Source organism: Molothrus ater, chromosome 7 (assembly GCF_012460135.2).
Source record: "Molothrus ater isolate BHLD 08-10-18 breed brown headed cowbird chromosome 7, BPBGC_Mater_1.1, whole genome shotgun sequence".
NCBI classification, from domain to species: Eukaryota; Metazoa; Chordata; class Aves; order Passeriformes; family Icteridae; genus Molothrus; species Molothrus ater.
In genome coordinates, this window is record NC_050484.2 from 30,752,600 (window position 1) to 30,807,222 (window position 54,623).

Sequence of the window (54,623 nt, forward strand, 5' to 3'; positions counted from 1 at the left end):
AGATATATGGTGTATTTAACCACTGCAGTCAGCTCTCTTAATTTCACCCTCTAGAACATAACCTTTTCTTTTTCCTTCCAGCAGAAGGCAAAGCATTGCCATGCAATCACCTCTTAAAGATGAATAACTTTATAACTCTTCCACCCCTGCAAAGGCAAAATTTTAATTTGCTTTCCTCAAGCAGGACTTTTCCTACTCCATTTTATTGGCACTTTACCCACTGCATGATGTGAGAGAAAGTCACAGAGAATAAAATAATTTGTGCTGCAATGTAGCTCAGTCCATTTGGTAATTAATCTGAATTATTTTTGTGTTTGGGCTGGAGGAGGTGGAAGGGTGAGTTCCACCTCAATGAGAGCTGAGTGTTTCTGTGCCCCAGATATTTTGTCCATGCCTGCAGGTATTTCCCCACTAAGGGCCACACCTGGCTCCTACACAGGTGACAACGAACACAAGCTGATGTCTCTCACCTCCCCCACCAGCTCTGCCAGGTTTGGTGACTCTGTTGAGATCTTGGTCTTTACCCAGTGCCTTAAAGCCATGGCCCCCAAAGTGAAGGTGCCTGGTGGGTCCTACCATATGCAAAATTACCTGAGCCCACATTAACATTTTCCTGAATTACTGTTGGGTCATCCCAAAAAAAGCAGCATCACAAATGATGCTGAAAGTTTGAAACTCATTGGCTTGGACTTTTTGATTATTATTCTGCTTCCTCTGTGAGAGATGAACTGCACTCCCAACCTCGTGTTCTCTATTTGCAGGTGATTTTGACTTAACTGCACTATTGATCCCAAGATGGATAGGAAGCCCAGCAGCTTAAGCCCTGTCCCTGAAGGTGTGAAAGCTTCATTAGATTTATGAAATTCTCCAGGGTACACTCGGGCTCTGCAGTCTACCTAGCAAAAAAGCTTTACATTTTACTCACATTCACTTGATTTGTATTCCTGGTTGAATTATTATTTTTTATTATTATTATTTAGCCTCAAGATTTCTGAGGCTAAATCAACTGCACAAGAAATGTAGTCAGTTAGTAGGTGGGGAGGTGAGCAGTCCATCCCCCATGGGTCTCAGATATCCCATCTCTCAGCCTCATCCTATCTTTTCCCCTTCACATCCTTTTTGTCAGGCAAGACAGATTTTCCTCTGAGGGAACCAATGAGGCTTCATGACTTCCTCTTGTTTTCACCTGGGATAAACCAAAAATATCTTTAGAAGGGGTCAGATAAAAGCAAGAAGCAATGGCCTCACAGGTATGTCCCAGTTTTGGCTTGGATAGAGTCAATTTTTTTCACAGTAAGGCTTGTGGGTTTTTTTGTGGAAGCAGTGCTGATAACTCAGGGATGCTTTCCTCATCCCTGGGCAGTGCAGTCACAGGGCCAAGGCCTTTTCTGCTCCTCATCCTGCCCCACCAGTGAGGCAGCTGGGGGTACCCAGGGAGTTGGGAGGGATAGGACAGCTGAGCCCAGGGATATCCCAGACCCAGGTGTCTTGCTTTGAAAAGACAGGTCCTGCTAAGGAAGGCAGGAGCCTCCCTTGAAATGGACAATGTAAACCTCCTCCCTCCAAACTGTTATAATTTTAAATTAAGGGGCTCTCAGGCAAAGATATGGGAATAGGAATAACAGTTCTTTACAAGGAAAATTAAAATTAAAATGCAGTAATACACAAAAAAAAGCCAAAACCAAAAACCAACACTGCCAGAGTCAGAAGATAACCTGTTGGTGAGGGTGTTTGTGTTAGTCTGATTAAATGGTGGCTGCAGTCCTGCAGTGACAGGTGTGGTTCTGTTGAAGAAATCCTGCAGAAGGGTGCAGTTCTCCTCTGAAGGTTCAGTGCTGGTGCAGATGGGTCCAGTGTTCCTCTGGGAATGCAGTGGGAAAAGGCTGCTGTGGTGTTCCAAAACTCAGATTATATCCAGGTAGGAATGCTTGGCTCCTCCCACTGGGTGGAGCACCTCACAATGGGATGATGGAATTTTATCAGCCATGCCGTGACGCTCACTGGCCCATGAACAGAAGATATCTTCTGGAGGGAGGATGGAAGAGATAAAGAAAACTGCCCTCCTGGTTTTAGCAGCTGGGCCATGAACAGAAGGTAACTGCCCCACCTGGTTTTAACAGGTGGCAATAGAATACACACTTTTGGTTACATTTTGCATTGCAACCTAAGACCACAGGGCATCAAGCTCAGCACACAGAGCTGGGAGGAGAGGAGGGAGGATGAAGCAGTGGTGTTTGCCTTCTCAAGTTTCCTTTGTGTGTGACAGAGCCTGGCTTTCCTGGAGATGGCTGAACACCCTCCTGCCCACGGGAAGTGGGGAATGAATTCCCTGGTTTGATTTTCTTGAGAGAACAGCTTTTATTTCACCTATTGAGCTGTCTTTATCTCAGCCCACCACTTTTCTCACTTCCACTCTTTCAATTCCATCCCTCATCCCATTGTGTGGGAGTGAGTGAGCAGCTGAGTGGGGCTGAGCTGTCACCTGGGGTTAAACCACAACAAGATGCAAATAAAACCTGGCATCCCCTTGTGACTCAGAGCAGGAACATCTCCCAGCCTGGGGACAGAGCCCTGAGGCAGCACACTGCACACCAGCTCCATGGCTAAAGTGGCGCTGGGGCACCAAGGGGACCACTTAGGGACACAATTTTTAATAACTTCCCTCACCACGTGTCATGAGGAGTTAGTGGCAGATCCCTGACATTTGTAGAACAGACTAATTCAGAGGCTGAGAAGTCCAGAGAGGATAATGAAGGTAGACAGGTATTGTCTAAATGAGAGAAGAAAAAGGCCACCTTGTATATATAGGAAATACAATCCAAAATGTGGAATTTTTATTCAGGAAGAGAATGAAGCCTTGAAAGCAACAAAACAGAAGTAGCCTGAGAACAGACTACTAATCAGGTGAGTGTAAGGTGAGCACAAACTGGTAAATATCATCAAAATGTGACCATGGCTCAAGGCTGTTCCCTGAAATAGCCACAGGTTCTGCTGCTCCAGAGAGAGTGGAGGCAGGCAGTGCCCTGCATACACTGGCAGGATTGGTGAGGAGGACAGCAAAGGACTGCTGAGGATCAGGAAGAAGGAGACATGTCAGCTACACACACTTGAGGATTTTGCAAAATTGCAGCATCCAGAGAAATGCAAGCAGGTTTCAATAGAGCTGTGTGTGGAGGGAATGTGAATCAGCCTGCTGGAAGGGCAGGAAACCCTCCCTGACAGCCAGATCAAGCTGCCTGTGAAGTGCCACAGCTTCCAGAGGCAGGATGGGAGCATCCTGCACCCAGCCTGGACCAGCATGAGACAACTTCCCCCAGACACAGCCACAGTCCTGGCCCAGACAGCTCCTCTGGCTGCCCCAGAGGAAAGCTCCCACCCCAGCAAGGCAGTGCTGCTCCAGCAGTTTCCCACTTAGCTAAAGATAAAATAGAAACATTCCTGATTGCTCTTTTTCTGCAGTTTTGGCGAAGCTTCAGCGTTACAAACAAGAGTGACATCTTTTTAGGCACTTCTAGTTTTTGTGCATAGCAAGAAAACACACTTTTCTTCCCATGAAATAGTGACTGTTCTCACCACTAAATAGCTGTTTGGATTTTCATTACATTTTCTACTTGCAAAAACCCTTGGACATGGGCATTATTTTAAGCTAGCTCTAGCAATGATACTTGAAGTCATAACAAAAATGGAGCTTTAAAAGACCCTTTACAGCTCTGATTTTCCTCACTTCTGCCTGGAGAGCATCAACATTTTTGCTTGCTTGTTCAAGGCAGCATTACTGAGGATCTAATACACTTATGGTATATTTTTAAAAAGACATTTCTCAAGCAACCTCCCCAGATTACAAGCAGTACCCCTTTTTTATAGGTGAATTTTTGGCTGTACCTGGTGGTATCCTGGAGCAGCCTGGGATCACAGGGATGCCACACAGCCAGGGCATTTGGATGTGACAAGCAAAACTCCTGTGCCATTATGAGATTGGCTGCAGCCTCATGAACCAAATCCTTTTTGCTCCCTTAAAGTGTCTTTGCTAAAAGGTGGCAATGCACCAATCTGGAGCAGGCAGCTGGTTTGGTTTGTTTTGTTGGGTGGGGAGTTCCTCCACTTCTCTGACAGAAGAGCCAAGGGATGCACAAGGTGTTATTGTAATTAAACCCCCTCTGTGCTGAAAAACAACTGCACCAGGCAGCCCTGTGCCAAACAAGTGCTGTGAGCTCCCAGGCTCCGCACACAGTCCTGGCTGACCTTTACAGAGCATTTCTGCTGTGCCATTAATTTTCACAGGTCCCTCAGGTGGGCACTTCAGAGAGTCTTCCCTCGCTTTGCACGCTGCAGTTCCAGGGTTATGGCATTTTCAGACACAGCAGCCAAAGACCCATGCAGGCTTATTTTATTTAATGGGTATTTTTATATGCCCTTTAATCAAATATTTGGCTGCTGCAATCATCTTGGCTAATGAATGTGAGCAGGACCCCTCTGTGTTCAATGCCTGGGTTCTTCTCTTCATTTCACACCCACATCACACCATTCCTCCCCTAATACAGGGACATGGGTACAGGGCATCTTGTCAGAATCTAATTTATAAGTTCCAAGCATTACTGGAATCTATTTCTTCCTTTTGAACTAGAATCTGAAATAGTGAATTAGTTTCCTATAAGATAGCCCACCTAAATGATTAAATCTGTGACCATGTTGCTAATTTAAATAATCTGTTTTTAAAAGCTATTGAAAAAGCTCCACTAGTCAAAACTATTTTCCAAGGTCTTGCTTTATTTAAAAGCACAGTCCTCATAAAAAACACCTCTGAATGCAACCACTTAAACATATTTTAAGCTGTCCAAGAGTTACTTGGGCAGATTTACCAATGTCTGTGCATTGCAGATAATGCAGGCAAACACTGCAGTGACAAAGGGAGGCCAGACAGTGTAAGGTCCTGCTTTCAAAAATCACATCCCAAGTAGCAGTCGCTGCCCCAGAAGAGCTCCCAGTAATTACAGCCCCACAAGAAGCATAATGGGATGTAACACCAAGCAGATTCTGAAGTTCAGAGTACACCTGTGGTGCATCCCAATTCTACAAACAACCACGGCAAACATTATATAGCTTTCCTTTGGGGACGAGTGAAAATTACACACAGAGGGGCTGGAAATCTATTAAGCCATTCAGCAGGTAATAATTCCTGCCAAATCAGGCAGTAACGTTAGCTGCTTATTAGCTGCATTAGATACCCGCAGACAGAAGGCATCCGGCACCGTTCTGTGGCACAGCATTAGCCCTTGATTTGTTTCAGGCCACTTGTATTTGTCACCCTCCCCCTCAGGAAGCCAGAGCCACCACCTGGCGTCAGTTAGCTGGAGGCTTCCCTCTGTAAATTGATCTTTGTGAATTAAGGCAGCAGAAGCTGTGGGCTGAATTACACCCAGCTGCGTGCAGGGCTGTTTCAGGAGGAGATTGTATTTTCAGCGCAGGTGAGCCAAGGAAGGGATGAGCAAGTTTTGCTGCTCCAGTAAATCATACACTGAAGGCTTTGTGGTTTTCCCCAAAACACAGCTGCACCCAGACCAAGGGCTCCAGCAGCAGTATTAGCACTTGTAGCCAACATCAGACTTAACAATAACATGATCAATGCTCCTGCAAGAAAAGAGGAGAGAGAAAATGCATCAACAGATATTTTATAGGCATGAAGTACAACAATTTGATTAGTTATGCGACTCCTTCACCAATTGTTGGGTAATAATCTTGGAGAGCAATCTAATTTAAATTTCTATTTACTGTTATTATATTACAGCTGCTAAGAGCAAGAGCCTGTGAGTCTTTCCCCTCCTTTTTTCCTGACTGCATTCACTCTTTTACTGTGGAGCTGCTTATCCAAACCCCCATGTGGAGCACACAGGCAGTAACCCCTCGGGCAAAGGGCCCCAAACTGCAGAGGTACCATCCCCACTGGTGTTTAGAGAGCTCAGGGACCTCAGTGCCATAAGTGACCATCCCTCTGTCTTGTAACTTACTCAAAAAACACACCAGATTTCAATTATCACATTATTTCCATGTAATACCTAAACATCACGGCAGAGGGACACCATATAAAAAATATTATCCAGTTAAGTCACTCAAGACTTGCACTTATCACATAAAGACCTGGTTGTTAAATGGTCTTTCCCATCACATCTTAATTGTTCACTTTTAGAGGGCAGATTTGGAGTTTCCTGAGCCACTTCTGTCTAAAATCTAATACACATGACAGCTTCACAGTGTGTGATCCAGCTGTGAATCAGTAAAATGCCTTTTCAATATTGCCTGTGCACATCAATATAAAGACAATATTGAAAAGTCAGTTGTGTTTACCAAGCTAACGTTCACATTTTACGTGCTCACTTAGGCCAGTGCACTGTGTCAGTGGCAAGCCAAGGCTGTTAAGGCAAATACAAACGCTATAAAAACTGAATTAAGTTTTTCTCTATCTTTGCAGTTGCCTCTTATTTTATACTCTCCTGCTCCTTTTTTATTCCCCATGTGAAGCTGAGCACCATCCCCCTGCTGAAATGCTGACACCTCCAGTTATAACTTCATTGCAGCAGAAAAGCCTCAGGAAGATGAGTCTGGATCCTGCTGCCAGAGCCTGGGTAAGGGGTGGAAGGTGATGGAGGTCACCAGGCTGGGCCTGGTGTTGTATTTGCAGGGAATGCCCCAAAGAAGGCAGGAATGATGCATCTGACTCCGTGTTCTCAGAAGGCTAATTTATTACTTTATAATACTATATTATATTAAATACTACACTATACTATACTAAAGAGTACAGAAAGGACACTTACTGAATGCTAAAAAAATAATAATGAAAACTCATTACTCTTAAAAGAGTCTTGACACAGCTTGGCCCCAGTTGGCCAAAGAGTCAAAACAACTCACAGCAGAATCCAATGAAACAATCACCTGTGGGTAAACAATCTCCAAACACATTCCACATGAGCAGAACATAGGAGAAGCAAATGAGATAAGAATTGTTTTCCTTTTCTCTGAGGCTTCTCAGCTTCCCAGGAGAAAATTCCTGGGCAAAGGGATTTTTTTCAGAGAATGTGAATGCCACACCACAGCAGTGTCAAAAGTTCCAGGTTTGCAGCAAGGAGTCTCTCAGCCCTGCAGCTCCTTCCTTCTGCTTCTTCACCAGGTATTGATTGCTTATCATGTATTGGAGAAGTGCCTTTCCTGATCCACCACCCCAGACAGTGAGAGGAGCCCCTGTACCATCGTTACCTTCCTCATTATATCCGGACATTTGTCCTTCCTTAGGAACTTCCAGTCCCCCTCTCTTCTCCTCTGCTGCTCAAACACACCCAAAACTAAGTATGTGAAGTTATCCTTATGCTGAACAATGGGGAAAAAAAGAACCAAACCCAAATGGTATTTGAGTTGAATCAGGGCTTAAATGCAGAGACAATTTAAATCCTGCATTGTCATCAATACCCATGAGGAGGAAAGTATTTTTTCCTTTGGGAAAGATAGCAAACAAAGCAGTAAAGGGACTTCCATCACTTTCTGGCTTTGGCTGCAGCAGCAGGTGGCAGGGGTCACACATCTGAGGGGACTCAGGGGATGCACCAGGGGATTCACAGCAGCCCTAGACCCCAGAGTCCTGCAGCAGCAGCACCTCCTCCTCTGCCAGGATCAGGGCTGAGGCAGCTGCCAGCACTGCCCACCAGGGAAAGGAAAAACCTGCAGATAGGATCAGACAGGTGCAAATGTTTACTGCCAAGAAAATTTCACATTTCCAGTGCGTTTCGAATGAAACTTTTAAAAGCATTCTTTTTATGCCAGTGAATTTCCCCTCAGATTTTTTATTTAAACTACTCTGACCTGCTTGAATTTCTGCAGAGCAAGAACTCAGTGAAAATGAATAAATTGCTACACAGCTATGTATTTAACAAGAATTCTATTTCTCTGACCAACAGCCCGTGTACCCAGCAGAAGGCATGCATCTGGTCACAAAAGCTGGCAGGGGAGATGCTTGGGTGGGCTAAGGAGCACATAAAGAAAGCTGCCCCTTCTTCCCAGCCCATGATCCACAATGATCTGCAGGATTCAGCCCTGTGCAATCCTTCTGCCCAGGTCCTTAACCTTGCTCTGACTGCTGGAGCCAAACACATTTCTCATTTAAAGGATAATTAACCTTCCAACTGAAAGGCAGGGCTCCAGGCTGCACGGAGGTGCTGCTGGAAGGAAAACCAGGGAGACCCCAGCTGCAGGTCTGTCAGCTCAAACCCCACCTCTTGCTCTACACAAGCTCCAGGTGTGCTTTATCTGTCCCTCCAACACCCATTTATAGCATGGTTAAACTCTTAGGGGGTTGGAAAATAGTGTGCCATTTGGTTTCCCTGTCCCTTGGAGGCTGGAAAAGCTGCAATTCTCAGCAGGGTTAGAGTGGGTCACAGCACCTGGAAAGCAGAAAGCAGCTAACCACTGCTGTCCTGTAGGTTTTTCAGCTGGGAGGAGGTGGGAGCAGGCATGAAGGGGAAGGCTGTGCTCAGGCAGCACACCTGAACCATGACCATGGTCTGGACATCACCACCAATGGCACAGAGTCCCCCAGTGCCCATGCCATCTCTGGTTTCTCAGCCTGGTGCTCAGCTCTGCTGCCATTGCCACAGCAAACTCATCCCATTCGTTAGGGGAATTATGGACATAATGGAATAAGAAGATTAAAAAATAGGACAGCAGTTGCAGAGTGCTACAAAATGAGACATTGACCCCACAGATCATAGAGCATTGTCTCCTGTCATCCCTTTGATCATTAGTTTTGATCTCTTTAGCTCTTTGGAGCACAGACAATAAATGAGAAACCCTTTCCCTGAGTATAACAGGAGGAGGAGGGGGAGAAAGGGACCAGAGCCATTCAGTGGGCAGTATTTGTGCCAGCAAAGATCTGCCATCACCACACAGATTCCCAGCACAGAGGCTCAGAGGCTTTTGCCACATCCAGCTGGAGAGGAGTTGAAGTATAAACTGACCAAGTCCACCACCAGAACAACCCCAGGAGCTCCAAGATCACCCGGGAAAACACATGGGCTGTGCTGTGGGATTGCCCTGCTCCATAACCTGTGCTCAGCCCCTGGTGCATCAGGCACTGTCTCACCTTTACCTTGCAGACAGCTCCATGTTTGCCTGACTTGGACAGGTTTTAGCAGCTGCCAGGGTGCTGCAGGGCAGGCAGGCTAAGACAGTGAAAGGACCAGGAGTTAGAGGTGACTGGCCAAGCAGAACAAAATCATCCCCTCCCTCAGGGTGCTTCACAGCTGAGGAAAGGTGTATCTGCCCTTTTTGAGCTCGCTGTCAGCTTGCACATTGGGCAGATAAACCATATTAGACATTTTGTAGGTCAGATGGGTTAATGGAGGTGAGAGAAGAGCAGAAGGTTGGCAGGTCATGACTTCATGAAATCAAAGTGCATTAGCAATAATTAGAGGAGTTCTTCTATAAAAACTCATAGCTCTGTGAAATACAAGAGGCACACACAGCTGCTACCCAGCTCCAGCCCAGGACCACTTTCTGCTTGGGCTGAACACTGTGATTACACCAGAGCAGCCTGATTATGGCTCAGCTCCCCAAAACAATGTAAAAACTTTCCACTTCCCCCAAATCAACTCTCAGGTAACAGCACAATTTGCTCAGGAATGCCTGGTGAGCCTTACTGAGGGCAGTGCTGAGACATCTGTGCAGGATCACCACAGCCGGGTAAGATTACCATTACCCACACCTTGGGGGGACAAGCTCAGCACCCTAAAAAACCACAACAAGCAGAGCTCTCCCTGCCTTTATCTCTGCCTGTGGGATGGGTGCATGCCCGTGCCATCTCCTGTGCACTCCCCACGACCAGGGGCAAAGAAAGGTTGAGGTTGAGAACTGGATTGAATGAGAGTGCAGAAACCTCCTCGCAGTTACCCCCTGAAGGGGTGTCACATCCTGCATGTGACATCGCAGCCATCTATCCCCTGAAGGGGTGTCACATCCTGCATGTGACATGGATTCCCTTTCAGTGCCCCTGCAGAATTCCCTGTGCCGAGGGACGCAGTCCTGCTCAGCACCCACAGGTGAGCTCACTCCACTTCTGGCTGGAGCAGCTGCAGGAGACACGGATTCCTTGGCTCCAGACAGAAGGACAAGGCTCTAATCCTGCAACTTGCCGTGACTCACCAGCCTTCCGGGAAGGTTTGCCATCAGATGCTTGTTCAGTCAGCTGCTTCTTCCCAGGCCGGTTGTGCTGAGGGGTTTTCCAGGCTGCAGCCGCGCAGGATTTCTTGTAGGAAAATGCCATCGTGTGGCAGAGTGTGAAACCCCAGCCTGAACGCTCCTGCCGGGCAAAGCCTCACGCAACTAAACACGTGCTGCAGTAAGGCCAACTGCAATAATATTATTGCAAATGGGAAATTGCAATAATAGTATTGCAAATGTGCCACAATAAGGCCAATTCCCCTCCCCTCTCCACAGTGCTTCGGCTGCAACTCTGCATCACAACAGATTCGTGCATGCCCCTGATTTTCTGGGTTCATTGGGAGATAAACCAGTTGCTTCGTATTTGTTATTATTGTTTGGGGCACAAATTTTAGTATTTTTCACCACTAACACAGTCTGGCTAAATCAGAACCTGGAGAAGAGAATAAAACCAACCCACAAGTAAAGGCCACCTTTGGGGGTTGCATCTTGGAGCAGTCCCTGCTGGCAGAGCCCTTGCCATGCTGAGGGCAGCACGCTCTACAAGTCAGGGATGGGCACACCCAAAAAAGACCAGGGGTAAATTTTCCATACAGTTGAGTAGCCAGGGAATTTAGCCAGAAAGGAGAGATGTATTTAAACCCCTGCTCCAGTTAAAGTTCATTTATTAAAAATATTGGAACTCCAAGATGCTAAAAGAGATGAGTCCTGGGTGCTCATATTGGTCAACTTCTAGGCTTTCATGAATGGCTTTTTCTGTGCCAGTCTGCCTTTCAAACAAAACATCTTTCTTGATATTTGAATTCATGAAAAGAAGAAAAAAACCCAAGCTTTCTTCTCAGCCATAGCAGTGTTACATCCTTCATATCAAGCACTACATCTTCAGCTCCTATAAACTAATTGCTGCTGTGCTCTCTGGGCCTCCCTTCAGCAGTAAATGCATTCATACTAAAATATATATTTATATTTATACTGCAGCTTTAGGGGAAAAAACTTACAGCCACTGTGCTTGCTACTGCCCAAACAAGGATGGAGGCATTGCTTCTCATGGAGGTGAGGGACACCTGCAGCCAACACGGGCCAGGCTCTGCCCTCCCTTTGGGAAACCAGCTTCTGATAAAAACCTGGAGAGGAAAGAGACATCTGCAGCATCCACATGGGAGCTGGGGTCTCTGTCCTACTTAAAACAGGAAACTCACAGGCATGTACTGGAACAGAGGACTGGCACCTAGAGCTGATTATTCCAGCACTTTGCTTCTGTGGGGGAAATTTAAAAAAATAAAAACAAAAACTAAGTGACACTAAAAAAGTATTTATCTTCATTTTACTGCCGCAGGAGTTTTGGCCTGCACAGTTATCAGGCAGAGAGGCTGCACAGCACCAGCCCACAGCTGGCAGGAGCTCAGCCAGCCCAGCATTCACCTCCAGGCAGTTTTTGCAGTGATAACTCATCCACCCCAACAATACCTAACACTTGGTACAAACATTTGCACAAAATGAAGAGATGAGCCTACACCAACTTGGCCGTGACCTTTGACTTATTCCAAGCTCAGCTGCATGAAACTACCAGCTTTTAAGCCAATTAAACCTAGAGTCCTACTCATCTACTGGAATAAAATCAAATTCCTGGAGAAGGGTGAAGTAAGCCAAGTTTGGGCAGGCCAGACTGCAGCTGTTTAGTGCTCTTTGCTGTATTCTGTGCACAACCAGCACCGCTCCTGCTCATCCTGCTGGCAGCAGGACAGCAGAAGTGCAAATCTCCTTTATAGAGATTATATCCTATAGAATCAGTAGGTTGGAAATGACCATCTCAACTTTCAGCAGATAGGGAGAGCCTGCTCCTGTGTCTCTGAGATTTCCTTCTTGAAGAAGGTCCAGCCTGCCTGGACTCCTCTGCCCTTCAGGATGGTCTCCTAAGGGATTCTGTCAGCCACTCTCATCCACAGGACACAAAGCTATGCTGTGACATCAGTCCCATTAAATCCTCCTACATGGGTTTAAAATTGCTTTCTTCATGTAACCACCCCAGTAACAAGCATTTGGAGAAAAAAAAAATGTAATTTCATTCTATCCAGGTTTTTTTAAACACTTGCCAGCAATGAACCTTTTGGATGCTTTAAGCCCAGCCCCATACAGAACAACAATGGGAAATCCACGTTTCAAGATTGCAGAGGGTTTTCCTGGAGCTGCCTGTGTTCCATTGTGTGCTTTACACAATCCCTGGGATGACTGACCCAGTGGCTGCTCAGCCCTTCACCACTCACCAGCAGATCTGATTTGGAGCTGGTGTTACAGGTACAGAACAGTGATGTGAACAGTGAGTGGTGTGTTTAAGTATTGATGACTCTCCATCTCTCCACGCAGTCCAAGTCATTAACAGGAGCTGCTCATACTTTTTTTTAGTTCTTTTAATACACTCAAAATCAGCTGTGGCTGTGTAACTTCTCCAAAAGTACATCTACAGTTTAACAAAAAAAAAAAAGAAAAAAACCTCCCACTTAAGTTTCGATCCCAGCTACCAAAACAAAATCAAATGGTCGTGTAAGGGTATGGTTGCCTTCCATTCTCTTCTACACAAACAACAAATAGAAGCTTAGAGCCTCAGAGCAGCTTCCCTGGGGTCTCAGGAAGATGAACTCACACTCAAGGTCTCTCTACAGCTGTGTGTGGCAGGAAGAGGAATTCACTCCTCTTTGCACTTGCTCACTGTTATGTATATGTGTGTCAGGAATTTAAGCTTTTCAAGCGAATTTTTAAGACTTTTTTCCCAGAGAGGAAAAAGATCCTTGCCTTATCTTCACACCACTGCAGTGTATCAAAATATCCTGTCACTAGACTATGATACAGTGGCAGAACCAGGACTGCTGGAAAAGCACAACTCTATTTTTTATATATTTGCCCTATTGGTCTTCCTTACTACATGAATCAATCTACAGTTATGACCAAACTGAGTTAAAAAGTGATTTATAAAAAACTGAAACACTGTATCACTGTTAAGGAGATATCACTAATAGTTTTGCAATAAATTTGTCCAAAATTTTCTTGTTTGCATCATGTTCTGTTTGATTCCAGCATGTAAATTTCTTACAATGCTTACTGTAAAAACACTTTCCCACATTTTATCGTTGTTTTGGAGTCACCTTTACCAAGTTTTGAAGCTCTAGCAATAGGTAAGCTTCTCTGATGAAAAATGTGAGGCTTCTTTGCAACTCAGAAGAAACCAGGATATCTCCCTCTTGTGGTTTTCTATGCAAACAGCCTCAACTCCCTCTGTGGGCTCAGAAGTGCCTAAAGAAGAGTTTTCTCTCATCAAATATCAACAAATTGTAAGCAATTCCAGTCACTACATAAAGTGTTCTTCCTAGAAAGAATGAGAAAGAGATTGTTTTCACTTTATTTTTATCTACATGGTATTTTCTTGCAGAAAAACCACAGAGATTGAAAACGCAGTGCTGACTCCTGAATAGCACCACCTGCAAGAAAGTGGGGGGAAAAAAGTTACAGAACAAAGTAGATGAACAAACCCAACAGTGGAGGAGCTGTCAGGCTTCTCTAGGTAAGTGCTAGCTAGCTGAACACACAAACTGCAGCTCTAAAATGCTCACACTTGAGTTACACAAAGCACATTACATCTCTACCTCACAGACCAACCTCACTCCTCAAAAGCCACAGCGGATTTGTAGGGACCCATGCTCAGAACTTCCCATGTCATGAGATTAACAAGTCTGACACCAACATAAAAAGAAATTTTGTGCCTTTATTGGAATGGTGTTAGGCTTTAAATACACCAAATTTTGATAACCTGATTATTTGGTTTAATTAGAAATGACACTACAGAACTGCAATACTGGTCCAACAGTCTTGTCTTTACTTTTTCTTTTTTTTTTTTTTTTTAAAGCAAGAGATAGTATGAAAATGCACCAAGTAATCAGAAAGCACTAGCAGGCATTGGTTAATCCAAGATAGTAGCTTTTAGTTCCAAAAGCACTCGCATTGTATGGAACCCAGGATTTAGACTGGTCATGATTTGCAAGAGCTAGTTGCATGAGTCATGACTTTTTTTCTTTTTTTTTTAATTTACTTTCAAGTTGGTCACTGGTAAATTTTTTTCCTCAAATATTACAGTTTCTTTTATTCATATTTTTCCTCAAAGTATAAAAAAGTATGAAATATAAACAAGCTCCTGTATTGCACCCATGAAGGGGTACAATGGAAGCATTAGAGAGCTGACTATCTACACACCATCAAATCCCATCAAATCTTGGATAATTCATTAATATACAAAATATCAGGGCACAGAAAGAACTAAAATCCACTTTTTTTGTTTTGTTACGCACAGGTTCAAATAATCAATCTAAAGAAAAAAACGTGATCATTTTGGCTTTCCACTACATCCGCATGTTGAGACACTTATTAAAATGATCCTGCTTAATTGTGTTTGGTCTTTTTCTTATTGTCAAGTCATGTTTGTTATCTTAATACCAGCCATCAGACAAACAAGTAATCAGAAAGACTCTTCCTCCTCCCCACTTCCCCATCGCTGACCCCTGCAGGGCCAGCTTTAAGACATGACTCCAAACACAGGGTTGTGACGACAGATGCTAGGGCCAATCTCTTCATAATCTTTTTTGGTATGGCATACTTGGTAGAATTCAGGCTGTAAAGGGAAGGGAAAAAAACATTAGTGTATGGTATAGACACCTTAATTAACAATATTAACTTTTATGTAGCCAGTGGAAAAAACAAAGATAGTACATAAATCCTAAAATTAACTTACATCATGTGTGGTTAAACACCAATGCAAACAATATATTCTGCCACAAAACTAAAATGTGCCATTTAACAACTCACACAAAACTTTAACTCAGCTTTCTTTTGCTCTTCCAAGTCTTTGAAGTCTAATGCAAAAACAGGGAAGGTATATTTACCACCTGAAGCCTATCAGAAATTCCCCAATCACATTTCATATACAATGAAGGTGACGTGAGAGCTCCAAAAGCCCAGACAGAATGGCCCAAACATTCTCAGCTTTACAGCTAAACTCACTGTGGAAGCCAGCATTGATCCTCCAAACCAGACTGCATATCTCTGCATATGGTGTGTAATGACTTGGACATCAATGGGCTTGGGCTGTAGAAAAAGGAGAGAAAAGCAACACATTAAAAGTCACTTCTGCTGGTAAAAACCAGATCTTGTTTTAAAGGAGTGTATATGCCAAGCTTACTTTTCATAAATTAGTATTTTCATAAATGCTGTACACGTAAATTTACATTTATGGCATCAGACTTTCCCTTGTACAATGAAGAGTAAGAAACAGCTCCTGCTAATAGATAAGTTACCTGCTTTATCAGACAGAGATACTTCCATTCACAACCACTTTTTTCACACAATGTTCTGATTAATTTCTTGATGGACTATTTATTTATGCATTTATAAGGACTGACCCATACTACCTAATCTTTTTAAAAAAACACACTCTAGGAAGGTAATTTTCAAGTTTCATGTGATTATTCTAACAAAGCATCAGTTGCAGATTGGAAGTTTATCCAGGATCAATACAGTCAATCACGCTTTTCTGAACTATAGCACTCATTCCAGTCAGCCATTCCCTTTCCCTCCATAGGCACACAACCTATTCCTTACTTGTGCCAATCAAAACTGCCAGTGTATGTAACAGTTTCAAAATTTATTTTTCCAGCCCAACCAGCTGAAACAGTATCTAAAAATGTTCTGTAACATGTGTGCAAAACTCCAGCCAGTGATTCTTTGCCGTGCCTGGTACTTAGAATAGAAGAAGAATCACATCCAATTTCCTTACTCAGATTCTGCTTCTTTACTAAGTGGTACAAACCTAGTGAAGAAAACAGAGACTAAATGATGCTTCTTGGGCCAGAGAACTGTGTATGATTGAAATCTCAGAGTTGCCTACATGACATATTATAAAGCTCTGCTGGGGTTTTAAAGGATTGTTCGAGCTTGTCAAGCTAGATTGCTTCTAAAAAATAAATGAGGAAAATCAATTTCCTTTAAAAGGGAAAAAAACACTTTTTTTTTTTTCCTCTGCTGGTCTTTTCTTCACAACAGAAAGATGTAACAGGTCAGAGGTGTGCAGTGGAAAGAGCACAAATTAAGGATCACACAGTTTAGTAAAAACATGAAGTCCCTTATAGGGTTGTAAGATAATTGAGGTGGGAAGGGACCACATCATATCTCTGGTTTGGCCTCCTGCTCAAGGCAGGGTAAGCTATGAAGCCAGAGGAAGGTATTTAGGGTTTTATCCAGCTGAACCCCAAAATCAGTAATCTCCCCACATGTACTGAGGTGCTATCAGGAGTCCCAAAGCCTTCCCTTCTCTAATCAAGGCTCCCTCATTCCTCACAGGACACGTGCTCCTGACTCTCCTGGTGGCTCAACAACGAGCTCAATTCATTTCTCTTATCTTCAAGCTCAAGAGCCTGAGCACAATGAGCTGTAACTGATCAATAAACACCAAGCACAAAGACAGCTGCAGTGGCCAACTGCTGGTATGCCATCAGTGTAATGGATGAACCTCTGAAAAGCCTCTGTAAGAATATCAAATAAGATAAAGACATTTCAACAAAGACCACGATCACTGCAAGATGTTATTTGCACATTTCCAGGTAACAGATGCTTGTTAGGTGCATGAGCTGCAGGAACCAACCTTCAGTCTGCCACCACTAAGTTCTTCACTAAGTTTCAGCCTGGCATCAACAGTCCTTTTCAAGTCTCGCTGTAAACGGCGACCGAAGTCCCTGAACATGGTTGAGCCTCCAGAGAGGACAATATTCTGTTTTGAATAACAACATTTGTTAACCACATCTGAAAATGCAAGTCTCCACATTACCCACTTCCTAAATTCTAAATGTCTAAGTACAGTTTTAAAAGCTACAGTTAGCAGGTATGCTTTTACTGTAAATGATCTAGCATACGAGCATGACACAACATGAACTCACCAAGAGTTTGCCACATTAAAATTGTCTGTGCTTTAAAACCCATTTATATCTTACTACATCTCACCACTCTGGCTCAGTTTTTTTTTCCCTAATGAAAAAGCACATTCTGAAAATGTCTAAGTGAACAACAAACCCTTCTGCATATTGGATTAATTTCTAGGAAAATGGTTCGTTTTGCTCATTTGGTATTGGTTTTTAAGAGTTTCAAATATGTACCTTGAAAAAATTCCAATTCTTCAAAAACCCATATATAAAAAATAGACATTATAGCTACTGACCTTATATAGAGGACGTCTAACATCAATGGGACAATTCTGAATAACTTCATCTACTACTTCTGAGATTGGTTGCGTGAAGTCAGGATTAGCAAACTGCAATCAGGAATAAAATCAAGTCAAGTCACTGTGGGAACCACAGATTGCAAAGGAAAAGAGGTAAAGAGGAAAAAAAGGAAAGAACCATTCTGTTATACTAGAGATATCATGAAAACTAATAATGGAAACAGTTGTTAAATATTTTTGCTGCCATTTTAAGTGCTTTGTGTAGCAGCCTGGATTTTTATAAAGATTAGCAGCAATCAAGAATCAAAGCACACTGACTTGCAACAATAGCTAGTATCTATTTATAAGTAAGAAGAAATGTAAATGAAGATAATCACTTCTTTACAATTTTGCAAATAGGATTTCTATGCTATCATCTAAAACAAAGTCTAGACAAATCAAACCAACTTACCTCAGGATGGAAGAAAATCTCTGGCCCCAGGAATCTCTCGTAACCAACATCAATGGTAAATTCTTTCTTTGAGATAGCATTAATTCCAGTATATTGTTTAATCCACTTTGTACCATCTGTGTCATACTTGTTAAATTCTTTTACTAAGTCAGGGCAAACATAACTAAAGCGCTCCTGAAAATTGAATAGATACAGTTAGAACTATTAAAAATATAGAAAGCAGGTAAGACATTTCAAAAAAAATGTAGTGATTTAAACTTTTAGGAGTAAGTATTAAATTGGCAGATAAAGAATAGGCCTCAAAACAGCTGAACTGACATTTACTGTACACAGGTAGATAATGGCTCTGCTACTACAGATCATTTCTGTGCAGCACTGAAGGCTCTGGCTGAGCTAAATTACTTTTCTTCTGCTTCTCCCCTAAACTTCCAAGATTGCAAGAAATTAATTCTGAAATACATTGAAGAACTGCCAGAGAAACAAAATTGAAGTGTACTTTAAGCTGAATGTCTTTCAGAATAGCTTTGTTCTCTATGTAATGTGTATTACGAAAAAGAACACATTAATATTCAGAAAGAATATAAGAGCAATTACAGCTCTTTATATGACACATCCAGCCAACACTATTTCCTACAGAACATTACAATAATAATAGCAACAGGATAATAACAACAATAATGATAATGGAGGAGAAGAGAAAGGGGAGACAACAGGTGAAGAGTGAAATTCCAGGCCAGACTGAGCGAGTATAACCCAAGTGTAAACCCTGTTATTTCATGTTATTACATTAAGACATTTTTATATTACTTAGAATCAGGGCCCCATTACTCAGAAGTACAATTACTTTCAGATGTTCTTGTACTTTAAAATCGGATACCAAGCTATGATATAAAATAACTTTAAGATCTGCAGCGTTCACATTACCTTCACTGCTTTAGCTGTTTCCAAGGATTGTTCAGGAGGAATTCCTACTTCTCTCTCCCTCAGCAACTGCTGAATGAAGTATGTGATATCTCTGCCAGCAATTGGAATGTGTTTGATACAGCTGCCAATCACATATCCTTCAGCCTGTAAACAAAATTAATGGGGACAAAGGTGCTGATAAGAACTACTTTCATCAAAGCTCAGAGGGAGAAAGAAAAGCATGGAGTCTAAACTCCTACCCACTACCTGTGGTTCTGAGGCTAAAGCCCTTTAAAACTGGCTCATTTAATTACCACAAATCCAATTCTTCACAGTTTAGCCTTACTTTACTTTGCATGGCATTGGTTCATAATTCTTACAAGGTTAGAAGAACAGAAAGGTCACTAGTACATAAGGCAGACAAATCACTATACTCACTATTCCTTGGCCTTTATTTTCTCTTCAAAATGAGGTTACTCTTACCAAAAAGGTCAAGGAACCTTTTTTGGTGAAATATTATTTTAGAATAACTGATGTGGCCCTGCAGTCACAGCCACTGATGTAAGACGTTACAATCCACATGAACCAAAATTAATTTTCTGAAAGCAGGGAGAAAATGCATCATTTCAGGACATTAATTGAGACTGCTCAGAACATCAGACTGGCCCATCCTCATCCATCAATCTACCCTTACAAACCACACTCATCCTGGGGACAAGTATAAATACACTAAAAAAAAAGTCAAGTGTGCAAGGTTGGACTTCAACCCAGAGCTGCTAAATCCAAACAGAGGAATCCAGATATCACACTCATAAAATGTTTAAGTTTTCCTGTATGCACAAACCTCATATTCACAGAAAAATGTCTTACTAACACAGAAAATAGTATCATAAAAAAAAAAAATCTACCACTACTTCACTACAGAGATAAGCATTTGTTAATTCCTTTTTATCTAACAAAAATGGTAGAACATCACTGACAATTTGTTCAACATGTTTAAACATTTCAGAAGTAAATGACATTCTGCAAAGGAGGTTAATGCTTCAAATGATATAGACTACCTACTCTTATTTCAACTAAAAAAAAAAACCTAATCCACAATTCAGGAAAAAGTTCAACTCTTTTAAACAGTAATTTTGAACTACTAAGTAAAACTTTAAAAGTTTAGCTATAGAAGGTCTGAGGTGCCAATTGTTTCCTAAGCCTTATTAAAAATACACCAACTTTGATGAACAGTATGGACAAAGATTTAGCCACTATATTCCCCAAAATTAATAAGTAATTGCTACATGACAGTGTATGTTTGACCACCACCAATGCTACTGTTTTTAAAAAATTCATGTTACTGTGGCATGATAAAGCTTTGTACAGATTTTTGTCTTAAAATTTGTAATCTAACTTCATTCTGAAAATACAAATATATCTGGTACATAGACATGAATTTAGCTCCCCCAGGAAAGATGGGCAATAATTGGACAGTAAAGCAAATTATTGCAGCTCTAGGTGTTTATTATTTAATAAAACATCACAGAATCATCCAAAATTCTGCTTCAGCAACTTGATGTACTGGAAAAGATATTCAACTCTAGGGGTTGTTTTCTTTCAGTCAAACAGGAACTTTGCCATTGCTTGTATGCTGAAACACTACTACATACTAAATAGATGAAGAAAAACTATAAACAATACTAGCTACATCTGCCCTTGAATACTTTGTATTATTTCTACTTTATATATAAATGGATTGAGCTAAATGAAAATAAGAAGTCAAACTTTTTGTACTGACTACTGTAAAGAGCCTATTCATTCTTACCAGCAAGCCAAAATAGAAATGTGCTAAAGCAATTTCACTCATCACTTAGCATGGCTTTGACAATTCACCTTTTAAGGTAAGTCACTGAAAGACAATTAGTCCTGCCAAACTCAGGGTTACAGAGTTCTTCAAGAGTTTCTGCACTACAAAATGAACCAAAACTCACACCCACAGCCCTGGGAATTATCTGATGTTTTTGAAGACTCCTGTCTATACTTGAGTGTAGGTGTACATTCAGAGAACTTAGAGGACAAATAATTCTGCACTGAAGCTGTAGTGTAGCTGTGAGGCACACTTACCACAGGAATGACATGAGTGACACCATCTCCACTGTCTATAACTGTGCCAGTCAGTGTTCGCTCTCCTACTTGCCTTGATGTCCAAGATGCAGCTAAGGCAAGGACAGCCTTGGAAAAAAACACACTAAAATCAAATATTGGGAAAAACATCTGCCTGCAGACCTCACCTCCCACCACTCCTCCCAAGAACAAGCTGACACGCCCATGGTAATTCACAGCATGGAAACTGATTTAATAATATTATATATGTCAATACGACAGCTTAGAAAAAAGAGGCAGCAAAATGTAATTTTTGACACTTGCCTCATATTTTTTCAGCCATGCTCAAACACAGTTTTCCGTTACTTCATACTGAAAGGGATTCAGTTCTTGGATTAATAGAATTATTATGATGTGGTGTGGTTTTTTTATTTACTTATGATGCAACAGATATCATACTCTACTGCTCACAAGGCTGTAGAGGTAACAGAGGAACAGTGTCCAGTAACCACCCACAGAATCAAAGCATGTCAAACATGCAGTGCTGGAACTGCCAACCAGAAGGACATAAACATATTCCAAACACCACTTACACTGTTTTTTCACAGTGAAATTAGTTTTAGCACAAGGAAAAATACTGCAGCTGTGACTTTCACCAGCCCTCCCCTTACCTGAACAGCAATATATAGCCCTGGAACGTTGAAAGACTCAAACATGATTTCAGCAGTATATTCTCTATTTTCTGGCGTATTTAATGGAGGCTCAGTCTGTGAGACACACAAAAAAAAAAAAGAAAAACCCATGAGTTTTACTTACATTCAAACCAAACATCTGACTTTAAAAAAAAAAGAACCACCAACTCCTAACTTCTAAGATGAGTCATTCAACAACAATAGCATGTAAAAATAGTAATGGACCAAGGGTGCTTTTAAGAATCTATGCAAATTGCATTAAAAGAAAGAAAAACAAAAGTGCAATACAAACTACATCAGTTACTGCTTAAGAATTTACATCCAAGACCCCCTTTGTGTGCTGGCTAGCTCATTACAACTTTTGATTTCACCTGAAAGAATCAAGGACTAACAAAATATGTCAAAGGATGCAGTTTAGCACATTTAAAGAATGACATTTTTTAGATTTCTCAGTGAAAAGAGCTGTTTTCCTTCGGAAAGCAGCCACTGTAACACAAGTTGATATGCTCAGCTACAGGAATGTACTCAAATGAGAGAGGCTGAACATAAACCATACCATAATAGTGTGCTATAGCTTTCATTGAAATATCAAACATACTCAAGGCTCTAATCTGAAGGACCATTTTGGATAGTGCTACAGAATACTTGAGAAAAGAAAACATCATTCTTCCATTGCAGCAAGTGTGTAACAGGAGGGTAAAAGAGGAGTGAGTCAGATTCTTCACAAAGGTGTTGAGACAAGGGGCCAGGGACACAAAACTCTACTTGGGAAATCCTAAGTAGGTATTAGGAAGAAAAAAGGTAACTTAAAGGTGGTCAAATATTGAAAAGGGAGCCAGGGTTGCAATGGCATTTTGATCCTTGGAGATATTCACAGCTTGGCTGGACACAGCCTTGAGCAACTGGACCTAATTATTGTTTCAAGAAGATGAAGGCATTTAAACAGGTATGGCCAACACCTCTAATTCCAAACTTGGTCTATAAATATCACACTAAACCAAATTGCCTATTTCAGTGACCCTAAATAAAATACTAAGGAATAGCAGATGCTTCAGAATAACATTGACCTTAATTGAGATCTAATCAGCCCAAATATGACAATCAGCCCTTCAGTTCCACAGAAAATAAAAGACAGAAATTTACTCTCTAGATACTTCATCCAGATGGCAGTACTGCAAAAACAAAATAATTGCAATTATGTAAAGTCAAAACACAAGTATTGTTTTTGTCTCAAACATATAAACTTGAGATTATTGAATTCAGTGGAGAAGGAAAATAAGAAAGTGATGAATCAGACAATTTGGAGAGAAATGAGAAGAGAACAGAAAAATGTTTGCTGTTCAAACACACTGATATTTTCAGAAAATTAAAGAACCTGGATGGCTTAAGGCAAATCAAGAAAGCTCCAGGTAATTTATTTACTTTTGCTTTCAAAACACGAATATTTATATTTAAGAATTTACATAAATCAACACATTGTTATTCATCATACAGAACTTCTTAAGCAAGGTATAAATTTACCTACCAAGAGAAAATAATGGTCCTCAGGTTCTGCCCTTAAATACTTAAAGATTACTTGCTCCATAAACCTCTCCATCAAGTCCCAGTCTTCAACTATACCATGGCGGATAGGCCACTGGTGGAGAAAAATATCAAATTATAATTGGAAAGAAAAAGAAAAAAAAGAAACAAAAAAACCTAGAACCAAACAAAAAACCTGTTTTCAATTGCATTGAAAGTATATGATCTACACAGGTAAGAAACCTTGATTTAGGCTTCCCCTATTCCTGTGTGACACCTATTGAAAATTCTGATTCCAACCCTGAGTAGCAGAGACAACACATTGCATTTTCCCAGTACAGCAGAATGGTGGCACTGGGAAAAACCAAAAGTTCCCTCAGCCCAGTATTCCACTCTGATGCTGCTGATAGAAGCTGCCAAGGAACAAGAGAACGTGGCATTTCCACTTAAGACCCTCTCAGCCTCCTTTCACTTATGAAGGAATATATATATATGGAATATATATATATAAAACCGTGTTTTGTAAAATCCCACAAGGTCAACAAAAACTAATACCAAAGCTTATTTTCTATTTAAACAGAGTTAAATAAGATCTAAGCTATCCAAAAAGCATTCTTAACATTATATCTATTGTACACGTGATGTTTGCTAAAAAAAACAAACAGGATTGAAAAATTATTTTTAAAATTTTTCTGAATACCTTGGTTGCATAAGTTGGTTTTTCTATTGCTTCGTCCCCAATGAAGAAGTCTAAATCATCCACACCTTTCAAAACCCTCCTTTGTGCTTGATCCACCACTTTTGCTGACTCTTTGATAGCAATACCTTCAACAGAGAACACAAACATTATTACAGGTCATATATCCTGCACTAAAAAAAGAAAATCTACACTGGAAAAACAGACACACTGATCACAATCACTCTTTGTTTCAAGTCTAACTCAGAAAAGCTACATAGAACACTGATAATTTGACTTCCAGTCATGGGTAAGCATGGTAAGGACTCTAAAAAGTAACACAGCAACAGATTTAAATACAAATTTAATTGTTAGACACCCAACATGTAATCAGAAAGATAAAATATACTCAGAAACACTAAAATAGGATATCCTTACAGATCTCATTTTATTTAACAAACATGGTAATTTTCTGCACACCCCAATAATAATAATTTCAAGTATTATTATTAGTATTGCTATTCTTTCAAAAAGAATCACTCCCCAGCCATCAGGGCTGCAGCTCCAGCAATATATGCTGTATTTTTTCAAATCTTACTAATTGCCTTTAAACAGATGAGGAAATTCACATATCCAGTTAAATCAGCCTCAACTGTCCTAAGGCTGTGCTCCAAAAGCTCTTTCAATGGCAGAAGTATTTTTCTAGTTCTCACCTTCAGCAAGAAGTTATGTTTGCTCACAATTAAGATTTTAAAAGTTATGAAAAGCTGCAGTCTGAAGCCCAGCAGCCAGGGCAGCACAGCTACAGGACCTGGAAATCAACAGCTGAGCTCACAGATCCTCCTCATCCTCCTCCCTTCCCTTCCCACACCGAGCAACACAGGCAGCGCCAGAGGAACCAAGAAGCTGAGTGTTGTGAAAGACTGAACAGGATGGAACACAAGTCATTATTTTGAGCTCTTCAGGAAGAAAACTGAATCATAGTGCAACTTCTGTAGCTGCTTACAGGAGAGCAGAGAGGAAGCAGAAGGCTGGGGGAAGCCAAACAGAAGGGGGGGAGATGGGAAGCAGAAGCTAAAATCACAGGGAAGGAAATGTCGCAAGGCAGGTGCTTGCTGCAAGTCAAGACAGGAACCCTGACAAATATTTTCAGGTCATTGTTACAGAGCATGCACATCTGGGGGAATTATTCTGTCCAGATGTGTCTCATCCTCAAGAACTTTCAAGTAAAATCCACCACTTGCCACGGAATTACTTTCAAACCCAATGTTTTCACCCTGTTACAAGCCTAAAACAAGATGGGAGATCTCCAATATTTTGCTGCCCTCAAGGCCAGCTTGTTCAGCCCTGCTTTTGAAAGGTAGAAACTAGGAGCAAACAACCTGAATCATATCCTGAAAATACAAACAAGAAAATGAATCTTGCTGAAACCTCAGCTGCTGTGCCTGAGGATGGGCAGCACCCCAGCAATATTCAGAGCAGTTGCCTTTGGTTGGCTTGGCACAAGAATGAAGAGCTTTTAGGGGAAAAAAAAAAATCCTTGCATTGAATCAATTTTTGTGCTAACATTACTCAAGCCATTTTCTTTTTTCTTTTAGAAGTCATCAGCTATCACAGATAAACTGAAATAATGAAAAATCAAGGGAACTGCTGGGTAATGGAAAGTAGGTGACTCCCATTTTAACAAACAGCAGGAAAAACCTGCTAAAGTGAATAAAAAAATCAAACAAAATTAATGATCTAAGATCTAAAAAGCAGCCAGGGAAGAAAGTAGTGAACCCAAGCAGCATCAAAACACTGGCCCAATATATTCTCATTTACTTCACTTTTCATGCAAGTATTTATCATCTCTACAGAAGCATATTCAGAATAAAATCAAGAACACCTCATAAGGAGATAAAAATTTATTAAGAGCAGGAGTGAATAAGATAAGCTACAAGTGAACAAGGCACAAGGAATGCTGCTCAGACCTGTTTAACAGCAAACATTAATTTTAGAGAATCAAACTGATAAAATGCCACTGCTGGAAGTACAAGGAGAAACCAAACCATTTTTCCACAGGGAATAGGATTAAGGAAATGACAGACACCAAAGTGCTTTTTTGTAACATTTTACTTTGAAACTAGGTACTGCTGCACTCTATTTCTGTTTCTCTAATGTGGATTAACCCAGTGCTATTTTGTTTCATTCCAGGCAGAGGATTAACACAAACTCATGCCGTTACTGTAATTATCTAGCTTGGGCTGCAGCACAAATGAGAAAAATGCCTTTTTTATTGAGAGAATTGCAGTCAAGGGTCATTTCAGCTGCAGGAGCATCTGGACTGAGCATCCTTTTCTCCATACACCACACTGCATCAAAAGGCCATCAAAAAAAAAATCTCATTTCGTCTCCTTCTCTTATACTTTAACACATCCCTGTTGGAAAAATTTCTCTGCTTAATGATCTGACAGGTCATTGCATTTCCAGTGTTTGAAATATCAATATCATATTTCTTCTTTTTTGGAATGAGAAAGTGATCTTCAAATTAAATAACCAAATCTAAAGATGCAGAAAAAGTCTGTCAACACTATGTTTCTGAAATTAAACAACCACTTGCCCATTTATATTTTAACGAGTGCTACAAAGTTTAAAGAGCACTGCAAGCATTTTTTCAATGTTTAGGAACTTTTAATATCTAATCTTAAACTAGCTTTTGTGTGAAAAACAGAACTGTAGAGTGCTTTATATGACACTAAAATAAACTTAATGAAATTAATTTAGAAAACCAAATAACCTAAGAAATGCTTATTAGAAGCCAAAATAAAAAAATTCAGAATGGATTCTCTGAATGCAGTTTCCTGTTCTTCTATAAGTGAATTAGCCTTATCTTTCCATGAAAATTACTTTTTGAAGCAGGTTTCCTTGAAAAATCAACACAGAGCCTGAACTTCCAAGTCTATTTCACAGTGACTGTGCTAAAGTAGTGTGAGTTCCAGCTCTCTTCCTGTTGTATTTGCAAGGAAAACTGGGTGTGCTAATTATTCCTTTTCACCAGGATGTAATCCATGATTACTTTGGCACAGATGAACAATGAGGAACTACCAAGTGGTGTAGGAGGTCAAAAGGTGAAGCATTTCTAAGGGAAGCTGAGTGAGCTCCACTCTCTGGAGTAGAACTTTATCTCTTCAAGTGGGAGAAACAGTTCAGGAGCCGGGCAGCAAATAAATAAGCTGCTCTACATGGGGGGAAAAACTGACATGGTTTCTGGTTACATTTGCAAAATACAGTAAATTAACATTGCTGTAATACTGACAACTTTCAGGCAAGCAGAACATTTTAAACCCTAGAGATATTAAATCATACAATTTTAATTTTTTTCCAGTTATAATCAACTCAGCGTTTTACCAGATAAATCACTAAACGGGGGGGAAAAAAACCTCCTAAAAGGTAAATGTAGCCATGCTACTGGATTTTAACATTATTTCAATGTCCAGAAAAATATCAGCTTCAACTATTAGTATTCTTTTTCAACAAATGTATCTCTCTAAACTGAGTACCCACAGCAAAACAAAAAAGCCACATTACTGCTCTGTGTCATGACTCAGAGATCAAGTAATTCTCTTTTAATGTTGTTTTTTTCTGGGGATGTTTTTGGGGTTTGGTTTTTGTGGGGTTGGTTGTTTTTTTTTTTGGTTGGTTTTTTATGGCATGTTACAGAAAGTCCAAGAGTAACTTTAGCATTGATACACAAGTAACAAATACTTACATGAAGGGATAATGAACTGGGGTTCAGTATTACCCGCATATCCGAGTTTTGTATACCTGTTGAGGCAAAAAAGATTTGGTTGCAATATTTAATACCACAAACAACAATGATATCTGCTTTTTTAATGAACAGACCCCCCCTTCCCATATCAGAAGGACACCACACTGACTTTTCTATAAAAATAAACAAAAAAGAAAAACCTAAGGCAAACAAAAGAATTTATCTTTTAAAGTATAAAACAATGCTCCCAGCCATAGATCAAGCATCACTGCTAACTTCTACTCCAATAACATTTTACTACAGAACACAAAGTATGTAATTCAATCTATCAGTGTTTAGGAGTGTAATTTTTGTTCCTCCCTGCTCAGCAGCTAGTGTCTTCACAGAAATATTTTCATATAGCTGATGCTGGTGGTAAAAGTGTTTCTGTAATTCCACTGTGGGGGGAAAAGCTGCCCTGCCCATGGACCGCCAGCTGGGCATGAGGCAGGGCTGGTCATCCTCATGTCACAAGCAGCTGATAATGCCAAGTCCTAGCAAAAGCCATTCCATTTCACAAATGGAAAACAGTGTCAAAATGTGTCTAATAAGAGTAAAGAAAGCAAGGGGAAAATAACTACATGCCTCCACCCAGTCTCCAGAATGTGCTATGGATATATATATTATCTTCATTATCATGATGCAAGAAAACTGAAGAAATTAACATGGTATTCATGAAAAATAATTTCAAAACTCAGGGTACCAAAACCAGCTGCTAGAAATGCTGTCACTAAAGCAGCACAGGCAAATTCTAAACCGTGCAGACCAAAATGCACAGCCCTAGCTCAAGAGTTAGAGCTCACCCACATGTTTTTAACAAACACAGACGTGACAAAGTTCTCGTTTAATTTGAGAGCAGCTGCACTGAATTAGCACCACCAGCAAAGGCACGAAGGCTGTAGTAGCACCTCTACAGCTTTCAGCACTCTGATGGAAAGCTGGAAGATCTTAGGAGGTGTAAGGCAGCAGTAACTCTCACAAACCATAAATCCAGGGCAGTGACACAGCAGGAGGCTGGGCTGCCAGGCTGGGAGGGGAGTGCCCCACGCAGCAGAGAGCAGCAACACCTTCACAATTTCCATCCCTGATGCTAATTGCACCCATCAGCGCTGGCCAAGACACCAGATCTCACGGGGAAGGTGGCTTTCTCTCTGAGTTACCAAGTGGTTAGCACAGGACCTCATCTAACACCACAAATGCTATGCAGGAGATGTATTTTCAAAGCTGTAAACGGGATCTTGCGTGTAACACACTGTAACAGTTGTGAGTAACCATGCAGAGAAACCTGACTTCATACCAATCAACAGGAATGTTTCTTGACAAAGAAAACTTGGGCGGCAGAAGATGACAAATAATGAAAAAAGAAACTATCAGAAAGAACTTCACACCTCATGAAGACATTAGGCACTGTATGTGCCTCAACTCAGGAACACAACTTGGATTTTGCTCACTGAAGTTTGATTTTCTTCTTAAAGATCTACTTCCCAAAAGAAATATCAAGAATTCCACAAACTGGTGCTTCTTTAACCTAACATGCAGAGTACAACTGCTCATGTATTTATATTGCTTTAAGAGGCTTTTAGTGCCACAATTACTAAGTAAACCAGCAAATACTGACTCATTCCCTCTACCTTCCCCTGCAAACCAGAACTGTGGCATGCAGATTTTACAGCTAAATCTACACAAGAACTTTGGAGCCTGAATGCTACATAAACCTACAACGAGATTAGAAGTGTTTTTTAACAGTTTAAAAAGTTAAAACTGTTTGATTATTAAACTCAGTATTTCAAAGAAATCAAAAGCTCAGCTGTTGCAGGTAACTGGCTGCTTAGTTGCTTGTGGGAGGAGTTTGCCCAGCACACACACAGCCAGCAAGGCTGAAAGAAAAATAATCTCATGAAAGATGCATTTTACATAAAAAGAGAGTACTCAGACATAAAATCAGCATATATAAAAATACTATGGCCTACTCAGCAAGAAGTGGTACTGACTCAGGGAAAAAAAAAAAGTAGTGCAGTTTTAGGCTTGCAAGAAAAGAAAGGGGAAAAAAACCTGCATGATATCTCAATATTAGAGCATTGTATCAGCAAGTCTCCAGGGCAGTGTCCTACACAACACCTCACAGCTCTCATGTACAAGACTTCCTTGTACCCCTGAATTCCAGCATTGCTGGCATATGGGCCAGGGATGACCCCCTGCTGCCCTGGGAGCCTCAGGCTCACAGCACAGCCAGGGACCATGGCACAACACATTATAAATACTAAACCTAATTTTCATAACTAAATGCATATGGAGATACTCTTGAGTTAAAATGGAGTCTAAAAATGTGCTAGGTGAGGCAAAAAGCTAAGGTAAAACTGAATGAAAGTTGATAAAAATCTTAAATAATAAATGCACAATCGAGTCACTGTGGGATTCTTTACAAATTAACTTTTGCAGATACGAGGCTTTATTCAGAGTGATCAGATCTATCACTGTCACTTGAAGTAAATATTTAAATCACATGAAAAGAAGGATACTACAGGCAATCCAGATTCCACAAGTATATAGTTTCCATAAGGAGCTCTTACATAGCAACATGTGTCTGACTAATCAATGATTCACAGGGGAACAAGGCACACCCCAGCTTCCTCAGGGCAGGAATTAACTGCTGCTATAGAAAAAGAATCCTGATAGTAGAGATATCATAAGGCAGTACCAACACTGGATTTGCCATAAATCACCCCTGGTCTTGCTACCCAGAACTGAAGAGTGGCAGAAGGGACTTGCATGGAGACAGGCAGGCACACCCCATTAATGAGAGATGGACTCAGCTTTCCCACATGGAATTTGGGGCATTCAGCAGTAAGGGCACAAGGCGCTGCACGCAGGAGTGTAATGGTATAAGCTGATTTCTATTAAAATCTGTAACACAGAACTGATTTACAAAATCCCAAAGGTGAAAGCCTGGATTGTTCGGGTGTTTCCCTCCTACTTCTCTGTGTTCAGCTCCCTGAAGTGTTTCTGTAGGCCTATTAGCTCATAAAAAAAAAAAAAAGGAAAAACCTCTAAGAAACAATCAGGCAAAAAATTTATTGGATAATCATGGCCTATAACTTTAATTCAGAAAATCAGCTACAGAGTATCCAAGAGCAGTACACATTCTCTATACCTATGTGCATGTCTGCATATGGAGAATCATATACACCCCCTCCCACACTCCATATATATATATATAGTGCTGATATTCCCCAGTGACTTCCCTGTAACACCTTCTCCAAAAGGCAGCACCACTCTCTAGTCTACAGAGTTATGTGATAAATAAAACATTATCTTTTTGTAATAGACATTCATAGCACAAGCAGATTTGGGAGAGCAACTAATGAAGGTTCCTGCTGAGTTAACTCTACTAACCCCTATCTCACCTATCAGTGCAGAAATATCTTAATATCTTCACCCTCAAAAACTCACATCCTGAAAGTGCACAGCAGCTCTGCACTCTCTGCCCAAGAGCTCTCTGGAAGGACAGCCAAAGGGCTTCCCACAATGTTCTCAGCAGCACTAATGGGATTTCTTACATGTGCTCTCTCACCTAGAATAGATGTTTCTGAGGCTGTGACACAAAAGCAAAGTCACTGGGAGGTTACTTGTGCATTAGTCACACAGACAATTTTAAAGCCAAGAGGAAGCAGTGCTGAGGGTAAGAACTTGTAACAAGGATGTCATTACTAGAACCTCCATCTGCAAACTACAAACTATGACCATGTGCCTTTGCTCCACTGCTCTCCTACCCACAAGAAATGCCATTCTCATGAGTTATACACCCCTGTTCAAGCACAACTGCAATTCCAACAAAAGTGAGGAACACAACTGCTTTGTGGGCAATGCAGTTGTCCAGCTGCTCCTGCAGTACCACAGAGCTGGGGGGTCCAACACAAATTGTCTCATTTCTCTGACAGCTCCACACAAAGACAGGAGCTAACCAAGCACAAGCAGGCAAGAGCACTCGAGGACAAGCATCACCTGATCTCCAAGTCCTAGAGCAAATCTGGGTTGCAGCCTATTCCTCAGGTGCTCCTAATGACCTGGGCTAACAAAAATGTCACACATTTAAAACGCACACAGAAAACAGATATAATATATATCTGCAATGCTGGTCCCACTTGAAAGATACAAAGCAACTTGAAAAACAAAAAAAAGAACCATTTTTCTGTGGGAAAAGTGAAGCAAGTGGGAGTAAAAAACCCTAAACTGACAGGAAATCAAAATGGTCACTTCCTGGTTTACCTTCGAGGTGCATCATTAGCAAAACAAGGGCATTTTGTTCAGAGGGCTATTTTTTTCCTTCTTGTTCAAACTGCTCTCTTCATGATGTTTCTGAATTACTGTTCATCATCTGAGCCACAGTCCTCTGTGCAAGTTCTCACTCCAAATACAACACATCCTTTGCCTGTATCTCACCCTGTGGGTGCAATGGCTTTCCCAGGCACCATAGCCTGGACAGTACACATGTGTAACTGCTAAAATTCTGCTTTGGTGTGCACCACAGCCTCTACATCAAGCCCAGCAAGGTTTCCCTACCTAAACACACCTCACCTTCCATGCAGAACACATCCAAGTGGTGATGCTCCAAGCAAGTCTAACATCCAGTGATTACATGAGGCTTTACACAGTTAAATGCATTTATTCTTAAATGTAAGCTGATACTGCCTTTTTGCAAGGTGTCGCACCTGCTCAGGCAGCAGGAGATCTCTGCTCCATATCCCCTTCCATGCAAATGGGTTGGAGCCAATCTCCCATTTCCCTTGAGAACCTCTCTCAAGTGTTCATGAACTCTCCTGAGGCAGAAGTGCTCTGCATTTCTTTACTGAAACCACGTGGAAAAAATACTCCAGGAAACAAGGGCCAAAGACAGAAAGCGAGATGATTGCAACACTCATCATTCAACACATGTTCATTGCTGGCTAAATTACCTTAACTCAAAAAATAGTAATTAAGTAAAGCAGGGTATAGAAGGCACTACAGAAAGCTCAGACTGTGGAGATTCTAAGGAGCACATGCACCTGGTAATATATTCAAAAGGGCATGAAATAAATCTCATGGCAAAAACTCCAAATTTTTAAACAGAATGGAAAGGGATTCTGCTCTTCAATATCAGCTCCTTGCACATGGTCTGTCCATAAAAGACTTTATAAAAAGGGCGTAATATCCTTTCTTGTTTTAACTGGATAAATTCAACATAGACAGGGATTATAAGATAGATACCATGTTTTTACTGTCTGATGTCTTCTGATAACAGCTGCCTTAAAAAGAAATTGAACATTTCTCAAACATGGATGAATTCCTAGTCTTCATACAGAGAGCTTCATGTGACTGAAAAGCCTGAACACGCCCTTATGTTTTTATTTGTTGCTTTTCTTCTATCATCCTACTTGTATCAGGATTGTTCTCTCATCCAGATGGGACTGAACTTCCATATGGGAAGTATTTATTTTTCAAATCATCTAAAGAGAAATTATGAGGAAATTCCAGTGAAAGAGGAAAGCTGTCTTGCTCCTTTAAAAAAGGTCCCAGATCTAGCATCAGCTGCAAATTGGTTAAGCAGCAGCAGAAGTCCCTGAAGGACTGATTACATTAGGAAAATGGGACTTGCATTAATAAATTAGTTTACTATCTCTTTTTAAATGTCCTCGACAAAACATAAGACAGCAAGATTTTGAACTTAGCCATGTTTTTCATATTTTACATCTTTAGCTAATATAGTTTACCTTTCACACATTACTAGTTTGCATTTTTAAATAGCAGCTGCTTCTGTCAAATTTGAAAACATTTTTGATCCACAAGTGTTTTAAGTAATCAATATTGGAAACCAAAGAAATTGCTCTATAAATGGAAAAAAAATCACAAGATTAGAAGCACTCTCAGGTAAAGAAAACCTTATTAAATTGTAGATAAGTCACATGAAGAGATGGTAAAAGGGAGTACAGTATTTCAGTGACATATGGGACCTCTAGGTAATAGAAGTGTTAAAAACCTCACAGTCTACAAGCTTGACCTTGGAATTAACTGTACCACTGTGTGTTTCAAACTATTATTTTACAGTATTTCCCCCCAAAAATATCAGCCCACTCAAGCAAGAGCCTTTACCTTGGCAACAAACTTCTGTGCCTCATACTGAAACTATCACAGTAAAACAAACCATAAGAAGATTGGTGAGCAATTTAATAAATGAGCTTAAAAGCACCTTGAAAGAGAAGTGCTTCTAGCAAAGGCTTATTTCCTAAATAGACAAAAACCACCTTTGAAAAAGGCTGATTTATCTTTAAAGGCATCTCTATTTTTGTGTAGAAATTTATCCAGTGCTGCTTTTTATCAGCAGCTACCTCTACAACTCAGAGCACAGACAACTGTACTGCTTGCTAGTAAAATCCAGCTATAAAATGGGGAGTGAAAACCACAAAGACACAGCTGCACACAGCCAGACCAGAATGACCAAGAGGAACAAGGGGACAAAAGCAGCCTGTGCTGCACAGCACTCAGAATAAATTCACTAGTATTGTAATACAGGTCTCCAGGTGACATTTTTAACACCAGTCTGGAGAACAGAGCTCCTGCATTGTGCTGCTTCTAACTTTACTAACATTTGGATGGAGTAGAAGAGCAACAACTTTCAATTTTGCTTTCTGTTTACTACCACCAAATCTCTGAAAAAGCAACCAAAAATGAACAGCACTGCTAAGCTGAGTCTGAAAAAGTTCTCCTGAAAGTAAAGGGGAAGATAAGATGCATTTATGTCCAAAAAACTGGATTACAATTGAGCCATGAAAAGTGGACTTAAAACCAGCCCATACTTAAAAGTGTTTTCAACTAACAAAATCCAAACTCTGGCATCCTGATGATACTACCACGTAAACCTGTACTCTTTGTCAATTTTATTTGTATACCTATTTCTAATATTTCATGCTGACACATACTTTAACACAAAAGTTAAAGCTTTTCTTTGAGTGCATTTTCCTCAAAATAAGAAGAGCAAATGGCTTTGGATATTATCTTTGTATGAGAGTAGAGTAGTTTGTGTTGGCAAAGGCAAAATGCTCCCTTTCTACTCGCTGCTTCCTTTGAGACTTCTAGACTAATTCATTTTAACAAGTGTCTTAACAGTGCCTCTGTGTTACACCACACCCACACAGCACTCACCTATACTGATAGGCTTTTTAATAAATTTCTATTTCATTTTTCCAGGCTTTCTGAGCATTTTTCACAGCCTGCCTACTCCATGCAGTATTTCCAAATACTGAGGAAAGAATGCCCAAAAGTTTGGCAGTCTTACATGAATAATTACTTAACAGTGTAAGTTATTTAGTATGAGGGGGAGATTTATTTGGCAACTTTCTACATCATTTACCCAAAATAATCTAACATCAGGAGTTGGACTCAATTATGCTTGTGGGTCCTTTCCAACTCAGAATATTCTATGACTGCACAGACATTTATCAGGAAGAAAAAACCCCAAGAAAATAAATGAATTATACATATTTTTCAACAGATAAAGCAAGGAAGGAGTGATCAATTGAATGAACACATACATAACCTGCAAGTAAACAAAATCCTGCACTTGAAGAAATTAAACACATGAAATATAAGTCTTATGATGCAGAAAAAGCCTGACTTGACTTGAAAGCAAATGTAATAAGGGGATTTCTTCAAGCAAATGTAATAAGGGGCTAAAACTGTAAAGTTCTTCCACAATTAAAAAAAAAAAAAGGAAAAAAAGGAAAGAAAAAAGTTGAGCTTTTGTGCTTGCAATTTGCACAGTTTCAGCACTTGAGAGCTGCAGCTTTGACCCAAGAGCTGTGCAGAGGGCAGGATGAGACTGAATGGCCAGGGAGAGCAGGGATGGAGGGCAGGAGCACCCAGCAGCACCAAAGGATTGTCCCAGCATTCCCAATCTGCCCCACTGCCACTTCAGCCTTTCAGCAGGTAACCAAATGTTTTCCATCAAGAGCAGGCTTGCACCTAAAGCACCAGATTACATATTTATCATGTTACACCACATTTGTAATAAAAGATTGTTTCAATTAGAAACAGTTGGCTCATAGAAAAAAACTCAGCTGTGGACAAAAACATACCAGTAAATCTTGTTTAATATAAAAAGCAGGTCTCATTTAACAGGATCACAGAGGTTCTGCAGTCTGACAGTAAATATGCAAGCAGCTGTATTGTGAAAGCTCCTGCAGATGATAAGCAATGTTCTGTATCTAAGGCAAGTAATGAAAAAAAAAATACTAATATTGAAAACCTAGATAAGAGGTATGGTGATAAAAATTACAATCTGGATTCATCCATTGATAGCATTTATTTATCAAAATAAACGATCAACCTCCTGTCTGCATCTTGCTCTCTACAGCCTGAGCATACCAAAACACATCCTGTGCACAGCTGCAAACATTTGCACTGACCACAAGAGAATAATAAAGAGAAAAAGGAAATCCCAGAAAAAATCAAACCCGTACATTCATCTAGAGTTTTTCCGTCTAGTCTTAAAAATGCAAACCCATGACCAGAACAAAAATAAAAAGATATGAATCATATTATACCCTACATTAAGTCAGCAAATAACATGATTATTTTTTTCAATTTTGAATGTAACTGAATAAACAAAACCCCAGCAATAGATCACTAGCAGCACTTGGAAAGGATTGATGCTTCATTTTGATGGGTAAATAATCCTGCTATGGGCACTAACAAGTTTGCAATCCAATTGGTATTTTTAAACATCTACCCAAGGATGACTTCTGTTAGATTAGTACACCTAAATATATTTTAGCTCAGTGACCAAAAAATTAAAGATTAAAGCAATAGAGATTCCTTTTCTTACATTGAGGAGAAAAGAACTTGGAATTTCCTTGGGGACAAAGTATGTTTTTAGTTATTTTACCTTTGAAATTAACCTTGTCTCCCTAAAGTGTTTTAATTTTGGACAAGCATTCATTTAAAGTTCTTTTTAAAAAAGTTTGTTTGAAATTGTTTAAACCTTTTAGCATGTCCCAAAGAAAGTCTGCAATGATGAAACTAAATGTTGAGACATTATGTTGAAACTTTCCAATTGCATGAACTAACAGACCTACTGCAAAGTTTCTTAGATATGCCTATAAAACAACAGAGAACATGGATTACTAAGAAGTGATGCAATATTTCTAAACTCATAAAAACTGTATTTTCAATTAATTTAGACAAGTAAATGTCCCTAAGACTCATGCAATCAACACACTTGCTGGGCAGAAAGTCCAAGGCAGGTACTGAACACACAGGACAAGGATGGCACCTGCCCATGCCAGGCACACCTCAAACCCTGCAGTTTATACAAGGAAGTTCATTAATCTTTAACTTTACAGATCCAGCCCAGGGATGCAAGTGGCTTTGTCCTCTACCCTGAAATGCCACTGCCCCTTTCCTCTGTATCAAGCACAAGTGAGACACAGGAAAAGAGGAGCAGAAACTGAAGGATTAGAAGGTGCCATGCATCCTGAATGGCTTCAGGAATGCACTAAATAAAACAAGATAGAAACTGATTTCTATGATGGAATTACACCAAAAAAAAAAAAGTATGTCAGTAGAAATTCGTACTCCTAACTGAACTCCTATTATTCCTAATTATATTGCATACTCTGAACATTTAGTGTTGCAACATGGACTGTGATGTATTAGTATCATCCAAGAGACACCACAGGTCATCATCAGCCTTCCAAGCGTCCTTGCAAAGGTTTTTTAAATGTATTAAATAAATTCCTTTTTCCACGTGAAGGATGAGACATTTCCCCCTCCCTCCTTAACCACACTTCAGCCACTGGCAAGCAAAAGATACTCTTAAAACCCTGGAAGAAGATTTTTTCCAAATGCCATCAAGGAAATATTTTTTCCATGCTTTCCATATTGAAAAATTACTTCTGGGATGACACAATACAGAGAAGATTCAGCCCAAAAGAGAAAATTTTCATGAAGACTGAAGCCCATAGAAGGTCATGACAAGACATCCAGTTGAAGTATAAACTGCAAAAATACCATGGTGCTGAAATCTTTATACTAAACATAAGTTAGGCTTGGAAAAACCTGCAGAAATAAACCATGCCTGGAACATTAGGAAAGGAAAATAACTTCAAGGCACAGTACAAGATAGTAAAAAGTTCAAGAGCTCACAAAACAGACTGTTACTTCCCCCCTACCTTGATTTTATAGCACTGGATTTCTCACCTCACAGATTTTGCTGTCTATGGAAGATTATCGCTTTTCATGGATCTTGTACTTATTTACGCTCTCAGGTCAAAACCCAGAAGAGAAACAGAATTACATTATCCTGTCATACCTTATCACATCAGAAAACACTGAACCCATAAACACTTGGCTCTCCTTAAGAGCTATAGAGGTGCTGCATGAAGATTAACTAGAGCAGTAGGGTTTGTAGAGAATTTCCCCAAAGCAAAGCTCACTCCAGCCTGCTTCTGCTTTTCAGAGGTTCTGTGTGCCCAAATTTACTCTTCCTTCATTCACAGCACTGGTTAGAGAGACTGAATAGCCAAGAAACTCTCAGAGATGTATGTGACTCATTCCAAAGAACAGCTTGCAACTCCACATCAAGAAACCGTGGAAATCCTGAGCAGCCTCGATCCTCCTGGCTCTCAGCTCAGAGGGAACCCAGACTGCCAGGAGGTGTCCAAGAAATCCTGAGTTCCCATCAAGAACAGGAAATCTTCCTCCAGTCAACTCTAAAACCTTTCATTCACCCTAGTATGCAAGAAAGAAGTTAAAAAAATACATCACTTTTTTTGCAACCTGTGCATGGGAAATAAAAAAGGGAAATAAAAAGCTTGGCATAGGAGGAGGCAGAAAACAAGACCCACAACAACAGGTTGGGTTTTTTCCACACAATCATATAACCAATTTACTCAAGAAAAAGGTTACCACCAGACATGACCCTCTCAACAAAAGGCTCTTGGGTATATTAGAGAAGCTGGTCACCACTGACACTCAAGTATTGAATGGATCCACCTGGCAGCCACTGAAAAATGGCACACAAACTTGCAGAAAACAAAGCTCAGGTATAGAAAATACTAATAATATCCTGTAAATCTCTTTCAGTGCTATAATTAAGTTCTCATTTTAGAAGTGCAGTAGTTGCATAGCCACTTACTGCAGCTCAGCTGAAGAGCCATTAATTTGAACGCTTTGCAATTATCTGCCACCCCAAATGAGCTAATTCAGTGTTATACAAGTCACACTGAAGGAAAAAAGTGCATTCACACAGAAAGACACAGTTAAAATCTACTTGTCAACCTAATCAAGCTAAATTCCAAAGTGGCGTAGGAAGAGCTTTTAATCATGACTCGCAGGCAGCGCTGTGCTCGCCTGTAGAAGAGGCAGCAAGAACAATTCAAATACCCAAAAGGCACAGAGCAAAAGACTGCAGCCTACTGTGATTAAAAAATGACTAACAGCCTTTTCCTTTCTTTGGTATGTTGCTCACATACTTTATGGGAAGAACTCCATCTCATTTTTCTATTTTTAATTTTTGTTTTAAAATGAATGTAATTCTTAGATACATCAAGTATGAACTAAGTCTCAATTACAGCATACCTACTGACTTCAGGAAAATCAAAAGTTTGCCAGTGTCTGAAGGATATAAACAGCACATAAGTTCATAGCTCATTGCTCATGGACCTGGTGCCTATCTTTTGTGGAAAGAGAGGGGCTCTCAGGCAGCCAAGTGAAATCAAATTCACTACCAACATGGAAAAGACTTCTGACAAGGAAGGTCCTTGGTGTTGCTCTACAGATTACCCAACAAACAATATACTTAAAACTAAACTAGACAAGGCTATCAGTTCTAGAAATAAATAATACTGGGTTTAACAGTTATGTTAAACTAACTGGGCTCTTCAGATTTTTCGTATCATGTAGAAATAAAAGGACAGTGCTTCAGACAAGCAGCTTCTAAACCCACAAGTATTTACTTGCTCTTACTAGCTATCAATTACCTTATTTTCTAGGTATCAAGTTTGCTTAAGCAAAGAATGCAAATTTCAGGGTACAAATGTAACACTGGAAGAATTTCAGCTGCATCTGATTGCCATGTCACTGATTAAACCCATTTCCCAGCTCCAGCTGTATGACATGTACTTAGATGACCCCTAAAAAGTTTGACTGAGCTGTTAAAACCTCAAGCAACAGTCATCATATTATTTACCCAACGTCTTCTGTGTTTTTTTTTCTCCTTATGCTTTGAAAGAAGTCCTTATCATTTCTATAATCTGTGCAGGCTGATGATGAAAGCCCAACTCTGCTGCCTTTCTCATCCCTCTGTCTTAGCTGGCAAAAATGCACACACACATTAAAACAACCCCAAATTTAACACTTAGATAAACTGAACTGTGGCTACAAGCACAAGACATAGGAAAACACTCTTCAATACCACTTCTACACTTGCCCTTTTGCTGATTGAGGTCGATTCTCCTGAGATTACAAACTATCAACCCTTTCCTCTAAAATAAACCTACTTACTGGAAAACCAGTGCACATTTAAAGGCTGTTCTAAGCAAGGCAGCTCCTTTCACCCTTTCTGTTTTGGCTGTATTTTCAAAACCTCTTCTCCTCTTTTTGGGGGCTATATTTAATTTGTCTGCTTTCTGTCATTTTGGCAGGCAGGACAGAACACTGGAACCTCAGCTGACCTGCACTGAGCAGAGGGCTGACACAGTTTGTGCTCTCACATAAAATGTGAGATGGACTGGGAGGGCCATTTTTTTTATACCAAATAAAAAATGAAAGCCAAGAGCATGATCATGCTATCATAACCCACTGCACTATTACCCAGGTGTTCCTTATTCATCTCAACCATCATATTTTTCCTTTGTAAATTCACCACTTAATATTTTTGTCTACTGAAATTATTGAATTCAAACCACCCCAACACTCTGTAATCTTTACAGTGCTACAAATCTTTGCCTCACGTTCTTGAAGCAGAATTTTACAGAAGAACAACCTTGGGTGATGAAATGCACCTGAAATGAAATGCCTAAAGAGTAAAATAGGCTGGGGTGCATTAAAAAAAATACAATGCACAACAAAACAGCATCTTAGAACATTTTCTCAAGATTTGTAGGGAAATAAATAAACAGGAGCAAGACTTGGCTAACATCATATTCAAGAACATTACAGAGCACATCATCTGAAGTGAAGTTGATTCATGGTGTACTTGCACACACACCTTCCCCAGGAACATTTGCTTTAACACTGATGTCCCTTGGTACACCTCTCACATCACAAAGTTATTTCTTACACAGCTCTGAGCTTGCATGCTGCTCCTGCAGGGCACTGCTGAAAGCCTCAAGCAAATTTCTAATCCAGTGGTCATAACCTGCACTTTACAAACCTCTAAAGACATAATAATTGCTTTTAATGGGACTACTGGTGATACACAAACATGTGGGATGGGAAAAAGCCTCTGGTGGCATGTGGAAGAGCAGTTAGAGATCTTTTGCTCTGAAAGACAAACAGCACATATACACATGTTAAATTCACATATACTTCACTCAGCTACACACCCTCATTCCCACTGTGCCAACTTTCATCTATCCCACAGAACTCAAGGTTTTAATTCTGCTTTCATTACAGGAATGACTTCTTCATACAACTGTTAGACATGCAGACATCAGACACACACAGAGACCTGCTCTTCCTAAAGATTTATTGATGTCCTACACCAAACAGGTTCTCTTGAGGAGACGATGAGCATGTGCTTTCAGAACCAAGTGCTTGGGCTGCAGAAGAACACACCCTCTCAAGAAAGCCTGATAAATATCTGCATCTACAGAGCAGACGAAAACTACTCACTGAAAACTTCTTATTTTTAGCAAGAGGGATGAGACGTGAAGCAAAAGTAAAAACCGAGCTAAAGAAGCAGCATGCCATCAGCGGTAGCTCAAGAGCTCTGAAAACACAGCAGCGCTTTCCCTTCCCATGAAAGCCGCGGCCCGATGGAGCCGTTTCCTCTTCCCGAGCGAGGGCCCCGCGGGTGGCAGCGCGGTCCGCGCTTCCCCAGCGCTGCTGCTGCCGCCGCTGCTGCCAGGGCCCCGCGGAGCCGCCCGGCCCCGCTTCCCGCCGGGGCTGCCGCCCTGCCCAGCCCCCGGAGCCCCGCAAAGGCCGGCCCGGCTCCCCGGGGCCTCCTCCCGCACCGCTCCCGCTGCTAGGGACCACTGGCACCGCGTCCCCTCCGCCGCCTGGCAGCTGCTAAACGAAAAGAAGCGTTTCCAAAGCGGATTTGGTTCAGGTTTGACACTGAAAACTGCCTTATAAGGTATAAAAGCCCGAAAGCAGGAAGAGGCTTTGACAAAACTAAGGAAGTTCCTCTGCGCCTGCTCGATGGAAGGGGAGGGGTTTTTTTTCTTCCACAGAGAGAAGTAGCACAGAATAAATGACATTATCCGCGCATTAAAACAAAAAATAAATACACACGATCCCCCCAGACGGCGCCGGGCAGAGCAGCGACTCCCCCGAGCCGGGGCTCCCAGAGGCCCTGGGCAGCCGCAGGAGCCGCGTCCCCGCTCGCCTCCCCCGGCCCCGCAGCCACACAAGGTCCCGCACCCCGGCCCGGGACCGATGGGGGCGGCCCCGACCGGCCCCGGGCGGCCCGAGAGCAGCGAGCGGGGCCGTGCCGGGACAGCGAAGGGCGGGGAAGGGAAGGCGGCTGGATGCTCCCCCCGGCCCAGCCCGGCCCGCTCCATCCCTCCCAGCACCGGCCCCGCGGCGGCTCGGGCGCGGCCGCCCAGTCCGGCACCGCGACCCCCGCCGCCATCTGCAGCAGCATCGGCGGCGGAACCCGCCCGGCCCCGCCCCGGGCGGCCCCGAGCTGTCAGCGGCCGTGTCTTACCCCGTGCCGCAGTCCACCACGCAGGCCGGGAGCCGCCCTGCCATGCTGGTCGGTAGCGGCGGTGCTGGGGACGGCGGGCAGCCCTGGGCTCCGGCGGGGCTCGACGGGCTGCGCTCGGCGGCACCGAGGGACTTCCGCAGGGCGGGCACTGCCTCCGCCCCCGCCCGCTCGCTCGCTGCCCGGCGAGCCCAAGATGGCTGACCCGCCCCGCCCCGTGACGTGCGGTGGCGCGGCCTCGCCCGCCGGGCGGAGCGGCCCAGTGCCCTCAGGGCGGCGGGAGCTGCTCGCCCGCTGGTTATCGCGGATATAGCACGGGGTCAGTCGGGCTGGAGGACACCCCCGAGGTCTCCGGGTCCGACCCATGACCGAATAGCACCGTGTCAAACAGAGCATATGCCATGTCCAGGCTTTCCTTAAACACCTCCAGGGTTGTGGCTCCACCACCTCCGTGGGCAATCACAGCACTGTTAGGGTTGGAAGGGACCTGTGGAGGTCATTCGGTCCATCCCCCGTGCCCAGGCAGGGTCACCTGGAGCAGTGACACAGGAATGCATCCAGGTGGGCTCGGAATGTCTCCAGTGTGGGGGACTCCACTCCTGTCTCAGACAGCTGTTGCAGGGCTCTGCCACCTTCAATATAAAGAAATTCTTCCTCATGCTGAGGTGAAACTTTGACCAATGCTCTTCATCCTGTTGCTGGGCACCCCTGAAACAAGTCTGACACCATCCTCTTGGCACCCATCTTTGAGATATTTATATGCATTAATGAGATCCCCTCTCAGTCTTCTCCAGACTAAATAGACCTAGCTCCTGCAGTCCCTCCTTGTAAGAGAGATGTGACAGACTCCCCCTATCATCTTTGTCCCAAAGAGGGCAGGAGACAATGCACGGTTGGGTTCAGGCGCTCAGGTGGACTTAATATAGTCTGTACTTTCCTCTTTCTCTCTCTTTCCACCTTCCACAACCCTTCACGCTTTCAAGACAGAGTGCTGAGCTCACCAGGCCTGGCCTAGTCCTTGCCCTGTGTTGTACTGCAGCCAGCCATACACTATTTTTTGGGTTTTTTCAAAGTATCTTAGTTCTCATATTGGGTATTTCAGGTATTTTCAGTCCTTTACTTGCTGCTCCTCCCTTGGCAATGAGTTGTGAGCTTCACGGTATAATCAGATGTCAAGCTGTGAACAAACTTGGTAGTAGATCAAAATGAGTAATTGTCAGTGTGCACTAATGGATCTTAATGGCTCTAATAAGCATCACCAGGCGTCTCCACCCCACAGTCCTTGTCCCAGAGAACTGGGAGACCCAGTGAAGCTCAGCTCTGGCCCTTCAGATTTTGTCTGAGCTAAGTTGTAGGTCTGTGCTGTCCTAGCCTTGCTTGCTGCCTTGATATGAGACTTGCTTTGTCCCTCTGGTAGCCTCCACACTGCTCCTAGTCCTGCTCTGACATCCTGACTTCACCTTGGAGCTGTGTGGCTGCAGGTGTCCCCTGGGGAACCCTCCAGGTATTCTCACAGTGGTCTGGCTTCTTTCTTCAAACATTTTCTCCTCACCTATCTCAGGTATCTCTAATAAATCGGCTCTTTGCTTTTTTTCACTGGAGGGATAGACTGGAGTTAGTACCAAAGCAAAGGAAGGCCTGGGTACATGCCCTTCAGGATGAGACAGGAGAGAGCAAAACCATCCCTTTCAGTAGCAGCAGTTCATTTGGGAAGTTCAAGTCACCATCTGGCTTCTGTGGGCTGCCAGATCTTCCTGAGGAACATAAGCAAGGAAAGGAGATATTGAGAATATTAACATTTCTATTTTAATGTCAAAGCAAATTATGACTAGAACATTATGAGACATTTTACAGATAATGAAAGGGATTTCTGCAGGAAATTGTGTAGCTTGTGAGCTGTGCTGAGCTAGAATATTAAAGATGAATATCTCTGAAAGCTTTTCAGAGAAAGTGCAAATAGCCCTTTATTTTGCATGTGCTGCTGTGTGTGCATAGGTAAATATTTATCTAAAATACATACAGTCAGGATATAAACTACCATGTGGACTTTTCTCCTCTCAGTTTTATTGCATGGTAGTCAGGGTTATATATGCAGCAGGTTCAACTGCTGCATCTGGCAGATGGAATCACGGAATGAGAGAGCAGCTTTGGACTCCAGCTGCTGGAGTTAAAGTATCCTCCCAGAGGAGCACAAAACAAGGTCCAAAAACCTGAGGCATGTGGAAAGGATGGAGCTGGCAGATCCTGTCCAGGCCATACAGCACAGAGGGGATCAGGACCAGAGTTAATTTACCCAGCTGCAGTGAAATTTAAACAGAACAATCATTAGTATTCCATAGCTGGCCAGCCTTTATTACCTAATATTTCCAAATAATGCTCCTGATTAGTCTTATTAACCTTAATAGCAAAGCCAAAGGACAGAGAGCAGAGTGGCTGTAATAGTGTGCTGGAGACTTTCTGCTAGCAGAAGCATCATTTCACTATAAAACTTTAAATCACACCCAAAAGCACTTAGAGTAATGCACTCTCCAGAAAGTATCCCATTGCTGAATTTATCTTTTCCTCCCTCTGAGTACAAGTGTTTTCTGGGAAATGGTGGGGCACTGAGCAGAACAAAAGGGTTGAGCAGAACAGAAAAGTGCTTCAGGTCATATGGAAAGTGAAACAACTCTGTTAAGCGACTCCTTTGCAATCTCTTGCTATCAGTGTGTGTTCTTCCTGAGTCTGCATGAAGAATGACATTGAAAAAGAGCAGTGCTGGTGCATTTTAATTTACTGAATTACAGTGGAATTTACATTTGAGGACAAAAAAGCATAGGATTTCTCTCAGTATCAAGGTGCCAGATGAATCACACTTTTGCCAGGGAAGGGGTTGAAAGACCCTGGCCATGAGATCTCCTGTTTCATTTTATTAGCCTTGCCAGATGCAGTTTTCAGATGGCTGTGGACACAGGCACCAGCCCAATAAAATAAAGGGGCAAGATTTCTCTTTAAGCAATATTGTCTCACATTGTTGGACCACAAACACAAGTTTGATATATTAACTCATCCAAATTCAAATAGATCAATCTAAATTTCAATACTGGTTTCTGTATAGACCTTTTGTAGTTTTATGCATTGGCATCTAGATTATCTTGGTAGATATTTTTAGCACAGAAGTCTTGTGCTTAAATTACAAAATTGAGCTTTTAAAGCTGAAATTCAGCTAGATCCAGCAGGATTGCTGTGCTGATTGGTATATTTCTTTCATGTAAAGATTTTCCAACCTTTACTTCCAACCTTTTGGTACAAGAGCAGTAGAAAAGCCTACAGTCTCTTTTCATGGTGTAATTTTCTGAATCTTTTCTTCCTTATTTGGCCAGAAGTCAGTTCCTGTGTTATGAAAAGCTTTTCATTGTTTCAGGGTGTACCAGAAACAAAATTTTTAATGTGTAGAAGAAATGTCTTAGTATAATCTCAATCTTACAGACGGAATGGGAGTGAACAAAAGCCTGAATTGCCTTTATCTGGTACCATCTCTGGAAGTGTTGAAAAAGCACATGGATGTGGCACTTGGGGACATGCTTTAGCTGTGAGCATGGTGTTGCTGGGCTGGTCTTAGAGGTCTTTTCCAACCTGTATGATTCTGTGAAATCCTATACAGCACGAATAATCCAGCAACAGCATCCTTCAATGATGCACCAAGTCCAGGTTTGTAAGCACAGTTGGATTGCAGGTGATCTTCTCCTAAACATCCATGCTAACAGAAGTAATTACCATTGCAGAGCATCCTCCTTCTGTTGCCATCTGCCTCCAGGCCGTTTACAATGTAAACACCGAGCAAGGGAATGCAGATGAATACAAATGGATAAGGAATGAGAGGATTAAAGTCAGGAGGAAAGTGTTTCTATTAATCAACAGGTAAACAGAGATGCAGTCTAACAGTTTGATTCAGAGGGAAGGAATTTGTAGACAGCTTTCTATAAGTGTTATGCAAATCAGTTGTGGGGCTCCACAGTTTTCGAGATGTTTTGTATGGTTTACCAGCTACAGCAAATGCTAAGTGTTAAAATTGCACACAAGTACCTCAACCTGAAGAGGTGTGTACCTAGACAAAAGCATTACAAATCCCTTGCTAAGCTGTGTGGGAAGCTTTTCAGCATCCTGCTCACTCTGGATCGTTTTCATGCAGTTAATGGCCTGCCCTTGAACATGCAGAAAGAACAACGCTGTGAATCCATATATAAATCCAGGCCTGGGAAGTGCGGTAAAGTGCAAGGGGAAAGCAAAAAAAAAAAAAAAAAAAAAAAAAAAAAAAAAAAGAAAAAGAAAAAAAAAAAGAAAAAAAAGAAAAAAAAACAAACCAAACCAAAAGGAAGTTCCAGGGGTGGAAGGATTTTGGAAATGTCCAGGAGGGCTGAGAATCTGATGCCTGGATCAGCATGTTGCCATTCAGATTGGTATAAACTGAATTTAAAAGGCACCTTAATATCCAGTACATCACACTGAACAGCCCTTAAGCCCAGCTAAACATGACAATAAAAGTTAGAGAAACAGCTAAGAAAAATCATGTCTAGTTTATCCATTAGACGATATTCCTTTATTGTTAAGTATTTATTATAAAGTACACTGTTAATCACTTAACCATCATGTTCTGAGTATTTTAATATAAATAAGTTTTCCAGTAGTTGAGAGAATACTACAGAGAGCTAAAAATACCCAAAACATTTTATCTACCCAGATAAAGGATGTGTGTAGATTTCCTCCAAGAAGGGCCACAAGCAAGATTACAGTGTAATTGGTTGATTTTGGCATAGCTATAGCAACAGCCGTATGGGAGGCATGTAATTTCATGGAGCTGCACATGGTGAAGTCATGGCAAATTACCAGGAACTCATTTGATATGGCTGCTTGCCAAAAGTTCAATGTAGATACACTAAAACCATTAACTTTCAAAATATAATTAGTCCATATTTTTTCTAAATATGGACTATTATAAATTTTTCCAAATGAAGGATGAGAAAAAAACCCAGCTATAATTCTTGGTACACTGAAATAAGGTGTGTAAGGAAGAGAGAAACTTATAAACTGGGGCTTGTTTATGTCCTTGGACTGTTGTGATGATAACACCACTATTGCCCATTTTATTTGGTAGGAATAACAGCAAATTGTATATCAAAAGACAAACCTAGAAAAAGAGTTTGATGAAAATGTGATGCCTTAAGAACTTGATGTTCTGGGCTGAGGCAAAATCTGCAAAAGTCTAGGCAAACTGCATTCCAATTTACAGCTTGTTTTTCCATTCAAAATTAGCTATCTGCATGCTGTTATTCTGTTCTTTCTCATAACTTCTTAATCCTTTATATTGCCACTGAAAGTGAACTGGCAGAAGGATGGCAGCAGAATCCCTCCAACTGCAAAGCAGAGCACAAACCTCTGTCCTGGAGTTGTATCTGTACTGCACAGGCTCCACACAGTCACACCTGGAGCCAAGGAATAGCCATGCAGAGTTTGCCCATGATCAGAAAACCTGGGCTGCTTTGTGTAATAGAAGCATTATTATGTGTTCTCTGCTGCACCTATTTACTTCCTTGGCTGGAACAAATGTGGATTGCTGCCTTTTTCATGTGACTTATGCACTTCAACTGAACTGAGAACCTGAATCAATCACAGCTGTGCATGCCTGACCTGCATCAACTTCCACTCTCACTGTGTCATGAACATTAATTTGAGTAAAAGCCATGATAACTCGAAAATTGATGTGAAATCACCGTTTTTATTTTTGTGGTCCTTTATTTTTTTCAAGGATGTCAGCAATGTGCTAAATAAAACCAGTCTGTCACCAGTTTGCAGTTTAGCAGGTGTTTAACTGTTATGTGAGCTTTTCAGCAGAGCACAGAAGTCCACAGGGGCAAAACTGAGCCTTAAAACAGTGCTAAGTACCAGAACAAGGAAAACTGGATTGGAAAAGAGGATCAAGGTGAACCTAGTGGGTCATTTCACAAAAGAAATAGCATGAAGAGTCAGAGAGAGTGCAGTGGCACCATGGGGTTTTTTTGCTACCCACCCACTTGAAACTGCAAGTAATTGAATGTGTGACAGGTAGACAAATGGGTTTCTGTTCTGAGACATTTTTCTGGCTTTCACCATTGCTTATCAACTTTTGAGAGGGTTTGGCTGCTAATATTTGACCTCTCATTCTGAATGGCTTTTCATAAGAGGATTGTTTAGAAACCCTCATATTTTATGTGTTTGGATTTCTCCTTGGTGTGTGACTTTTGATAAAAATATATTCTCTTCAGCTGACCCAAACTGTTGACTCCTCAGATTAGCTTTCAGAAGACAATAGATGTGATAAGGTCTTTATATCACATCTATGGTCATTGTGCCACATTACTCTTATTGTATTTACTTTAAGATAATGCAGGGAGGAGAGGAGGGCTAGGAGGAGAATTTGGAACTCACATGGACAGGTGTCCTTCTCTGGAAGTAGCAGGGTGCTGCTTGAATATGAGGCATCAGTCATCTGGATATTATAGCATCCACAGCTCTATCAGAGAAGCATGGATGAGCACTCTCCAATTGTCTCTAGACAAAATGGAACATAACTAAAAATACTCCTTCTGATGGGTTAAATTATTTGGCTGTCTTCTTTCTAGCAGGATGGGGAATGTTCTGTCACAGAACAGGGAACATTCCCTCCACCAGAGCTGGGGGAAGGCAATGAACAGCTCATGCAGCATCTTTTTCAATTATCACAGCTATCTGCAGTCCAAGTTTCTTATTAGGATGTATGATTTATTTAGAAACAATATACAATGCCACTTAAGTTAGTCAGCAGTGGAACACTTTAAAAATACTGTGTTCTTCGATAAGTGTATAACTCAATCTATTTCTAGTGACAATGCTGCTTGCATACAAAATGGAAACAATTTCAAAGCACTATTTCTGAATGCTGGGTGCCTCCATACAGGGTTTATTGTTTCTCTTTGGTAGTATATAGAGAAACTGTTAACTCATTTCTGTAAAATTGCTTGTCCTGCTCAAAGACCATAGGAAACTTTCCTGAAATAATACCTTAATGAGTCACCAAAAAGTATAAAAGCTGATTTGCAGCTCTGCAGTGCTGTGTATGACACTGTAAGGATCATATGGATGTCTTTGAAGAAGGCCACAGCCAATTTTTAATGATGTGGTCTTCACATGTCCAGTATCAAAAATATATCAAAACTAACACATTGTATCCAAGTGTTTCTCTCACTCTGCTGCTTTAAAAACAGTATTAAAAGCAATCACTCTGGTAAATATTGCTAATGAATATGTAAATTAGACAAAATCTTCTAGACAAACAGATTACATTAATTATGTTAGTCCTTACTGTGAGAATAGGGGCATTAAAATCTCTATTTGCAGCACTACATGCCTGTTCAATTTGGTGTGCCATCCTAACAAGCCAACAGACTTGACCTTTATGAACAATACACTTTGAAACCTTTTGATCTAAAAATAATGCATCAGCAAAGCCCCAAACCAGTAGCTCTGTCCATGCAATTCCTCACCTGATAAAATTTCATTTTTGGTGCAGTTTAGGAGCAGCTGCACTGAGAAGACCAGTGGTGTTAAAATTAGAAGATGTGAAAAACAAAACTTTCCCTCCTGTGTTTCCCTGCAGAACAGCTTCCAGTGTAATCCTTTTGTGGGCTCTCTCTACAGAACCCACATATACACAGGAGGTCTCCCTTACTACTGGGGTAAGAATCCACGTGGGACATTGATTCCTTTGCTTTAGGCCCTTCCCAGGAGAACCTCTGCCCTCTCTGGAGCATTCTGCATTCCCAGCAAGGGATCAGTTCCCTATTGCCATATTGGGCAATGCTTCCATTCCCTTTGAATACCACCTTATGTTGCAATGTGCCTCCCTGAATCATTGTGATTATTCACCCAGGAATGTGCAGAAGCACAAATGTAAAAATCTGTTCTGTGTTCTGAACATGCGGGGTCACATTAGCAGCAGTTCCATCTGGTTGGACTTGTGCAGAGAGAACTGCTTGACTTGACCTTTAGAAGAGTTGCTTTCATGGGGATATTCAGTGTAAATAAAACTCACTTTTGGCTCTCTGTTAAGGACTGTTTGGTGTTTTTGGCTCACATCTCCAGCAGGACAGGTATTCATGCTCACACATGCATTTCTGCTAGCCCTGGTGTTCAAATGGTTCTCTGGTTGTCAACCTGCATGAATATTACACATGCAATCCACTCCTACATATGATTTCTCTCAATGGCATGGTAATTCAGTAATTCAGAACGCTTCCAAAAAGTTTACTTTCCATTTACTTTTTGGTTCGCTTGAATGGGCTTGCAAATGGTTTTTTAAATGTCCTTTTTATAACAATTAATGATCACAACTCATCTACTGAAAATAATTGAGTGATAGCAATTTAATAATTTTCAGTCTGGGAAATCCCATTGCCAATTAAGCTTCCTGTTTTCTTTCCTGTTATAAATCAGCAGAGTAAAGAGACTGAAGTAAGTGATGGCAAGTTCCCCAAACGAGTTGTTTTACTCATCTGTAATTTTATGACTAGCTAATATTTGCAAGTAATATTCAGTAGGAAGCAGAAAAAGCTCTCAGTTCCAATTAATTTTCTACAGCTATTAAAAGTAATGGTTGATAAAAAAAATACAAAAATATTTGTGGTTTTTTCTTGTATTACATCTGCAGAATAACATTTTTCCTGTAAGTACCAGTAGTTCTCATAATACTCAGCATAGATTTTATTCAAAATAATACATTTTTAAGCACTAAGATTTCTTAGAGATGGTCATCAGGTAAAGCATTAAGAAAACAGCCATGTAACAGTTCAGCAAGGTCAAAACCACAAAATGTTTGTAAATACACAAAAAAGGGACTGAAAACAGATTGGAAATCATAACTTTAACAGCCTAACTATATTTCATGTATTCATATGAATGTTTTCATTTCAGCCTCTCAAGAATTGGACCAGAAGGAGAGGAAGGCAGTGAGGATAATTGAGCAATAAAATCACTCCCTCAGTCACAGGAGGCTTCTTGCAAAGCTGGACTTAGGATGTTAGAACACCTCAAAGACAGTTGAGGACAAATATAAGATAGTTAAAACTCAAATAATGCAAAGATGAAATGGAACAACAATTACAAGTTGTGTGACAAGATTATTATCCAGGGGCCTAAACCCAAGCAAAACAAAACATTTTCTGTTATGTCACAAGACTCTGCCTCAGTAAATCCATAATGACTCCGGTGTTACTGGGTTCACAAAAGGGATTTGCCAAATTCATGGGTCCATCAGAGCTATTAAATGCATTGGCTGAATACATCCTTCCAGGTAAGGATGCTGGTACCCATTCGTTTCTAAAATCTGGAAGGATGTGCCATGGAAACAAATCCCTTGTTTCCAGCACCATTTTCCCCAGGCATCCATTCTGAAACACTGGGGATTCTGAGCTGGATGGATTTTTGTCTAACCCAACGGGACAGGGTAACACCCCACTGTCTGCATCCTACACCAAGTCTACTCCTGAACACTCCAACTGTGTCCTTTCCCTAAAGAGAACAGAAGTTGATCAAAACTGACTTTGTCACTTTGGGTTTTTATTACAGCTTCTTCTGCTGCTCTGCCTTGTTCATCAACATGGACATTTTGTTCATCAAAGATCTGTTCCAAGTCCTTTTGAAGGAGGCATTTCTCTAAAATAAGTAGATTCAATTCCTTTGTAGAGCTCTATTATAAGACCAACAGAATATTAAATTTCATTCTTGGGATCTGATCTTTTTCTTCCAAATCAGCTTTTATGTTCTTGTAAGTAGAAAATATATGAGCAGAAAATAAATTCAAATTTTCTTGATAAATGCAATTTAGAAGCTTTGCATGTTTTGTGGATGTTTTATCTTATGAAAATATTACAGTGATGCTGGGAAATAGAATTTTGCTTTGCCTAAAAAAATGCTATGCATGTAACTAAAATATTCACAGCAAGAAAAAATAAATATGCAGTATGTGTACACTTTCAAGATACATATTGTTTTATTACATGTGTTTACTAAAATCTAATTCCTGAAAAAGGTTCAGTAAAAACAAAAGACAAATCATTCTCATAATAGTTTCTTTCAGAGAAGACACAAGATCATCACATGAATTTTACAATAGGAAGCAAATTAATCAAGAGCTAAAAATACAGAAGTCCTGTGATATTTTTGAGTGTAATGACTACAAACTTCTGGGCTTTTGACAATGCTGACCTGTTTCTCTCAAAATTCCCCAGGAACCACAGTGTAAGTGCTTTATCCTGTGGTGAAGAAATCTTGGCACTCAACCTGAAGGACAACAGTGCCCTCCTGTTTGCCTGCCCCAGTCAAAATGCTTCAAATCAGAACCTTAACAAGGTGATTTAACTGTGCTGCCATTTTGAGGTGCAAACTGCTGCATTGCCTCCTAAAGAAGAAAACTCATACACGAGAGGCCACATGGAGCTATACCCAGAAAGCTGCTCTTCATTCAGGTGGGATTTCATGTGCTTTCCACTCTCAAAGGAGACTAAAGCATAAAAAGAGAGAAAATCTGCATATCACAGATATTTTGTCATCACTACTGCTGATCACTGTGGGAAAGCATTTTCCATGGACAGCAAACCAAGTTTTTTCTCTTAATCAGGCAACATAGAAGAGCCTGGGAATCTCAACCTTCCCTGCTGCCTTGTTTATTCCCTCTGTTCAAATGAAGCAGGGATTTTTTTTTCATATAAAACATTCACCCCATTTTAATATAAATTATCTAGACTATTTTTCAATATATTATTTAGTAAAGGCACTATTAGATATAGGAAAGTATTACATGCAGTTTCTCTGTCACAGTGCTGTAGTCATAACGCTTTGGTTTTCTCTTCAGGTTTGGCTGCTGATGAACTGACTGACCTTGGATAAGCTGTGTAAGTTACTGAGTCTCTGTATAAATACTAAACAAAGACCACGAAAATTAGAGGCTGTGAGATGTACACACGTTTTTTTCTGTTACATTGTATTTATTTTCAACTCCTCTGAATTCCACAGAATGCACCATCAAGAGGACTGCTATTTTCCTGAAACTTGTCTAAGAACTTCAGTTCACCTAAAATCTATTTAGTTGTAAAGTCACAATTTCAGAGAAAAGCACCAGGCCGCACATTTTGGCAATTTCATTTTGGCCAATAGTGATAGTGAGGCCAGAAGAACAAATCAATACTTTATTTATAATGTACACTCAGAGTACATCAAAAAAGGACAGTTTGAACCAAGAGTATAATTCACTGTATGTCCTTGTGCCATTTATGCTATAAATGCCTCGGGGTAGGGATTGTATCTTACTACTTCTAACAACCATTTTTATGGGGCATCAAACTTGTTGGATGTCTCTTAGTGCTACTGTATGCAAATTAAAATACAGCTGGATTGTGAAATTCAGGCTCACAAAAAAAGCCCAGACCAGTTTCACACTAGAAGTTCTTCAAGTCTGGGGTTTGTTTTTTTGTTTGTTTGTTTTTTTAAGCTTCTTTTTTTTTAAGAAGTAACTTTTGTTTATCTACAGGGAATAAGCCCAACAGCAAAACTCACCCAGATATATGATGATAAGCTATCACATTTTTATATGAGAAGGAATGGATTTTTTCAATCACTAACCTATAGGAAGGGTGAAATATCCTGTTTGATTTCAACAGTTTGTAAGTGTGAGTAGCATTTAAAATAACTTCACAGCTATATCATATATATCATCTAATAACAATTAAACACCTTCTTATTCATGTATATACATTGCATACTATTGTTTCCTAACAGTTTTTGCTATAAAATTTCCAAAATATGTAATAGCTAAATTTTGCCAAAAGCTTTATTTCTGTTAGCAGGTGAATATTGAATAATCTGCAAGATGTGACATACACTTAGTTATCTTTAGGCTGCTATTGTGAGCTTAATTCTTAAATAGTAATCAACACTAACTACAGAGAGTACTAACATTGACTACAAAACCAAACCAAACAGGACCAGGATCTGAGTTTGCAATTTCATCTAAGCCTATGAAAGTTCATTTCATTCAATGTTTTTGATAGACTTTGCCTAGCATTTCCTTTTGCAGCTTGTTAGTCACTAACATATACGTCTT

At 40.9% G+C, this 54,623-nt stretch overlaps 1 protein-coding gene across 1 annotated transcript; it reads right to left on the reverse strand.

The window, feature by feature from the left end:
* Window positions 1–13,937: 13,937 nt before the first annotated feature.
* ACTR3 (actin related protein 3) lies at window positions 13,938–42,651 on the reverse strand. Its single transcript, XM_036386885.2, has 12 exons — window positions 42,476–42,651; window positions 27,535–27,590; window positions 23,811–23,935; window positions 23,115–23,225; window positions 21,569–21,664; window positions 20,919–21,026; window positions 18,831–18,974; window positions 17,907–18,080; window positions 17,453–17,545; window positions 16,883–17,008; window positions 15,247–15,330; window positions 13,938–14,857 (listed from the first exon to the last, which is right to left on the reverse strand). The coding sequence occupies exons 1-12, from the start codon at window positions 42,517–42,519 to the stop codon at window positions 14,762–14,764; spliced, it is 1,257 nt and encodes a 418-aa protein (XP_036242778.1). The 5' UTR covers window positions 42,520–42,651; the 3' UTR covers window positions 13,938–14,761.
* Window positions 42,652–54,623: the final 11,972 nt, after the last annotated feature.

What these genes read in the sequence shown, in the direction of transcription:
- ACTR3 (XM_036386885.2), bottom strand. Translation starts at nt 42,519, where the DNA reads ATGGCAGGGCGGCTCCCGGCCTGCGTGGTGGACTGCGGCACGGG. An exon ending in TTAGACGTCCTCTATATAAG is followed by an intron (nt 17,009 to 17,452) that starts GTCAGTAGCTAT and finishes TATTCAAAACAG; the next exon opens with AATATTGTCCTCTCTGGAGG. An exon ending in TTAGTGGTGGCAGACTGAAG is followed by an intron (nt 15,331 to 16,882) that starts GTTGGTTCCTGC and finishes CTTTTTCTACAG; the next exon opens with CCCAAGCCCATTGATGTCCA.